This window comes from Hippopotamus amphibius, chromosome 1 (assembly GCF_030028045.1).
Source record: "Hippopotamus amphibius kiboko isolate mHipAmp2 chromosome 1, mHipAmp2.hap2, whole genome shotgun sequence".
Lineage (NCBI taxonomy): Eukaryota > Metazoa > Chordata > Mammalia > Artiodactyla > Hippopotamidae > Hippopotamus > Hippopotamus amphibius.
In genome coordinates this window covers 13,288,390-13,349,337 of record NC_080186.1, presented here as the reverse complement: position 1 = coordinate 13,349,337, position 60,948 = coordinate 13,288,390, and the positions used below count along the sequence as shown (strand labels likewise).

The following is a 60,948-nucleotide window of genomic DNA, read 5'->3' as shown; positions in this document are numbered from 1 at the left end:
CCATAATGGAAAAGAATATGAAAAAGAATATATATATATGTATAACTGAATCACTTTGCTGTACACCAGAAATTATCACAACACTGTAAGTCAACTGTATTTCAACTTAAAAAATAAATAAATAAAATTAGCATAATAATAGTACCCACCTTACAGGGTTGTTCAGAGGATTAAGTGAGTTAATACATGTGAAGCACTTGGAACTGTGCCTGGCAAATAATAAATGAGGAATAACTACCAGATATTATCACTCCCCACTCCATCCTCTCTGCTGCAGCTGGAGTGATCTTCCTAACTTGAAATTTGCCTTCATCTCCCACCGAAAGGGCTCCCCACAAGACCCTTCACAACTTGGGGTTCTGCTAATCACTTGTATTATTTATCAACTGCTGTGTAACAAATTACCCCCAAAACGTAGTGGCTTAAAACAAGAAATATTAATGATCTCACCCAGGTTCTGTGGGTTCAGCCACCAAGAGCAGCTCAGCTGGGTGGTTCCAACTCAGTCTCTCATGCAGTTGCAGTCAACGTGTCGACTGGGGCTGCAGCCACTGCAGGCTTAACTGGGGCTGGAGGATCCACTTCTAAGATGGCTCATTCACATGGCTGTTGGCTGGAGGCCTCAGTTCCTCACCACAGGGGGCTCTCCATAGGGTTGCCTGACATGGCGATGGGCTTTCTCCCAAGCAACTGATCCCAGAGCAAAGCAGAAGCCACAGCGCCTTTTTGATTCTAGCCTCAGAAGTGACATACCATCACTTCTGCCATCTTCCATCAGTCACACACACCAACTCTGATACAGTGCAGGAGAGGACTACACAAGGGCAGAATACCATTTTGAAGGCTGGTTCCCACATGCCTCCAAGCCACATCTTTCCCCACTCCATAACTTTCAGGCAACCCTCCCAGAATAAGAACTACTACATTTCCTGGCACTGCCCATGCAATGCCTCTAGCCTTAGCACATGCTGTTCCCTCTGCCTAAAATGTTTTTCCATCATATCTCAACCTAGCCAAGGTCTACCTGAGTTTCAAGGGTCAGATAAGGCTTTTCTTTCCAGAAAACTTTCTCTGACCTTAATAAGCCAGGTTAGTTATCTTACTTTTGCTTACAACTGTCATAGCAATTAAATGAAATAGTGATAATATTAATGAACATTTATTGAACACTTACTGTATTCTAGGCACTGTACTAAAGACTTTACATGTAGTAACTCATTTGGTCCCCCAATAGTTCCATAAGATAGGTACTGTTTTACAGATGGTGGAACCGAGGCTCAGAGAAAGTAATTTGCCCAAGGTCACCCAGCAGTATGAGGTAGAGTCTGAAGTTGAACCCCAGCTATCTGACTCTTATCCATTATTAATACAGCACTGGGTCTCTCTCCTTGACCATGAACTCTGGGAAGGATGGAATTTTGATGGATTTATCTCTGTGCTTCCAGTGCCAATGACATTTCTGGCTCATGACAAAGAGAGAAGAAAAGGCTTAAGAAAGAGGAACAAAGACAGAAAGGAAAGGAAGGGAGGGAGGAGGAGTCAGGCCTTAAGCTGGGCCGGATGGGTGAGGATTCAAGGTAAGATCATGAGCAGGCAGCGTGGGCCCACCTGGGCCAGCTCATCCTCCTCCAGGAGAACTGTGGGATTCCCCAGGCCCCAGCCTGTTCCTGGAGCCCCTCCCTGGTGGGAGAGGGAAAGCACCCTGCCTCATCACACCCCCCCGACCCTGCAGACTTTCCTAGGGCTGGTTCTTCATTTTTATGTCTGCTTAGGCACTTGTCCTATTAAAGAAATAATTTAATTAACTCCAAGAAAAGCAATTAATTTTAATTGTTCATGATAATTCATTGTTTAATACTCTATTAATAATTATAAAAAATCCTAATGCCCAGTTGCTGTCCTATAATAGGATAATTAAACACTTGTACAGGAGACACTTCATTTTCAAGTGCTTCGACATCATTTCAGTCTTTGGAGCAGAGCTTCCTTGACTCAACCAGCAATGTGCTCATGCGGGGCCTCCCAAAGGCGGTGACTTCTTCATTGTTTAAATTAATTTTACCTTGGAGAAGGACGGGGTGGCCCAGAAGTTGGCAAAGAGCTTTAGAGTGGGCAGAGCACTGATGCACCAAAGGTGGGGGAAAACCTGGAGAGGTACCCTGTGTCCTCCCCTAAGCCAGGGCAGGCCTGTCCTTATCTGGCCACACAGCATCTCTGTGACCTTGGAAGAGAAGGTTAATTAGACAGTTAACACACATTATTGAGCATACACCATGTCCACTGCCTCCCGTGATTCTTGATGGTAGGACCCTGTTAGATCAAGACAGACAAAATGATGCCCTGGTGGAGCTTACATTCTGGAAGGGAGAGTTAGACTATGGATGGATAAATGAATGGACACACAGAGGGATGGATGGGTGGACACACAGATGAATGGATGGATGGATGGATGGATGGATGGATGGATGGATGGATGGATGAACTGATGGTTGGATGTATAGATAGATGGATAGATTAACAAATAAGTGAATAAGTAAATTCAGGACTGAAGAAAACATAACAGGACATGATAAAGCAAGTAAAATTAGCAGGGAGGATGCTTTTTAGCTTGACTGGCTTTTTGAGGAGGTGACTTTTGACCTGAGATCTGTATTTTGACAGAGGGTCACTCTTATAAAGATGTGGGGGAAAGTATTCCAGGCAGAGGGAAGAGAGAGTGTAAAGACCCTGGCATAGGCATAAGCCTGGAATTTTTGAGAGACATAAAGATGGATGAAGTGACCTGGGCAGAGACAGTAAGGAGGAGAATGGTGGGTGATGAGGTAGGAGAGGGAGGTGGGGACTGGATTGTGCAAGATCTCGTAGGTCAGGGGTCAGCAAACTCCAGCCCTGGGGCTAAATTCAGTCAACCACCTTTCTTATAAATAAAGTTTTATTGGAACACATCCACGTCCATTCATAAATGAATTCTGGCTGCTTTTGAGCTTTTTTTTTTTTTGGCATGATTGCGACAGAGATCATAGAGTCCACGAAACCAAAAATATTTGTTATCTGGTCCTTTACAGAAAAGGTTGCAGGGATTTTATTCTAACTGCAGTGGAGCGCCTGGAGGGTTCTAAGCAGGGGAATGTCATGATCTAATTTATATTTTTAAACTATCGCTCTGGCAGCTGGGTGGAGAAAAGACTGGAGGGGTGGCGGGCAGGGAGCAGCTAGAAGAGGCTTTGCAGCCTAGGTTCCGGCTGATGAAGGATTCCTGCGGTGCGGAGGCCAGGTGGAGGGGCTGGAGGCCAGCTAGGAGGCCCTGCAGCCTTCCAGTGAGGTGATGGGAGCTGGGACAAGGATCGAAGTGGCCAAGAGAAGTCTGAGCTGAGAGGTCTTTAGAAGGCGCAATTGACAAGCTTTTTGATGGGCTGAAATCCATCAGCCCCTATTCTGAAACTGCCACATGAGTGACTCATATGTGACGTTTCCCCAATCTGGGACTTAGTGTCCCCATACTGACAATAGGGAGGTTGGACGAGATCTCCAAGGGCCCTTTCAACTTGGCCTTCTTGGGTCCCTTGGTCTACCTGGGAAGCTGAGTCTGGACCAGTTATTCCAACCCTTATTCCAATCCTTACTCCAAGGGTGCCTCCCACAGCCTCCCACCTGCTGCAGGAGCTCGAGGGTGGGGAAGAGAAGGCTGAGCAGGTGGGGCTGGCTGGGACTGGGGGGTTCCTAAGGGAGCTGGGCCAGAGCTGACCTCAGAGGACCAGCCGGACTTGGCTAGGCTGAGGAGAAAGGAGGAGGGCACCGCAGGAACCAGAAGAAGGGCTGTAGACTCAGGCCAGGGATTCAGTCCAATTTCTTGGAGTAAAGGAAAGAGGTAAGTATCAGAACTCCATCTGGACCTCTCAACTCCAAAGATATCCCAGGAGTGGTCATTCATTCATTCTAGAACACCTGTTGAGAATCTACCATGGATACAGCAGCGCATAAAACAGACACAAATCCCTGCCCTTGTGGAACCTTAAATTCCACAGAAATACACGGGACACCTGTTGTGTGCCAGGAGCACCAGCAGTGAACGAGACAACCCCCCCTCACGGAGCTTCCATGCTCACGGGGAAACCACTGCCTTTCATCAAAATCCCCCACCTAATGCCCGAGAGGTAGGACATGGTATAAGGGGTCCTATGGTCCCTCTTACTTGAGCTGAAGAGCCCTTAGAAGACATCTGGACCCATGCCCCCAATATGCAGGTTGAGAAACTGAGGCCCAGATGCAATAAGGGACTTTATCAGGCTCACAGGGGCAATGACAGAACTTGAACATGGACCTCCCAGTGCCATGCATGTCCCCGCACTTCCTCAGTCGAGCATCTAGCATTTCATCAAGAGTCCAGGGGTGCCTGGTAGAGGGAGATCTATGAGCCTGGAACATTCCATAAGGAGGCAAAGTAGCACCCCCGCAAGCCTGCCCACCCACCCAGCACCGCTGCCTCATCTGTCAAGAGCAGCTGCCCGTTCATCCACGGGCGTCCATCACGCGTGCCAGGGCCCTGGCTGGGGTGGATATCCCTCCACATTTTCCAGGCCCTTGGGGAGACCTTTTGGCATTGGAGACCAACAGTGGTCTGAAGAGCCCCAGATAAGCTGTTTTTCAGACTTCTTGTGCCCCCCACCCCTAGACACACACCCCACAGCCCCAAACCAGCCTATTGAGACTGGCTATGGGACAGGCCTTACACTGGGGGCCAGGAGAGGGCCGAGGAAGGGATTCAGCAAAGGGACAGTAGGATGACCTGGGTCCGCTCGACCTGGGGCTGCCTGATCCGGGGAGGCCAGCAGAGCTATTCCTCTAGGGGGCTAGTCTGGCCAGAGTTTGGAGGGAGAAAGGAGGCTGGGCCTAGGGCTTGTCTCTGAGACAGCCAATGTCCCTGTGTGTGCACACACATACATCCAGATATGGGGGTGGGGGGCACACGGGCAGAGAGGGACAGTGTCCTTAGACACCCAGAGAGAGACACGGCATCAGCCACAGAGACACAGAGAAGGGCACTGTAACACACACACACACACACACACACACACACACACACCCGCAGCCAGCTTCCCTGGAATTCTCTCCCTACCTGTCCATCCTAGGCTCTGGAAGGGAATAGCAGGTTTGCACCCTTGAAAGGGAGCAGGGTGGGGAGATCTCTAGGGCCTCTGGCCGCATCCCTGTCCCTGAAGAACACCCACACCCTGGCCCTTTCAAAGCAGAGAGCAGGTTTGAAAGGTTGTGCTCCTCTGCACGCCGGCTCCTGTCGCCTCCTGCCTCCTCCACCTGCAGGTGGCGTCTGGACCCAGAGAGGGAGTTGGGGGTGTAAGATGCAGGGGACTGGCTCATAGAGGGAGAACTAATGACCCCCATGGTCCCCTAGGCCCCAAATGTGGTCCCTCCTACCCTGACCCAGAGGCCACCTGGTGGAAGCAGGGCTAAGAGAATCAAGGGGACACAGGACCTGGCATCTCCTAAACACCCACTATGTGCCAAGGCCTGGCCCCGCTCTAAGGTACCACCTCTGAGAATCCCCTTAGAAATCCCCCAGGTAGGCGTTCTTCTCTCCCTTCCACATACAAAGGAGCCAAACCAGGGATCCAAACATTTCAACAGCGTGCGCCCCAAAAAGCAATGAAGCCCTTACTACTCCCTTTCTTCCATTCACATTCAGTCAACTCATATCTATTGAGCACCTGCTGTATACCTCATCAACAAGCCAGGTGGGGCCCCTGCCCTCCTGGAGTTCTACAAGTGCCTGGAGATCCTGCTCCTTCCTGTGGACACAGGGGCAGTGAGGGGAGGCCTGAGCCCTGAAGAGACCTGGGGAGAGTAGCCGCTGTTGGCGGGCAGTGGAACACATGGCCTCGAATCCTCCACCCTGACCCAGTCTTTGGGGTCAGGCACAGGCATCTCAGAGGAGGGCAAGGGGTGGACCCCATGCTGCCTCGAAAGACAACATAGGGGATGCCATCTGCCCCCGCCACCCCCAGCCTGGGCTGAGTGCCCCCTCCCCACCGCCCCCAGCAGCAGCTCCAGATACAAGGGCCCAGCATCTTCCCAATTTCCACACAGAAGCAAGTACCGCGGCTGCATCCCCACCCTAAGCACTTAAATATACAATTTACTTGAAGGAATTATACACTGCCGGCTGCTTTTAAAATAGAGAAAAGACCCCCCACAGAACTGTTTCCTTTCCTCAAGTGGCATCATCTTCTGCAGAGAATCTGTCCAATCTTCTAATTGCACCATCTGTGCTGGGGAGGGCTGGGGCTCGGCTGGGCTCCTCCTCTTCCCCTCCAATTTGGTTTTTAATTCCACATCCCCACCTGCAGGGCTCCTGCTGGGCAGCCCTCCCACCCTGACCCCACAGCTGCCGGGACCCACTACCCTTGGACTTGGCTAGACACCTCATCCTTTAGACTCTCCTCATTTTACTGTACGCAGTGTTAGCCCCTCAGTCCCTGCAGGGTCCTCCAGCCCCGGATTTGGCGTCAGCAACATGTCTTTTAAATTCTGTCCCTTGCAGAATCTTCTGGAAGCCAAGTCCAGGGACCTTTTGCTGCCCTATAAACAAGAGCCTAGCAAGGCTTTGACTCCGGAGACCCAGCTCCTCTTCTCTCCACATGACCATCTGGGCCTTGTGGACCAAAACAGCCCTGGGTTCTGAGTCTGGCTCCTCCCTTTCTGGCTGGGCGACATGGGGGAAGCTGCTTAACTTCTCTGAACTTGTTTCTCCATAAGAAAAACAACACACTCCTTCTTCTTCTATTATCCTAACCAATTCTCATGCTTGGGGTTCTCCCAAAGCCTACAGGATTTGGGTGCAGGTCAGTTATGAAGGAGATGAACCCAGGACACCATTGCCCAGCAAGGGAGTCAGAAGGGAGAGGAGGGGGGAAGGGAGGCGATGAAGGTGAGCACTGAGCACTTACCAGATGGACCCAATCCCACCGGGACCCTCTAAGACATTGCATGGAGCACAGCTCAGGACTGCCACCCCCAAGCGACAGGCAAGGAAGCTGGGCTGGTCCTTCAGCCCCCACCCTTCCTTGAACACTAATCCCCAGGCACATCAGGCCCAACCCGGGCAAGGGCTGCAGTGTGCCTGCAGAGTGTCCTCCTGCAACCCCAGGGAGGTATCTACACCTGCACTCACCTCCCCTCCCTGCCAGGTAGGGGCTAGCGCAGCAGCGAGCACACAGTAGGTGCTCAGTGAACAGCTGCTCAGTTGCCCCCATTGCCCACCAGGTAAATGGCCTCGTCTAAAATTTTGATCTCATTAAGATTAGGGCAGGGAATTCCTGGCAGTCCAGGGGTTAAGAATCCAAGCTTCTACTGCAGGAGGCACGGGTTCGATCCCTGGTTGGGGAACTAAGAGCCTGCGCGGTGCGGCCAAACATTTTTTAAAAGATTAGGACAAAGGGAAATGTCTGGGAGCTTCAGGCTGTGTTCTGTGTCCCAGGCCACGAGGCCACTCTCCTCCACAGGGGTTGAAGCCATGTCAGCCAAGGGAAACTGAGACCAGGGCCCTAGCCCCTAGGAAGTGTCTCCAATTCCCTCCCCCTTGGCTAGACTGACCTCCTCTGCCCGACTGTCCACCTGCCCCAGGAATCAGCCTCCTGCTCTCCCATCCCTAGTCTGATCAGCCTCTCCCACAGTGTAGCCTACTGTAACAGCGGGTTCTCCCCTGGGTGAAGCTCCACTTTCCCCGCCCCCAGCCACCACACTCACAGCTGGGCTTTCTCTCACTCCGGGCAGCCTCAGGGACAGTGCATGGCCTCCACCTGGGCGGGCAGATGGTCAGCATCTCATTGACAACTCACCTCCCTGCTTCTTGCTGTTTCAATATTCACATCCCACCTCCCCCCGCCCCCCCCCCCCATCCCAGTCCTTAAGTTCCTGCTTGGGGTCTGAGCAACTGTGTTCCAGCTCGTGACTCATCCAGTGTAGAAGAGGACCCAGGAATAGCGGGGCAGGCTGGCTCCTGCCACTCTGACCAGTGATGCGCCTTTACCACCTGCATCAAACAGATGGACAGAGCTCTGTGGTCCCTGTTACCTGGACCCTTTGAGATGTCCCAATTTCTTGATAAGGACTAGACTGTGGACCCCTTACACTGACTGGATCAGAGGGAGTGGAAAGAATCACGCAAACATATTCTTACTGAATATCAGCTCTGGGTCAGGCGCCAATGTCAATGCTGGGGTTACGGTGAACAAAAGCGACTAAGTCCCATGGAGTCAATGCGCTAATGTCAATGGAGAAGGGGGTGGGGCATGGAGACAGACAATAAACAAGCAGATGTATTAATCACTTCAGGGCTCGATAAGCACTCTCTAGAAGGAAAAAGAGCAGGGTGATTTGATAGCATGACCAGTTGGGGAGGGGGACATGCAGGACAAGGGGAAATACTTGAGGTCATTATATGAGGCCTCAGCCATGCAGGGATCTGGGGATAGGGTATTTAGGCAAAGGAAGCAGAAGTAGCATGTGCAAAGGTCCTGGGGTGCGAACACTTGAGGTATGTTTGAGGGCAACTGGATGCTGAAATGTAACTACTTGGGTCTCCGTTTTGGATGAAGTTCAAAAACAATACATTATAGATGCCAAGCACACGTGTGTTCTGCTATGAGGCGTGAGCCACCCAAGCAGAATTTCAAAGGATGTGGTGAGAGCTGGCCCTGCCACCCTGCACTCCCACCTCCAGCTTAGAACATGTTGGAAAGGCCAGGAAGGGGCTGAAGATGGGGGGCGGGGGGCAGGCGTTACGCAGAGCTGTTGGAGTTCTGAGAGTCCCCCCTCCGAGCAAAGTTGGAGTGCCAGCCCTTCCCTCCAGCCCAGGGAGGGGTGTCTTCAGCAAGACCACTTGGAGAGTTAGACATGAGACTCCTGCGTGCTTGGGCAGCGGGAGCACAACGACGGAGACTCAGGAAAAGTTAGGATGATAGTGCAGAGGAGAGGAGGGGACACCTAAAGCCTGGTGTTGGTCAGGCACTGTGTCTCCCAGGGACCGATGTGGGCCATGGTGGGGTGGGGCGTGGGGAGGGCAGATCAGAAAAGTCCCTGGAGGGGCGGGGAGGCCTCAGCACAAGGGAGTCAGAGACCACGAAGAAGGCAGAGGATGGCAGGAATCTCACAGAGCAGCAAGAGGAGCTGCAGGTGGGGGGAATCAGGTTACATGAGGTCATTTAATCCCCAATCCAATCGGACTGGTGTCCTTATGAGAAGAGGAGATCAGGACACAGAGAGACGCCAGGCGCACGTGCAGAGGCGAGACCATGTGAGATACAGAGAAGGCGCTGCCCGCAAGTCAGAGAGGAGCCTTAAAGGACCTGAGCCCTGCCGGCACCGATCTGGGCTCCCAGCCTCCAGAACCAGTGAGGGAATAAACGTCTGTTGTTTAAGCCCCCCAGGCTATGAGGTTTTGTCACACAGACTGAGAAAAACAAACACACTCCACCAAATCCCAGGAAGGCATAAACAAAGGACAGAGGGGGGATGGGCAGGGGATGAAGGTACCTAAACCCTAACCCGGCTTTGCCAAGGTGGAGGCACAGACCTGTGGAACCTCCACTACCTTTGTGAAAAAGCACACTCCTCAGCCAGACATTTAAGACCCCCAGATGGGTTCCTATCACCCACCAACATTCCTGGGCCACCTTTGCCCTTGACAGAACCACCAGCCGGCCTTCTAATTCCTGGATTGTCCTCTGCATCTTTGCACAGGCCGTTCCATTCCTCAAATTCCCAATTTTGTCTAATTCCGACCTAGTCTCTCAGGCTAAGCCCAAAAGCACCTCCTCCAGGAAGCCTTCCTGGTCTCTCCCCTGCAGCTCCACAGAGCTCTGGGCTTCCCTAGTGTTGTGATCAGTTTCCCAGATGGTTTTCTCCACTGGACTATGAGATTCTAAAGAGCTGGGACCACCTGTGCTGTGACCACCTGCTTTCCAAGGGTTTGACAGGATGCTTGGGACTTGGATGAATGCAAGGATGCATAGAAGGAAGTAGTTTGGGGTGCCTGGAACTGTCTTCCCCAAAAGGCACTCTCACTGGTATAGAGCATCACTGTCAGAGCTGGCGGGGGCTTTGGAGGCCACCTGCTCCAACCTCCTCATCTGCACTTGGGGAAGCCGAGGCCTGGACAGTAGAAGCTGCTGGTTCAAGGTCACAAGGATCAGACAGCCCTGACAGGTCCCAGAACTCCCATCTTCCAGCCCAGTGCTCCTTACAGAGTGTCGTGGTTTCTCCAACCCCCTCTCAGGCCCCTTGACAAGTGGAGTTTAATTATTTACGACAGCGCTTTATAGCTGCGGGTGAACCCACCGGAACATATTTTGTAAAAGTAATGAAGGCTCAGTAATGCGAGACCTCGCTACAGTTCCCGTCACTAAATCTTGGCCCAGGAGTGGGGCAGGCTACGTAGGCATTTTTTTTTTCCCTTTTCTCTCTTTTGGAGAATTACAAAGGTTTGCAGATTAGGGGTGGTTGCGACACAAGGCGTACCCAAGGCATTTTTTCTCATTTGGGGGGAATGAAGCAGGCGTCGTAGAACCAGAGTCTGAGTCTCCCGAGTGGGGATCAGAGTGGCGTGTCAGCTCCAGGCCCCCCCCACGGACACCCCCCTCAGAGGTGTCACATGGAGGGGCGGGCAGGAGGCTGCCATGGAGCCCCCACTGTGCCTCCAGCCCTGGGAGGGCAGAAGAGACACACTGACAGCGGGACTGAGAAGAGAGGGCAGGTCTGGGAGTCAGCAGCTCTGCTTTGCCTCCCTGGGCCTCAGTTTCCCCATCTATAAATCAGGGAGCTGAAAGAGACTTTGCTGCTCCTGTTTTTTTCTACAAGATTCCAGTCTTTCTCCTAAGCAGTGAATGGGTTGACTCCAAGAAGACGCCTGTGCTGTGGGCTTCCCATAGGCTCTCCGTGCCTCCCAGGCACAGATTCACGCCAGTTTGCCAATGAGGCAGAGAAAGGTCAAGTGACTTCTCCAAGGTCAAAGCGCTGGAGAGCAACAGAGTCAGGATTTGAACCCAGGCCCTCAGGCTCCGGGAAGCACACCTTTAACCACTACCCTACAAGCTTCGCACGGTACATTTTCAATGGGCCAGGTGCTGTGACGGGCACGTCACAGGCTGTGACTCATTCTATCTTTCCAGTAATGGCAAGGGGTTTTCTCATCCTCATTTATCGATATAAATGGGAATGCTGAGGCTCACAGCAAATCCAGACTTGGAACCTAGGTCTCCTAGGTTCCTAACAACACAGCCTCAGGTCTCTCACTCAGTGTTCTGTTGCGCCAGGACTGTGAGATACATTTCCTGGACTCCAGTAGCCACAGTCAAGTTGAGAAATATTACATTCAGCCTCCTACGAATATCTGAGAAATAGAGGCAATGCCCCCCACTCACTGTCTGCAAGGGCCAGGGCACAGATTGAGCTGGGCAGGGGATGGCGTTTTGAGCCAGACTGAAGAGGAAGAGGAGGGAAGGACCAGCAGAGGGCATGGGGGCGGCAAGGTGGGGGAAGGCAGGGGAGTATTTAGATGGAGGATGTGCCGGGAATATTCCAGAATTTGGGAAGAATGTTGACAGCGCCTTCAATGATGGGATATGGGATGGGAAGCTCAGGTGGTGAGACTGAGGATCTAGACAGTGAGCCCCTCACGGACAGAAGCCACTGGTCTGTGAATGTCCAGGGCCTAAGACATAGCAGGTGCTCAACAAATGGATATGAGGGTGGCTAAATAAGATGACCCAATTTGGACCTTGTTCTGCTGCTAATAACTGGGCCACCTTGAGGGTATCCTTTTGCCTCTCTGGGTTTCTTCTTTATCTCCATAATCAGGCCCATCTCTCCCCACAACAGAAAGGTCTATCAGGCAGCTACCTAAATACATAATCCTGCAGGAGACAGGCTTTCAAATCGCCTTGAAAGTCAGTTCAATAAATGTACCCATGAGACAATGCCAATATTTAACTCAATGCCAGAAAATTCTGTGAGCAGCTCATCTAAATACATCCTGCTGGTATTTGGAGCCACGCACTTTTGCTTGGTCCTCGGGGGAGAAGGAAGAGCTGGCTGCCCATTCTCTGTGTAGATTATAGACCTATCCTCAAGGAAGGAGGATGCGACCATTCATTCATTTGACAAACAGTTATTGAGTAGGTACTATGTGCTGGCACTGTTCTAGGCACCGGGAATACGGCAGTGAACAAAATACGAAGTCCTGCCTTCATGCAACTTACATTCTCGTGGAGAGGCAACTTTATATTTTAAAAAATAAAGCAGGGAGAGGAAAGACAGGGGGTGTGGAGGCAGCTACTTTTGCAGGGGGGCTGTGGGGGCCTGGGAAGTCCTCTTTAGTAAGGTGGTACTTGGGTAGTCAAGAAGCAAGAGAATGAGCTGGCAGGTGTCTGGGGAAGATGCTCCACGCCAAGGGAACAGCAAGGGCAAAGGCCTGGGTCAGAGTACACCTGGCAAGACTGAGGGCCACTGCGGAGGCTGGTGGGGCTGGAGGGCAGGGAAGGAGAAAGTGGAGGAGAGGTCAGAGTGTAGCAGGATCCTCACCCAGCAGGGCTTGTAGGACACAGTGGGAACTTTGGCTTTTACTCTGAGTGAGATGTGAGCCAATGGTGAGCTTTTAAGCAGGGAGGCCTTCCCAAGCAGAGAGTGATGTGACATCACCTTTAACAGGCTCACCTTGGCCATCATGTGCGTGGAGAATCACCTGCATGGGGGGGAAATCTAGAAGCACTCAGGCAGGTGGGAGCTCCTCGCTGGAACCCAGGTGAGGTAAGAGAGGACGGCTGCTTTGGAGTGGGTGAGAAGTGGCTGTTTTAGGATATATTTTGAAGGCAGAGACAACAGGAAGATTATTTATTGCTATTACAGCTTATCCAAGGTGAATCTGACTTTCAAGGTCTTGGCCACCAGGTCAACAGCTTTGCTTAGAGGCGCCCTTGGCTGACACTGACATTCTCTTTCTTCACTCTAATCCCCTAGAAGCTAGAAGAAAAGAGGCTTTTCACATTAAAACTGTTAACCAGCTCAGGGTGGGTGCAAGGCCAGCTCTGCTGAGGCTGGTCTAAGATGTGCTGGACAAATCTTGAGAGAGTCAGCCTTCGTAAGGGGTCCCTCCACATCTGGAAAGCAAACTCACAGCCCCCTGGCATGGCCGATAACCCCAGAACAACAATGGTGGCTGTTAATGCCAATGACCCCCACCCCCCCATTAGACCAGCAGCAAAAAAGTGTAATAATAATTACCCCATCACAAGCACAACAATAATAAGTGACCAACACTCACTGCGCATTTACTAAGCGCCAGGCACCGTGCTAAGCATTTTGCTGGCAATGGTTCACATAATCCTCCATCCACCATGAGGTAGGTACTATTAAAACCCCCATTTTACAGATGAGGAGTATAAAGCTCAGAGATACTGAGCAATCAGCCTCAGGTCACGCTGATAGGGAGAGAGTTGGGTAATCCATTAGTTTAGGAGTCACACTAGGGGATTAGACAGGAAGGGAATTTTAAGGGAGTTTGGGAGACGGTTGTAAGCCAATGACCACTCAAGAAAAGAATCCAGTAACCTAGCAACAAGCTACACTACCTTGAAGGAAGACCAGGTGCATCCAAGCACCAGGCACACTCAGGCCACAAACCCTGATCTTTAAAACACGGGACAGTAGATATGGGGTCTGAATCTTGTTACGTGAAGTCAGGGAGTTAATGGTCCTTGAAGAGCAGCATTTCTGTGTGTGGCCAAGATAGAAATATAGGTGAAAGCAGAAAAAACTAGGTGAAAGCAGACATCATACCAAATCCTGAGATGAATTACCATGTTTTAGTAAATGTCACCACCCTTTGGCTAATATACATGATTAACATGGTGCCACGACAGTCCCGGTTAGACCACGGAGGGCCAAAGGAGGAACTAATGATGTGAGCCTTGACATCCGCCCCAAGAGTGAGGAAGAAGGTGGTCTTCTCCCCTCCCCACTTTTTCTTTGATTGTAAAAACATATCCCTCTTTGTTCTCGGGGCTGCACTCCTTTGTCAGCCCGCTTGAGTCTCTCGCAAGCGTCCTATGCTAACAAACTCACTCTTTACCCATGGCTTTGCCTCACGCTGAATTCTTCGTGTGATCAGACAGAAGAACCCGAGCTTCAGTAAGTCCTGACACCAGGTGAGTGGTTTCAATTAAAAGACAGTGATTTTTGAGTCCCCTCCAAAATCAGGGATCATGGGTTCGAGTCCCATCCGAGCTGGAGTGCGGTTGCAACACAGACAGAAAACGACAGCAGCAGGGCTGAAACACAGGTCTAGCTGCTCTTTCAGCCCTTACAATTCCTTGCTGATGGGCTCTCATTCACTGAAAGGCCCCTCGAAGGGCTCACCACCCAGACCCACCTCTCATCATCACATCATCATTGGCTCCTGGCCCCACAGTCCCACCCGTCACTTCTGAGGTGGGGCCAACCCTCAACACACACCCCCTCCATCCATATGTCCCCACTGACTCCCGGCAGCAAAGGCTCCACCAATTGACCATTTCCTACCTGCAGTGAGACCACCTTAACTCCAGGTAGGGGGCTAGACAGGTTAGAAATAGGTTCTAATTTTAGAGAGGAAAGCCAATGTTGGTTGCTTATTGCAAAGACAACAAACTAATACCGTAGCAAGGCCCTCGGGGAACATTTTTAATGAATATGTAATGACTAAGGTGTTAGATAAAATGACACGACCACAGGGGTGGTCTTCCCCCAACCTTGCTTAGTAGGCCTCCTTCTGAAGCCAGGCACTTGGCTAAGTGCATACTCACATAAAACCCTATAGTACAGACAGGGCCGATGACTCATCGGAACCATTTTACAGATAAGGAAACTGAGGCTCAGGAAGGTTAAGGAACCTGCCCAGGGTAGCACAACTAGCAGGGATGAAGTGGCATTGCCTGCATAGCCCACTCTCACAAGGGCTGTTAAATTTTAAGCTGGCTGGGTGAGGGAATGCGTCAGCAGGTTACACATCACACCTACAATTTTGCTCTATTTACTTTCAAGGAACTCATTCTTTTCTCCATAAATCACACAGCGTCCTGCCCTTGTCAGAATCATCAAAGGCCCAATTAACCCTGAATACTGTGTCCCCTTCTTTGTAAACTTCCCCCAAACCCACAGATTTTCAGACTGGGAATATTACAAAGCTGTTAGAAAACCAGCCCAGCAAGCAAGCATTTATTCTATAGCAACCCTGTGGGGGGAGGGGGAGAAACCCACATGCGTAAGAAAACCACCCACAGCAGCTAAATTCTGACTGCCAAGCCTTTATTAGTGGTGATAAAAGGCAGCAAAAACAGCGCAGGGCTTTCTACTCCCAGGTGGGGGCTGCAGTCCCAGGAATTAGTCATGTTTTGACTGGTGGAGTTATGGAATTTATAATGGAGGCCCCGGAGAAATTAAACACGGATTACGGCCCACTCCCTCCCCCAGCCGAAAGTCTCCAGCAGGAAGAGGGCCGCTGGGCTCCCTCACTCCCTCCAGGAGGCTGCTTTGTTGGCCCGGAGATCTGTGCCGAGATGGTGACCCCCACAGTGCAGGGTTACAGAGGAGGTGGCTCTGGCCGCCCTGTCCACCCCTTATTGAATCCTGGGTGGTGGGGATCACATCTGTCCTCTGCGTCCAAGGCAGCACCAAGCACCTACCTGGGGTTCAGTAAGACTCAGAATGAATTTGTGTCTTCAGCCTCACCGGTGTTCTTGAGTTAAGCATCACCCTCTCCCTGGAGGGAGCTAATAGCTGAGGGGTTAGCCACAGAGCTGGGGGTCAGAAGTGGCCTGAATTTAGGCAAAGAGTTCCAATGAATTCTGCCTTCATTAAGGAGAAGAGGTGGACCCACCTCTCACTCTGATTTTAGAGCCGCTTTAAAACTCCAAAGATCCCCGAGAGTGGCTGTATATCAAGGTCGTAATACCTCAGCAGAAAAGTTCATCAAAAGGACAGGATGAAAAGAAGTTTGCCAGCAGCACCTGAGCTTTGTGCTGTGCTCTGTGACTCCTACATGTGGTTGGTTGCTCTTCGAGTCTCTGATTCTGGTTTTTTGTTACAGTTGAGTGACTCTGGGAGACAATTAACCCTTAATGAGCACCTACTATGTGGCAGGCACTGTGCGAAGCTACTTTAGAAACATTCTTCAATCTAACAGAGCCTAGAAAAGGGCTCAGCACAGAGTAGACGCCTAATAAATATTCGCTGAATGAGTAAACGACTTAAAGCCCCACATCAGCCCTGGGAGGTAGGCACTATTATCACCTCTTTACAGTTGAGGCAATAAAACCAACAAGAGAGACTCTCCTTTGCCCCAGGTGACACAGCATCCAAGTGGGGAACAGAGATTCAAGCCCAAGTCTGACTGACTCTGACATCACAGCTCTTCCGTAAGGACAGCCAGGGTTCCTTTCTCAGCAGGGACTGACTTCTTCGAAGAGGTGATCAAGAATGAGACAGAAAAGCAGCCAGAAGACAGGGAGCTGTCCAGGATATGCCGTGCTGAAAAAGTACATGGAGCCAAACACTGACCTACCTGGGACAGGGTGTGTCTTGCTCTCAACCTGAATTCATCTCACTCTCTCACCTTGGAGATGACTCTCCCCAAGCCCCACGCTGGGGGCTGCCTCTCCTGCCGTCATCCAGGATGATGTGCTCTAAATTTGACAACAATCAGACATCTGCCTGACGACAGGAAGGAAGATCTGTTGGTCCCTCAAACCCACCACAACCCCAAGTATTGCCAATACCAAATTCCCAATGTAAAGCATCAGAGAGAAGCAACAACACAAAAACAGCTTATCCTAGAGTCTAATGGAATGCATGTTTTCATAATTTATAGTATTGCTCTGGTCAGACCCTTCCCTGGGCCACTCTCCAGGCTATATCCAGAGCTCCAATTCTTCAAGTGATGTCATGGCTCTGCTTCCAATTCTGACAGGCTTCCCCCTCACCCTCATGATGAATTCTTCACTCCTTGGTGCAACGCTCAATGTCCTTCAAGAGTTGGCCCTACCAACCTCCACCTTCATCTCTCCCCACTCCCTACTGCCCTCATTCTCTAGCTATTCTAAGTGTTCCATCTATTTAACTCCACATCAGGTTGTCAAAAGCAGCAATGAAGTTGGTAGCAGGGACAAGCATTCCAAACAAAAGGAAGAGCATGTGCTAAGTCCTACTCCACTGGCAAGGGTCATCTCAGGCATCACTTCCTACAGAAGACCTCTCTGGCTGACTGCCTCTCCCTGTAGCCCGCCACTCTCCATCCCTGTAATACCTTTGTGTATAGAATGTGATTCTGCTCCATCACTCAATTGCCTTACAATGCCTTCCCCTGGAAAGCAAGTTAGTACTTTTTGATGTTTGTATTACTAGCACCTACCTGCATGTGATCAAGTAAAAATAAACAGAAAAGCCAGGTTTTTGCCCACAGACTTGGTCAATAGAGGCTGGTGTATAGAGATGTAATAATAGCTAACCCTTATGCATCTGGCACTTGCTAAGTGTTTTTACATATGCTAACTCATCAAAATCATCTGGTAATCGTCAAAACCACCCTGAGGTAGGTGTCTTTATTGGGCCCATTTTACAGGTGGGAAAACTGAGCCACAATAGGTTAAGTAACTTCCTTCAAGGCAACAGAGCCAGAAAGCATCACAGCACGGATGCTAACAGAGACAGTCAGGCTTCACAGTCTGATCCCTTGTCCACTTCACCATCTGCCTCTTTAGGGAAAGGGGACCTAGAGGTAGAAGAGACACTGAAAGTCTCTTTTAGAGCCAGGAGGGTACTCAGTGTTAACGCTTTGTTCTCTGCATCAGCAGAACCTAAAGCTTCCATCGGGGTTATCTTAGGAAACTTGCGCATCCAAACCCCACCCAAACCAAATACAGGGTGCCAAGCCCCAGCAGAAACTGGCAATAGAAACTGGCAGAACTGTACCCTTACAGCTGTGAATGGCCCGCTTGAGGGCCCTTCTCTTTGTCCCCTCTGCCAGCCCCACCCAGCCCCTTCCCCAGCTGCCAAGACCCTGCCTCCCACCCCCTTGCACCTGGTTGCCCCTGGCAGGCAGCCCCAGACCCCTCATGGAGGATAAGCTTCCCCCAGCTCTGAGCAGCTGCCAGACCATGCCAGAGCCGGCAGGCATCTTCTGGGCACCACTCACCGCCCTGCCAGGCCTGGTGTGCCAGCAGTTCCATGTTAGGTTCATGGCCCTGCACAGCCCCACGGAGCTTCTATTTTTAATTTAATTGGAGAGTCGGAGGAGAGAGATGGTACCCAGTGAGGGAGTGTTAAAAGCTTTTGGGGTGGGAGAGGGGGAGAGAAAGCGAAGAAAAGTTTGTAATTATACACCAGGCAGCTGGATTTGATGCTTGAACAGAAAGGTTAAATGTTACATTCGGAATAAAATGAGAAAAAGAGTTCTGATGACAGTTGCCCAGAGCTAAATAAGGAAAAAAAAATACCCCTTGCCCATCTCTTCTCCAGCTCCCTCTTTTCTCTCATACTTATTTCTGTGTTTCCCCGCTTCTGCCTTTTAAGGCTTAAGAGTATACAAATAAACCAGTGTGGAGCACAAAGATTACTGCTTGGTATGTCAGCACCTGATTGCAACTCAAAAGCAGCCTGGAAAAATCACACGTCTGCATCTCTCAGGCCAAGGGGTCCAACAAGGCCCAGAAAACTGGGAAAGTGGTCTGGAACTGTGGGTAACAACATGGGGCTTAGTATGGATAAACCTAAGTTCAAATCCCTCCTCTGCCAAGGGAAAGATGCTGTGGGTTGACTCATCCAATGCCCATCTGCCTCCTGTTTCTTTCAGTTACTTCTAAGTAATAAGACATAAGCAGAGGTCGGCTGGATGCGGCTTTCCCACAAACACATAGCTGGCATACTCCCTTCAACCTGCCTTTTCCTGCAGGAAATGTGGGTGTGATGCTAGGAACTACTGCAGCTATTTTGTGACCATGAGGCAACAACCTAAAAGAGAATGGAAGAGTCCTTGACAATGTAGATATACCACTGTTCCACTGGACTGCCTACTTGTTACCTGAGACAAAATATCCCAAAATGTTTCAGCCACTTTTAGTCTAGTTTTCTTCCAGAAATGCTGAATCCACTCCTAACTGTGGCAATCCATTATTAGCATGAGCGTGACTGTGAACTTGAGCAGGTGCTTAACATCTCTAAGCTTTAGTTTTCCAATTTGTAAATGGGGACAAAGATCACATTTCACAGTGTGCAGGTGAGGATTAAATGCAATTCCATCTGTAAAGCACTCACAATGCCTGACAAGGCACAGTGGCTGCTGTTGCTATTAATACTCCTGATTAACAGGAGGGAAATTATCAAATTATCAAATTTAAAGTAGTATCTCATATTTCAATGCACTTTCTAGTTTTCAAAGTGATATCTCATCCTTTATTTTAGCTCACCCTAAAGGAAGGAAGTTTTACTCCTTATTGTATACCTGATAGACTTAGAGAAGACATAGAAGATGTTCAAGGAAGCTTTGTTACTGACAGGGCCAGCCCTCACTCAAGTCTGACTCCAAGTCCCTGGGGCATTCTAGGCCCCATTTCTGCTCCTGAGGACCACAGATGGCTCAAGTTTGGGGATAAGGATGTGGCTGAGAGAATACGGTTTATGTGTCAAAGATGAAGTGAGCTTGACTCTGGTCTCCAAATGACTCCTCCTGTTCCTGGAACATCAGGGTCCCCTGGGCTTCAATCCTCCACCCGCTATACATTTGGTTCCCTAATGTTAAGGGACAGATGGGAACCAAGCATTAAGGAACCAAAAGCTCCTTCCAGAAGCATCTGTATAACAAAGTGGTTGACAGCCCAGATTGGACTTGAACCCAACTTCCACTGCTTACCAGGAAAAAAACAAATATCTTAAATAAATAGTAAGGTAGGACTCCTTTCTCTGTATTAGTTAGAATAAGCAGAAAGCTGCTGGAACAACCCCCAAAGCTCAGTGGCTGAACACAGCAGATTCTTCCCCATGTCCCAGGGCAGTGCAGGCTGGTGGAGCTGGGTGAGGTCGGGGAGGGGGTTCTGCTCTACTCTGTCATTTAGCCTCCTTCCACCTGCTGCTCTGCCCCTCCCCATCATACCCGCTGCATCCCGCAGGCTGACAGGGCTACGTTAAGGATCAGGCACACACTGAACTGGCCAGAACCTAAGTACAGTCACATGGCCCTACCTAACCATGGGGATGCTGGGAAGTGTGACCTCACGGTGTGCTGAGGAGGGAGGGGGCACGGTCACCCATGGTCCCCAGAAATCTCCATCTCAGTCCACCTCATTGAAAACAGGCATCCCCTCCACCCCCCAGATCATATGAGCTTGTAACATTTAATTCATTTCATCCACCATCATCTGAAATAGATTTCCCTACAGGCACACCTCCTTTCCTTATGCTGCACTTTATTGTGCTTCACAAATAACTGCGTTTTTTTAACAAACGGAAAGTCTGAGGCAACTCTGTGTTGAGCAAGTCTATAGGTGCCACTTCCCCAAGAGCATGTGCTCACTTTGTGTCTGTGTGTCACATTTTGGTAATTTTCGCAATCTTTCAAACTTTTCCATTATTATTATTATTATCATATTTGCTATGGTGATCTGTGATCAGCGATCTTTGATGTTACTACTAAAATTCGCTGAAGACTCAGATGAGAGACTTTTTTAGCAATAAAGTATTTTTAAATTTAGGCACGTACTTTTAGATGTAATGCGGTTATATACTTATTAGCCTATTGTCTAGTGTAGACATAACTTTTTCATTCACTGGGAAACTCAAATACTCATAGGTCTCTCTTTACTGCGATATTCGCTTTATTGAAGTGATCTGGATCTGCACTCGCTGCATCTCCCAGCCTGTGCCCCCCACAGCAGACGACAAACTCCTGAAACCAGAAACCTCGTGTATCTTTTTCACCTTGAAGTCCCCAGTGCCTAGTATAATACCAGGCACACAGTAGATCTCCAATATTACTGAATAAATATTACACTAACAGGAATGCAAACTTCAGCAGAGGATCAGGACATCCGGGATGAATGGGGAGAAGATGGCAGTGGAAGAAGGATGCTCCAGGCCCTTATCCGTTCTGCTCAGTGGGAACCACCGTTCACAGGTCCCCAAAGTCCTCAAGGGCTGCCCTGGCTCCACCCTGGCACTCACATACTCACATTCCCTGGGTCCCCTCAAAGGGACTGCCCACCCTACCCCCAAACATCACAGAAGCCAGCACTTCCAAACAAGCTGTTTATTTGCATATAGAAAACAAGACCCTGGCCAGGAGTCCAAGGGCAAGGAAGGGCACTCCAGGCTTCCTGCACCAATTCCTCCCTGGCCAGAAAAAGGGTGGAGGTCTAGAAATGTCAACTGCCCCTATCCCCACCCTCCCTATCCCCTACTCGAAAATAATTCTCTCTTGCCCCAGTTAAAATCTATTCAACCAAAAGAATGGGACAACCCAAGGGAGATGCCAGGAAAACTAAGTGGCTATTAAGCATGGAGATGGCAGCTGGCTGCTCCCATCCCAGTGACAGACCACCCTGGTGGAGGGTTTCCAGGGATGACACCCTGTCCTCCCATGCGTTGGATCCCACTCTTGAAACATGATAAAACCCCAGAACCTGAAAAATCCCTCATGACCTTTGAATTCCAAAGCGAGCTAACCCTACCCTGGCCCAGCCCCTTTTGCTAAAATGAATCCACCCAGGCGCATCTGCTGGGAGCTGGGTCCCTGGAGCCAGCCAGCCACTCACTGCCTGAAACTCTCATCATACTGCATTTTGGTCATCCACTCAGACTTGTAAGTTGACAGATGAGCCACTACAGACGCTCCTAGCCAGACGCTAAAATTCCTGTTGGAACCCACCCACATGGCGGCCTTGGTGGCAGAGAAACGATCAGTGATCAGCCTGTACAGACGCTTGGTGAAGCCGGGGTAGAGGGTGTTGCCCCCGCAGGCCATCAGGTGGGAGACGAGCAGCGGGTGCATGGCGGCCTCGCAGGTCTCGATGGAATCCACGACGGCCTGGGAGATGCTGGGCCCTTGCTGGTCGAACACCTCGGGGCTAAAGAACATCTCGGGAGCCAGCCGCTGCATGGGGGTCAGCTCCACGGGGGTGCCGTCGGGGAGCTGATAGCTGTTATTCTTGTCAGAGCCGCTCGGCAGGCTCTGACAGAAGTCCAGCGCCTCCCCCAGATTCTGCGGCACGTAGCACTTGGTCATCTGAGTGGCGGCCACCGTATCCAGCTGAAACAGGTTGTGTCCGTTGTAATCTTCCTTAAAGAGGCTTCTGAAGAGGTAGGCCGAGAGATCCTGGCCCGCGAACTCCAGTGTTTTAGCACTGGGTCGTAAGGGGCGGCCCAGATGGAAGGGCTGCACGCGGGTCAGGCCATAGCCTGAATCCACCACCACGCCGGTCAGGAGGCCAGAGGCGTACAGGGACATCTCCAGCTGGTCGGCCAGGAGGATGGACGGCACGTCCAGTAACTCAAACATAATCTGCAAGAAGGGAGAAGACGGACACTCAGGGTATTTTCCCCAAAGTGCCCCAATCCATTGCCGTTTTCCCCCAAGACCTCACTACGTGTCTGCTCGCAAAGTTGAGGTCGGCACAGACCTGTGTCCTCCGGGGACTGGCTGGCCCCTTGGAGCTCACGCTGGGGGAATAAGGGAAGGGCTCTAGAGGATGAGAAAGAGTCGGATTGGACCTCGGGTGCTTGCTTGATGATGGCCTTTCATAAGACCGTTTCGGTGGAGGGGTGGGAAGAGACCTCAGCCTGTGAGAAAGGGCGCTGAGTGCCTGGTTGTGTGAGCACTGGGGGCAAAGCGGGGGCTACGGTCAAGGGCCAGATTTATAGTCTGAACCGTTTCTTCAGAAGAAAGAGATGAGAGAAGAAACACGTGCTGCATGTACACCACTGCCTCCAAAAAAGTGGGGAAGGGAGGAAGGGAGGCAGGGAGGGAGGCAGGAAGCGAGGGAAGGAAGGAAGTACACTCGCCTCCTGGCAAGTGGAGCCTGTTTTTTTAAATAAAAACTTTTCAAACACCAAGACGAAGCTGGAATTCTGATCTTTAGGATTTGGTCAAGTCCCTAGGCTAATTTTACCCCCTACCCAGCACCCCCCTACAGAACACCCCCACCGCCTCCCCAATTCCCCAGCCCTGGCTGCAACCCCAAGTTTCTGACACTACAGCTGGAGAAAGGCTTGTAACAGCCCGTTCTTCTGTAACCTTTGGCCACTTACCCACCTTTGCAAGCCCACCCTCTCCCCTCGGTGGGAGGAGCTCCCTCCACTCCCACACTCAGAATACTGTCCCCTCACCATCCACTCCCCAAATATAACAGAAGCCAAGGTCCTCTTTTTCAAATAGAAAATCAAATATTACACCCCCCCCCGCCCCCACTGAAAGCCCTCCAGGAGCTGTTTATTCACTCAGAGCAGAGGTTGGCAAGCATTTTCTGTAAACGGCTCAGGATACCAGATGTAGCAAACAAAAATACAAGATGCCCAATTAAATTTGAATTTCAGATCGACAACAAATAATGTTTTAGTATATCCCACACAATATTTGAGACATACTTATACTAAAACATTATTTGCTGTTGATCTGAATTTCAAATCTATCACGTATTTTATCTAGCAAACTTATAACAGTAAATATTTTCGGCTTTACGAACTATTGTCCCTGCACAACTGTTCAGCTCTACTGTTGCAGTGTGAAAGCAGCCACAGGTGATATGTAAATGAGTGCGCGTGGCTAAGTTCCAATAAAGCTTTATTTATACAGACAAACGACAGGTTAGCTGTGGTTTGCCAACCCTTGATTTAGAGTAAAATCCAACCATATCCCATAGCCTACCAGGCCTATGAGGTCCAGCCCGTGCAAACCTCACCTTCCTGTCTCCCTCTTGTTACCCTCCATAGTTTGCTGGATTCCAGCCTTACTGGGCGAAATCACCTCCTCAAAGAAGCCCTCTCTGATCACCCTCTTCAGAGGGACTCCCCTTCTTCCCCACCCCTCCCTCAGTTATCATCCCATTTCGTTTCTAGAACTGATTACTACCTGGAATTATTTGTTAACTTATTCATGGTCAAGTCTTCCCCCAGAATGTAAGCTCTTTAAGGGTCAGAATGTGATCTGTGAACACTTATAGAATCCATGAATGTCCAGTGTCCCCCCCCCCCGACCCCCAGCAGCACCCTGTTCACAGAGCATTTTACCTGCTGTGTCTCTTCCTGCAGGAGGAACCTCTGTGAGCCCCCTCTCACCTAACACAAGTGCCAGACACGCACTAGGTACTCAGTAAATATTCATGGGACGAATCACTTAGCAAGCAGAGTTTCTGAGGCCTGAACACAAAGTGCCAGGCTGTTCCCTGCTCCCTGGTGAGGGCAGCCCCAAGAAGACCTTACCTCCAGGGTCTTCTGTCGGTCCGCAGGCTCCCTCAGGGGGCACTCCGTGACCATCACGGGGCAGTCCTCACCCTCCAGCCTATGTTTCTCTAGGACAAACGACCAGATGTGCTCCACACCCTCCCAGTTGAGGACACGGCCACGCTGGACAGGGTAGCTAAAGGTGTCGGGATGACAAATGTCAATGCCTAGACTCACGCGCCGCCGGGCGTAGCTGGGGCCCGGGTTCTCCCTGCACGGAATGTAGTTCACGACACTTGGGAAGACCATCTGGGGCTCATTGAACCCAGACAAGCCAGCCTTCAGAAAGCCAGACCCGTGGTCGATGATGATGGTTCTCGCAGCCATGGCGGAGGCAGAGGTGGGAGAGGTCTGCTAGACACGGCTCCTCAAGGATGTTTGGCAAAGTAGGGCCACCTGTGAAGGGAGAGGATGGAGGTGACTTGTGAACCCATTCTAGGCTGCCATCGGCTTCTCCACCCCAGAATCAAGCCTCTTTTGCACAAGCTGTAACCTGCACCCGGAATGTTCTTCCCATCCCAAACTCCTAGTCATCCTGTAAAGCCCACCTAATGGGCCCCACCTGGGAAGTCCTGCCAACCCCCCCCCACCCCAACTTCCCACCAAGCTTCTCCCTCTGCACTTGGCACATTCATCACTCTTGCTTCCAGAGGCCCTCTTATGCTTTGCAGACTCGCAAGAAGCTTGTCACACCGGAAGTACTTGGTGGACTCTGGCTGCCTGATTGAGGACACATAGAAGACAAATCATCAGCCTCAGGGACCACCGCCCTCAACAGTCATAGTGTAACAGCAGGAGCAGTAGTAATAACAGTGACCATGACAACGATAGCCTTGGCTACCATTTTTGGAGTACATACCCTCTTATCTATCTAGTGCTATGAGGAATGCATGAATTTTTAATTAATTAATTTATTTTTTTGGGGGGGTACACCAAGTTCAATCATCTGTTTTTATACACATATCCCCGTATTCCCTCCCTCCCTCGACTCCCCCCCCAACCCTCCCTTGACTCCCCCCTACCCTCCCACGAGTCCCCCCCACCCTCCCCCTCCCAGTCCTCTAAGGCATCTTCCATCCACGAGTTGAACTCCCTTTGTTATACAACAACTTCCCACTGGCTATCTATTTTACAGTTGGTAGTATATATATGTCTGTGCTACTCTCTCGCTTCGTCTCAGCTTCCCCTTCACCCCCCGCCCCACCCCAAACCTCGAGGTCTCCAGTCCATTCTCTGCATCTGCAAGAACGCATGAATTTTAGGTTGAACTATGCAAAAGCATCGTGTGTCCATCAAAAATGATAAAGTATCAGCAATTTCACAGGGTTTGACCTGATAAATGGTCTCATTCCATTTCCACCACCATCTATAAGGCAGGTATCATTATTACACTCACTTTATAGGTAGAGAAACTGAGGCACAGAGAGATTAAAGTTACTTTCCCAGGGCCACACAACTAATAAAAGCAGGGCCGAGACTTAAAGCCAAACCAGATCCCAAAGACCACACTCAGAGCATCAGGCCTGGCTGATGAGAAGATACGGGTTTTGAGTATGTGCTGAGAAGCTACTGTATTACATACGGGAGGCTGTAAGCAGGACAGCTAATCACAACTGTGGTCAGTTTCCTTACCTGTAAAGTAGGGGGGGCAGTGAGGGAATAACAACCACATGCTTGAAAAGTAGGTGTGGTCACTGCTTGATTTCCAGGCTTAACTATGAAAGTACAGTAGCCAGGACAATGTAGTATCGCTGAAAGGATAATCACATAGATCGATGGGACAGAGTGGAGAGGCCAGAAATAGATCCACACAAAAAAATGTCAACAGATCTTTGACAAGGTGCAAAAACGATGACATGGAGGAAGAAGAGTTTTTACAATAAATGGTAGGGAACAACCGCAGACTCACATGCAAAACAAGCAAGCTTTAATCCATACCCCATACTTGGTTAAAAATTATCTCAAAATAGATCAATAGACCTAAATATCAAACCTAAAGCTATACAACTTTTCAAAGAAAACATAGCAGAGGACTTCCCTGGTGCTGCAGTGGTCAAGAATCTGCCTACCAACCCAGGGGACACAGGTTCAATCCCTGGTCCAGAAAGATCCCACCTGCCGTGGAGCAATTAGCCCATGCGCCACAACTTCTAAGCCTGCGCTCTGGAGCCCGTGAGCCACAACTACTGAGCCCGCGTGCCGAAACTACTGAAGCCTGCATGCCTAGAGCCTGTGCTCCACAACAAGAGAAGGCATCGCAGGGAGAAGCCCGCACAGCTCAACAAAGGGGAGCCCCCACTCGCCACAACTAGAGAAAGTCCATGCACAGCAACGAAGACCCAACACAGCCAATAAATAAATAAATACACGTATTTTTAAAAAAAAAAAGGAAAAAAAGAAAGAAAACATAGCAGAAAATCATCGCGATCTCAGATAATGTAAAGTTTTCTCAGATATAACATTAATAGCCTATTTCATTAAAAGAGCAAATTGAGAAATTGGGCTTCATCAAATTTAAGAACTTTTGCTTTTCAAAAGACACTGTTAAGAGAATAAAAAGACAAGACATAGACTGGCAGAAAATATTTACAAATCATATATCTGATAAAGAACTTGCATCCAAAAAATATAAAGAACTCACAAAACCCAACAATAAGAAAATCACCCAATTTCTTAAATGGGCAAAAGATTTAAGCACTTCACAGAAGAAGATATAGGAATGGCAAATATACACACGAAAAGATCCTCAACATCATGTCATTAGGAAAATGAAAATGAAAACCACAATGAGATACCACTGTGCACCTCTGAGAATGGCTAAAGTTAAAGGCTGACTATACCAAGTGCTGACAAGGAGATGGAGGAACCAGAACCCTTATATACTCCTGGTAGGAATGGAAAAGGGTATAACCACTTTAGAAAACAGTTTGGCAGCTTCTCAGGAGGTTACATATACACCTACCATACAACCTAGTAGTTCTACTCCAAGGATTTACCCAAGGGGGAGAAAAGCTAATGTTTACACAAAAACCACATGCACATGTTTTTAAGAGCTTTATTTGTAATCTTGAAAATCTAGAAACAAACTAAATATCTGTCCACTGAGGAGGGATAGACAAATGTCCATTCAATGGAATCATACTCAGCAATAAAAAGGAATGACTGATACACACAACAGCATGAATGATTCTCAGATGCATTACACTGAGTGAAAGAAGTCGGATGCTGGAAAAGCCAAAGCTATAAAGACAGGAAGCAAGTCCGTGGCTACCAGCAGCCAGAGGCGGGAGAGGGGCTGACTGCGAGCGGCACGGCAGCGTTGGGGGTGAGGTTCTATTCTGATTGTGAAGGTGGGTACACAACTGTATGGACTTGTCAAAACTTTCACAACCATACAGTAAAAAGAGTGACTTTTACTCTAAGTAAAAAAAAAATTAAGGAAAAAACCCAGCAGATGTGGGGACAAATGAAAGGTATATGAAATCCCCTTGCAGAATGCAGATCGTTACACACTCATCAGAGCTGGTACCTAGGATGCACGTGGGTGTCTCGTGTAAGAGAGACATCCCGGGAGGCAGTTCAGCCCAGAGGCCACATTCCAGCGCTGTCACCCTGCCAGCTATCTTCTCTGCTTCAGTTGCTGGGCAGCAGTTGTATCTGCCTGTCACCGTAAAGCATGACGGCCACTTCCTGGCCCCGGCTAGTAGCTGCCCACTGTCACTAACCTTGGGGCAGGGATTAGGCTTCACTGCCTTGAATTAGCTCTGACAATAGATGAGGGAGAGCAAAAAGGAGGAGAAAGATGGAGCCGAGGCACCAGTCTCCTCCCTCGCCTGCTGGCAGGCTGAGTGATGGACCAGAGTGATGGAGAACCAGGCACCTGGAAGATATTCTGGGAAGTGAGCTGTGCCACCGACCTCTCTGCACCTCAAGAGCTGGGCGACTGATAAATGCTTCCTCGGCCCGGGCATTTGGAATCACAGGAGATGCGGCAGGGTGATGTCCACTGTGACTGGAGAGCAGGATGTTCATTGAGGGGGCTCCATGCTGGTGGCCCAACTGTCCTGGCCTGGAAACTTGAAGGTGGGGAGCAAGGAGCCATCCCTCCCCTGGACCATGACTGTAGGAAGAAAGTCTGTATGGCTCCAAGGAGCCTCCCCAAGCATAGAGATAAAATCTACATATTCAAAAGCATTTGACTGAGTCACCTGTTGTATAAACCTCTACTGAGCAATATGTACCCCAAATCACTCAGACTGACATGGTTCCTGCCCTCCTAGAGCCTATATTCTACTGAGAGAGACTGTCAGTAACCACCTGATCAAATACATCATGCCAGGAGGGGATTAGGGCAATGAAGAAAAAGAAAATCTGGTAAAAGCAACAGGGAGGTGTGAGGGGCACAGAAGCTTGGTGTTATTCTAAACAGGGCACTCAGACAAGGCCTCTTTAACAGGGTGACATTTGAGCAGAGAACTGAATTCAGTGAGAGAACAAGGCATGTGATTACCTGGAAAAGCATTCCAAGCCAAAGGAACAGCAAGTGCAAAGGCCCTGAGGAAGAAATGGCGAGCTGTGATTTAGGAACAGCCTGAAGGCCAGTAGAGGGGGGATATGGTGGGCAAGGGGAAGGGTGTTGAAGTTCTTGGATGGGACTTTCAGGCCTTTGTATTGTGCTTAGAGATGTGAGAAACCACTAAGGGTTTGAACAGAAGAATGATGTGATGTGACTTGAGCTGTAAAAGGACCATTTGGGCTGATGTGAAGTCCAGACTGCAGAAGGCAAGAGGAGAAGCAGGAGTGGAAAGGACATGAAAGATAACAGTGGCCTGGAATAAGGTGGTGGCTGCCAAGAAGGTGAGAATTGGTCAGATTCTGGATGTATTTAAGAAAGACAGGTACAATGGAGTGTGAGGCAAGATGAGGAATGAAGGAAGATGCCAAGATTTTTACCCTGAAAAGCCAGAAGGACGACGTATCCATTTACTTAGATGGAGACGATGGAAGGAACAGGTTTGGGGTAGGGAGGAAATCAGGAATTTTATTTCAGACATGATAAAAGTTTGAGATGCCTACTAGACAGACATGAAGATGACTGAAGGCAGAGTTTACAGATGCCTGAGCTGGAGCTATAGTTGGGAATCAGTGAACGGGTGGAATTGCAAGTTATGGGGATGGATGCAATCATGAAGGGACTCAGTACAGAGAAAGGCTGGTGTTCAAGAGGACTCTAAGGTCTGCAGGCTGGGCCTTGAGAGGGACCAGTAAAGAGGATGAGAAGCAGTGGCCACGGAGGTAGCAGGGAACCCAGAGGAACTGTCTCAAAGGCCAAGCAGAGAAAGTATGCCAAAAAGAGAAGAATTGGGGACTTCCCTGGTAGTCTGGTGGGTAAAATCCTGCACTCCCAATGCAGGGGACCCAGGTTCAATCCCTTGTCGGGGAACCAGATCCTGCATGCATGCCACAACTAAGAGTCAGCATGCTACAACTAAGAAGTCCACTAAAAAAAAAAAAAAAAAAGATGCAGCAACTAAAAAGATCCTGCATGCCACAATACAGATCCCGTGTGCCACAGCTAAGACCTGGCACAGCCAAAAATAAATAAATAAATAAACAAATAATGTTTTTTATAAAAGAAGAGAAGAATTGAATGTGCTGATAAATTAAGATGAAGACAGAAACATCCACTGGATTAAGCAGCACAGAAGCCATCAGGCAAGACAGTTTCACTGGAATTGTGAGAAGAAAAGTCCGAGGGGTGGGAGAGAGAAGTCTACAAAACTGGCCCTGCTCTTCAGCATACAAAACAAAAAATAACGTTAAGGAGACGTTCAGAATGAAAGGACATGGCCACCAACACAATGTACATTTTCTGATCCTGGATCAGTCAGAAACAAATTCCCATAAATCGCATCATGACAGGTTTCTGGTAGCAGTCTAGATGGAGTACGTTCACTACAACCCCCCCCACCACAGAAGATAGCTAGCAAGTACAGACAAAATACAAAAGGCAATTACCCGAGGACTCTGAACAACAAGAGGAAAACAAAACAGGCAGATGAAGAGAAGAGTCAAAAGTTAGAGAAGCAGCCCACACAGGGGTGAGGTGGTTGTCTGTTCTGTTTTCCTCTTTTCTCTTGCAGCACTGACCAGAGGCAGGTTCCCAAGAGAAACTCAGGCGTGGGTGACTGGCAGGCAAGACCAAGACAAAAACCTGTTTTTCTGGCCATCAGATCAGGAAAGGGGGCCTGTGCAGGTCGAAGAGTTTGGAGAGAAGAAAGCCAGAGAAAGGATTCCCCTAGTTCTATGTAGGAACTGGCTCCAGTCTCAGGCTCCTCTGTGCATTTGGGGACGGGCTCAAAGCAGCACAGCAAAGGTGTTATGAGCTGAACTGACACTGGGACCACTGCCCACAGAGGAATAAGACAGAATTACAGTCTGAACCCAACTGGACCGACTGAATGCTAAAATATAACAAACAAAAACAACTTTTCCACAGGATTTTAATAAACACAGAGCTTCACAACATAATATTCAAAATATCCAGGATAGAAACCAAACTACTCAATATACAAAGAATCAGCAAGATGTAACTAATTATTAAGGGAAAAAATAAAATGCCAACCCTGAGATGACCCAGATGCTACAATTATAAAGATATTAAAGCAGCTATTATTATAACTATGCCCATGATGTAAAAGGTAGACATGCTCGAAATGAATGGGAAAATAAGTGTTTTCAGAGGGAAACAAACTATATAAAAATAACCAAATAGGAATTTGAGAAGAGATGTATATGTAACATCTAAATTTTTTTAAAATCCTGCTCAGTAGTACAATGGAGATGGCAGAGGAATGAGTAAGAGAAGATATCAATAGAAATTATCCAATCTAAAAAATTATTTAATGAAAAGAGCCTTGGGGACCTGTGGGACAGTATAAAATGGTCTAACATTCATATCATTAAATCCCAAGAAGGAAAGAAGAAAGATTGGCACAATAAAAGTACTTCAAGAAATAATGACTAAAATTTTCCAAACATTGGTGAAAGGCATAAATCTACATATTCGGGAAACTTAGTACAACCTAAAGAAAATAAAAATTTTTAAATGCACAAACACATCATAATCAATTTCTGAACACCAAATAACTTCTTTAATCTTGAAAACATCTAGCGAAAAATAAAAACATTACATATGGCAGAACAATTAGAATGACTACTGATTTCTCATCAGAAAACATGGAGGCCAAAAGACAATGCAACATCTTTAAAGGGCTGAAAGAAAAGACTGCCAACCCAGAATTCTAGACTCAAGAAAAAAAGATCCTTCAGGAATGAAGACAAAATAAGACATTCTTTGATGAAATAAAACTAAGAAAATTAATCACCAGTAGAACTCCTTTAAGAGAAGTGCTAATGAAATTTCTTCAGGTTGAAGGAAAATGATTACCAGGATCTGTAACTTCAAGGATGAAGAAAGAGCAACAGACATGGTAAATATCTGGGTTATTATAAAAGGATATTTTTCTCTTCTTAAAGTATGTATGGTCATTGAAAGCAAATATATATATATATATATATATAAAACAATGTCTGATGGGTTTTCCAATGGATGTAGATGTAATACATTTAACTGTGAAAAAGGAGGTAGGGCAAGGGGACCAACATGGTTATAAGTTCTATGTGCTATTTGAAGTGTAAATATTGACTCTAATTACACTTGCAGGTTAAGTAGGTATATGATAATCCCAAGAACAACCAATAAAAATTATAAATACAAAGAGATAAAGCCAAAAACCCAATAGATAAATTAAAACAAAATACTAAAAATATTCAAATAATCTAAAACATGGCAGGAAAGATGGAACGGAGACACAAAAGAACAGAGTGGGGTGGGGGAGACAAAAGTTGTAGACCTATATACAACTATATCAACAATTACGTTAAAATAAAATGTCCCAAGACACATCAACTGACAGAGATCGTCTGATTGGAAATTGGAATAGCAACAATAAAAAGACCTAATTATAGGCTGTCTACAAGAAACCCACTTTAAATAAAGTGATAAACATCAGTTAGAAGTAAAAATAAGAGGATGGAAAAGATGAATCAAATCTAAGCTGAGGTAGCTATCTTAATATCAAAGCAGACTTCAGAACAAAGAATATTATCAGGAATAAAGACAGACATTGCATACTGATAAAAGGGTCAGTTCACCAAGAGGACATGACAATCCTCAACACATATGCCTCTAACAATAGATACTCAAAACTCTTCTTTCAGCAAAAACCGGAAGATATGCAAAGAGAAATAGAAAAACCCAGCACCCAACCTGTAGGCTTCAGTTCGTTTTTCAGTAATTGACAGAAAAAGTACCCAGGTCAAGTTAGTTGCTCAGACATTCCCTAGCTTTGTCAGTTTTCTGATACTTATAGAGCCCTCTTTCCAACAACAGTAGAATATGCATTCTTTTCTAAAACACATGAAACACAAAGACAAGTCATGTTACAAGCTTTGAAACAAACTTTGACAAATTTAGAAGAACTGAAATCATACAAAGCATGTTCTCTGATCATAAAGGAACTAAACTAGAAATCAAAAGCAGAATGATACCTGGAAAACCCCCCAAATATTTGGAAAGTAAACAAGTCTAAATGGTGCATGGGTCAAAGGAAGAATTAGGAAATATTTTGAACTGAATGAAAATCAAAGTAGAACCTATCAAAACTTGTGAGATGCACCTAAAACAGTACTCAGAGGGAATTTATAGCATTAAATGTTTCAAGTCAATAATCCAAGCTTCCACCTTCAGAAACTAGAAAAAGAAGAAGGCATTAAAACTCAAAGCAAGCAGTGGATGGAAATAATAAAGAACAAAATCATTGAAACTGAAAATAGGAAACCAATAGAGAAAAGTCAATAAAACCATGATGGTTCTTTGAAAAGATTAGTAAATTGATAAACCTCTCGTAAGACTAAGAAAAAAAGAGATAAGACACAAAGGATTAATATCAGGAATGAGGTGACATTACTCTGACTCTACAGACATAAAGAATAACAAGAAATTATTATGAACAACTCTGTGACTACCAATTTGACAATATAGGTGAAAAGAACAAATACCTTCAAAATATAATCTACCCAAGTTCACTCAAGAAGAAATATATAAATTGAATAGCTCTATAACTATTAAAGAGATTGGGGCTCTGGCAGGGAAAGAGCAGAGCCCTGACCCTCCCTCTCACAACCCTCCTCTCCCAGCAGGGGTTTGCTCCCGGGTTCACTCGGGTTATCTAGCTGATTCACTGTTGATATAAAAACAGGGCTGTGCAGTCTGTGTTGAAAGCCACTGAAAGCGGAGGAAACTAGTCACCACGAAACCCCGACTATCAGCTGAGACATCGCTTCCCGGTAGCTCCTGAGACCTGCTAGCACTCTTTCTAGACGGGTGCACGTCCTCGGGGCTGCCCGGGACGCAGAGCTCTTTTTAAAAAAAAAAAAAAAAAAAAAAAAGAGATTGGATTTTTTAGTTTAAAACCTCCCAACAAAGAAAACTCTAGGCCAAATGGCTTTGCTGGTAAATTCTACCAAAAATGTACGGAAAAAAATGATTCTAGTTGTATACAATATCTTCCAGAAAGCAGAAGAGGAGGAGCCACATCCCATGAGGGCAGCATTACCTTGATGCCAAAATCAAAGGTACTACAAAAAAAAGAAAAACTCCCTGATGAACATAGATATAAAAAATCCTGAATAAAACATCAGCAAACCCAGCAATATAAAAAAAGAATAATACTCATCAACTACATGGGGCTTATCCCAGAAATGTAAGGCTGGTTCAACGTTTTCAAATAGTGTAATTCAATCTATCAACAAACAAAAGAAGAAAAACCTCATGACCATCTCAGTGGATGCAAAAAAAAAAAAGCACTGGATAAAATTCAACATGTATTTATAATAAAAACTCTCAACAACTAGGAATAAAAGGGAATCTTTTTAACTTAATAAAGGGCATCTACAAAAAAAGCTACAGATACCATACTTAATGGTGAAGGACTGAAAGCTTTTCCCCTAAGATCAGAAATAAGGCAAAGAGGTCAATTCTCACCACTCAATTAACTGGAAGTTCTAGCCAGTACAATAAGGCAAGAAAACGAAATAAAGAGCACAGAAATTGGAAAGGAAGAAATAAAACTGTCCCTATTTGCAGAAGACAAAATTGTCTATACAGAAAATACCAAAGAACCTACAAAAAAGATCTTAGATGTAATAAATGAGCTTAGACAACTCGTATGATACAAGTTCAATATTTTAAAAATCAATCATATTTTATAAACTAGCAACAAGCAGCTGGAAATCAAAAATTTTAAAACAGTGCCATTCATAATAGCATCAATAACTATAAAATACTTTGGTATAAATCTAACAAAATATGTTATACAATATGCTAAACATTGATGAAAGAAATCAAAGGAAACAAGTAAATAAATACACATGCTGTGTTCATGGATTAGAAGACTTGATATCATTAAGATGTTAATTCTCCCTAAATTGATCTATAGATTTAACCCCAATCAAAATGCCAGCAGGATTTTTTAGATATCAACAAGATGATTCTAAAATTTATACAGGAAGGCAAAGGAATTACAGTAGTCAAAATAATTCTGAAAAAGAAGAACAAAGTTGGAAGACTCACACAATGGGATTTCAAGACCCACTATAAACCTATAGTAATTAAGACAGTATGGTATTGGTAAAAGGATGGCCACATAGATCAGTGGAAAAGAACAGCAATCAGGAACAGACTCAGACAAATATAGCCAGCCAATTGATTCTGACAAAGATGCAAGGACATTTCAGTGATGAAAGAGAGTCTTTTCAACAAATGATGCTGGAAAAAACTGAACCTGAGAGGTTTAAAAAAAAAACCCTCAACCTATTCTTCACCTCTAATACAAACATTAACACAGAATGGATCGTGTAAACCATAATTATAAAACAAAAAACTGTAAGACTTACAGGAGAAAACAAAAGAGAACATTTCTGTGACTTTATCTAAAGAACATCTAAGTGTTCTTAGATACAACATCAAAAGCAGAACCCATAAAAGGAAAAGTTTATATACTACACTTCATCAAAATTAAAAACGTCTGTTTTTTCAAAGACACAATTATGGAAATTTTGAAGATGAGCCTCAGAATGATAGAAAATACAGTTTACCCTTGAACAACACAGATTTTTTCAATAAATACATACTACAATACTACACTATCCACAGCTGGTCACATCCAAAGATGCAGAACCATGGATACAGAGGACCAACTGTAAAGTTACATGTGGATTTTCAACTGTGCAGGGGGTTGATGCCTCTGACTCTCTTGTTCAAGGGTCAACTGTATTTGCAAATCAAATTTCTGACATAGATCTTGTACACAGAATATATAAAGAACTATCAAAGATCAATAATAAGAAAACAAATGGAGGGTGGTTCAAGATGGTGATGTAGGAAGATTCTGAACTCACTTTCTCCCACTGGACACACCAAGTCTACAGCTACATAGGGAACAGTTCCCTCTGAAAACCAGCTCAACTGCTTCTCCACAACAAAGGATAAAAGGGCCACTTTGAGATGGACAGGAAAGGCAGAGACGCTGTCTCACCAAAACCCCTACCCCCAGCACATCGACCCACAGCTGGGGGGATCTCACAGTATGGAGCTTCTCTCTGGGGAGAGAGGGGATTTTGTCTCACATTAGGCACCCCAACTCTGGGGGCCTGCACCGGAGACAGAAGCCCCCAACAGACCTAGCTTTGAATATCAACAGAACTTACATCCAAGAGACTCAGGACGGTAGGGAATGGAGACTCCACTCTTAAAGGGCTCATGTGCAAACTCACTTGCTCCAGGACCCAGTGCAAAAGCAGCAGTTTGATAAGAGCCTGGACCATACATGAGGGAGATTGATTGGTTAACCTTAAAGCATCCGCTGCAAGGGCAGGAGACTGCTGGGACCCTCTCCAAGGATAGAGGCACTGGCAAGCATCATATTTTCACCCTCCTTCTACCTTGCTAGCACTAGTGGGCATGCCCTGCCTCCATGCTCTCCCACCACCCTGCTAAAGCCAGCGGGTGTGCCCCAGCCTCACACTCTCCCTTGGCCCTGCTAAAGCTGGTAGGCACACTTAGCCCCCACAGGGGACTTCCCCCTGAGCGCCTGGCTCTGGTGTCCGGGGGTGGGGGGGAACAGGTTTGCATTTCTGGGCTCCATGAGTTTGAAATCAGCAGAGAGACATTTCTCGGTAAGCTACCACCTGCAGGGCACTGCACAGACATCAGACTGAAACACACCCCCAGTCTTCCTGTGAAAAAGTCCTGTTTACTTGGCCTTGCTTCAGCCTGAGGGGCAGGCTTCAGGTACCCCACACATCTAGAGGCTCTGGAAGTGCTTTTAGAGAAGCAGGCTGGGGGGCACCATCTTTGTGTTCTCCCTTGACCTACCTACAGCTCACCGGTACCTCCCAAAAGGACTTTTCTGGAGCCCTAATTTTTACAACTGTCACCAAGGAGTCACATCCAGATTGCCTGGTCAGGAGGCCTGCAGGGTTTATGACTGAGGCCCCATAGGACTGTATATATTTGCATGCTTTAAAAGCTGCTGCCTGAGGGTCTAGCTTCCAATCAGCCTGGAACTAAGTGCTGACCTAGATCCTTCCCTCTGGAACACTCACAAGTCTTGGCAAACCCTCAACAACTGGGACCTATCAAGAATAAACCAGGCTGCTTAGACAATCACAAAAGTTCAACAGACAACCAAGAACTAGGGCAAGGTTAAACAATAAGATTCATCTCCTGCACAAGGTTATTCCTTCAGACTGGGAGAGAGAGCTGTTTCACCTAATACATAGATAAACACACAGAATCAAGCAAAATGAGAAAACACAGGAAAATGTTCCAAACAAAAGAACAAGATAAATCCCCCGGAGGCGGGGGGAAACTTAATGAAACAGAGATAAGTGATTTACCTTCTAGAGTTCAAAGTAATGGTTATAAAGATGCTCATAGAACTTGGGATATGAATGGATAAATACAGTGAGAACTTCAGCAAAGAGACAGATAATAGAAAGAAGTACAAAACAGAAGTCACAGAACTGAAGAATACAAAAACTGATCTGCAAAATATACTAGCAGGGTTCAGTAGCAGACCAGATGAGCAGAAGAAAGGATCAGTGATGACAAGACAGGGCAGTGGAACTCACCCAAACAGAGTAGCAAAAAGAAAAAAATAATTTTAAAAAGTGAAGATAGCTTAAGTGACCTCTGGGACCACATCAAGTGGAATAAAATTTGCAATATGTGGGTCCCAGAAGGAGAAGGGAGAGACAAAGGGGCTGAAAACAGACTTGTAGATCCAGGAATCCCAGAGAGTTCCAAACAAAATGAACCCAAAAAGACCCACACCAAAGCATATTATAATTAAAATGACAAAAATTAAAGATAAAGAGAACCTTAAAAACAGCAAGAGAAAAACAATTTGTTAGTCTTAACAGGGGTTGTCTTATACAAACCAGCAAATTTCTAAGCAGAAGCTTTGCAGGCCAGAAGGGAGTGGCATGATGTATTCAAAGTGCTGAAAGGAAAATACTTCCAACTAAGAATACTGTACCCAGCAAGGTTATCATTCAGAATTGAAGGTGAGAAAGAGTTTTACAGACAAGCAAAAGCCAAACCAGCTTTACAAGAAATGTTAAAGGAACTTCATTAAGCAAAAAAGAAAGAGCACTAAAAAGTAACAAGAAAACATATAAGAGTGAAAAAACTCTCTGGTAAAGGCATATATATAGCAAAGGTAGTGGATTAATCACTTATAAAGCTAGTATAAAGGTTAAAAGGCAAAAGTAGTAAAAATAAATATAGCTGCAATTAGTTACGGGATATACAAAATAAAAAGATGTAAAATGTGACATCAAAAGCCTAAACATGGTGGGGGAGGAGTAAAAATGTAGTTTTAGAATGCATTCAAACTTAACTTGCTATCAATTTAAAATAGACTGTTATATAGATAAGCTGTTATATGTGAGCCTTACGTTAACCACAAAGCAAAAACCTGTAGTAGATACACCAAGGAATCTAAGCATAACACCAAAGAAAGTCAGCAAACCACAAGGGAAGAAAGCAGGAAGGAACAGAGAGGAAGTGCAAAACAGTCAGAAAACAATGAAAAAAAAAATGGCAATAAGTACAAACATATCAATAATTACTTTAAATATGAATGGACAAAATTCTCCAATCAAGACAGAGTGGCTGAATAGATAAAACAAACAAGCAAACCAAAAACCAGGCCCATCTAAATGCTGCCTATAAGAGATTCGCTTCAGATGTAAGGACACACACAGAATGAAAGTGAAGGAATGGAAAAAGGCGTTTCACGCAAACAGAAATCAAAAGAAAGCTGGGGTAGCTATACTTACATCATACAAAATAGACTTTAAAACAAAGACTAATAAAAGAAAAGATAGGCATTACATAGTGATAAAGGAATAGATACAATGAGAAAGAGGAATTAAGAAAACAATCCCATTTACAATAGCATCAGAAAGAATAAAATACCTAGGAATAAATTTAATGAGGGAGGTGAAAACCTGTATAATGAAAACTGTCAGACATTGGTGAAAGAAATAGAAGACACAGATAAATAGAAAGATATTTCATGTTCATGAATTGGAAGAATCAATATTGTTAAAATGCCCATATTACCTAAAGCAATCTACAGATTTAATTCAATCCCTATCAAAATTTCAGTGGCATTTTTCACAGAAATAGAACAAACAATCCTAAAATTTATATGGAACCATAAAATACCTTGAATAGCCAAAGCAATCTTGAACAAAGATGGAGAGTAACAAAGATGGAGGCATCACGTGCCCTGATTTCAAACTATATCACAAAGCTATAGTAATCAAAACATTATGGTATTGGCATTAAACCAGACATGTATATCAATGGAACAGAATACAAAGCCCAGAAATAAACCCACGTACATATGATTAATTAACTTATGACAAAGGAGGCAAGAATATACAATGGGGAAAAGACAGTCTCTTCAACAAATGGTGTTGGGAAAACTGGACAGCCACGTGTAAAAGAATGAAATTAGACTACTGCCTTACACCATGCACAAAAATTAACTCAAAGTGGATGAAAGACTTGAATGTAAGACCACAAAACTCCCATAAGAAAACACAGGCAGTAAGCTTCTTGACATTGGTTTTAATTTTTTGAATCTGACTCCAAAAAAAAAAATAATAACAGCAAAAGAAAAAATAAACAAATGAACTCCATAACTCCATCAAACTAAGAATCTTCTGCATGTTGAAGGAAACCATCAATAAAACAAAAAGGCAACCTGCTGAATGGAAGAAGCTATTTACAAATCATACATCCAGTAAAAGGCTAATATCCCAAGTATATAAAGTACTGAAACAACCCAATAACAAAAAGAAAACAATCTGATTTTTAAATGGGTGGAAGATCTGAATAGACATTTTTCCAAAGAAGGAATATAGATGGCTGACAGGCACATGAAAAGCTGCTCAACATCACTAATCATCAGGGAAATGCAAGTCAAAACCACAATGAGATCTCATCTCACCCCATCAGAATCACTGTTAACAAAAAGACAAAGTGTTGAGGAGGATGTGGAGAGAAGGGAACCCTCGTGCACTGTTGCTGGGAATGTATACTGAGGCAGCCACTACGGAAGACAGCATGGAGGTGTCTCAAAACATTAAAAATATAAATATCATATGATCCAGCAATTCCACTTCTGGGGATTCATCTGAAGAAAGCAAAAATACTAATTCAGAAAGATATGCACACCTATGTTCGTTGTAGCACTATTTACAATAGCCAACGTATAATAACAACCTAAGCGTCCACCAGTGGATGAACAGAAAAAGGTGTGTGTGTCTGTGTGTAAAATGGAATAGTTCTCAGCCATAAGAAAGAATGAAAGTTTGCCATTTGTGATGACGTGGATGGAACTTGAGGGTATTATGCTAAATGAAATGTCAGACAAAGAAAGACAAATACTGTATGATTTCACTTACATGTAGAATATTAAAAAAAAACTGCACAAGCAAAACTCATAGATACAGAGAATAGACTGGTGGTTGCCAGAGGGGAGGGCAAAATGGGAGAGGGGGATCAAGAGGGACAAACTTCCAGTCATAAAATAAATAAGTCATAGGGATGTAATGTAAAGTAGGGTGATTATAGTTAATAATATTGTATTGCATATTTGAAAGTTGCTAAGAGTAAATCTTAAAAGTTCTCATCACAAGAAAAAAAATTCTTGTAACTTTGTATGGTGACAGATGGTAACCAGACTTACTGTGGTGATCGTTTTGCAGTGTATACAAATACTGAATCATTATGTTATACACCTGAAATTAATGTTATAATTAATGTCATAATATAATGTTATATGTCAATTATACTTCAATTAAAAAAACAAAAAAAAAACACAGAAAAAATGAGTTTTAAAATTGGACAAAAGATTTGAATATGTTATTAAAGAAGCTTTATAGATGATGAGCACACAAAAAGATGCTAGATATTGCTATGGACTGGGACAGGGAGGGTGGGGGGCAGTCGAGGGAGGGAGGGAATAAGGAGATATGTGTATAAAAACAGATGATTGAACTTGCTATACCCCCAAAAAATATAATAAATAAATAAATAAAATGAAAAAAAAAACAAAAAACCACTATGAGACCAAATGGGGAAAGCTGGTGGGGGGAGGGGGAGGTGGCGGAATGAATTGGGAGATTGGGATTGCCATATATACATTACTGATAAGAAAAAAATATATCAAATTGTACACTTTAAATACACAGTTTATTGTATGTCAATTGTATCTCAATAAAAGTTCTTAAAGAAAAAACAAAAAAGGAAGGGAAGGAATACCGGGATATGCGTATAAAAACAGTTGATTGAACTTGGTGTACCCCCCCAAAAAAAATAAATAAATAAATAAAATTTAAAAAAAAAATCCCACTATGAGATGCTACTACGTACATATTAGAAAGGCTAAAAAATTTTTTAAGTACAATACCAGTTGCTGACAAGGATATGGAAGTCGGAACTCTCACACACTGCTGGTGGAAACAGACAAAGGTACAATCAGGAAAATACCATCGGTGTTTCTTACAAAGTTAAGCAAAGACTTGTACCATTCAACCCAGCAATTCTATTCTGAAGAGAAATAAAAACTTAGGTTTGCACAAAAGCCTTTACACCAATGTAAAGATCACTTTATACTAATGTAAATCACTAAAAACTGGAAACAACTTATATGTTCTTCAACTGGTGAATGGATAAACAAACTGTGGTACATTCATTCCACTGTATACTACTCAGCAATAAAAGAAACCTACTATTGAAACAAACAAGGAGGTGGTTGACTTCGAAAATCAGTATCTAAGTGAAGGAAGCCGGATCTACTGACTACAAGTTCCTATTTATATGGGACTGTGGAAAAGACAAAACTCTAAGGGCAGAGAACAGATCAGTTGTTGCCAAAGGCTGGGGTTGGGGGTAGGGCTGACTACACAGGAGACAGGGGAGTAGCGGGGGTGATGGGAACTGTATTATATCTTGATTGCAGTAGTGGTTACACACCTGTATGCATTTGTCAAAATTTAGAACTACACATCAAAAAGAGTGACTCTTTCTGCACGTAAATCTTTAAAAAGAACGTTTGGGGAATTATGAGTGAAATTTGAATATGGGTTATATTTTCATGTTAAATTTCCTGCCCTTGATCACTATATTGTGGTTTTGAAAGAGAATACTCTTGATTTTAAGGAGATGCATGAAGAGGTATTTACAGGTAGAATGTCATGCAATTTACTTTCAAATAGATCAAGGGGGAAAAAAGCATGTGTATACAGAAAAAACATCAAAGCAAATGTGGTCAAAAGATAATAACTACTGAATATGGGTGAAGGGTGCATTTTGAGGTGCACTGAACACCTTGTCTAAGTATGATTGGTTCTTAAAATTAAAAGGTTTTAGAAAAAGAAACGATGGGAGGAGAGAAATTGGAGATAGAGAGTATAGGCGATTTTGATGAATTCTAAATACTATAAAAGGAAGCAAAGAAATACAACAACAGATGTGGAGAGATACGGGACCCCAGGAGGTTCGGGGGTTTTTTAAGATAAGAAATACTAGGCTGGGACTTCTCTGGTGGCGCAGTGGTTAAGAATCCACCTACTAATGCAGGGGACACGGGTTTGATCCCTGGGCTGGGAAGATCCCACATGCCCAGGAGCAACTAAGCCCGCGTGCAGCAACTACCGAGCCCACGTGCTGCAACTACCGAAGCCCGTGAGCCTAGAGTCCATACTCCACGAGAGAAGCCACTGCAATGAAGAGTAGCCCCTGCTCACCACTACTAGAGAAAGCCCGCACGCAGCAATGAAGACCCAACACAGCCAAATAAATAAAAAATAAACTAATTAATTTTAAAAAATAAATTAAGTATATGTAAAAAAAAAAGAAATAACATGCTAAAGTTTTGTGCTGTTGGGAATAATCCAGTGGAGGAAAGTTGAATAAATTAGAACCATAATTAAATCTAGACTCTCTACTATTAAACCTTTGCCCTCTTCTCCACACCATCTCTACTTTCTCCCCCAGATCACAGGCCTCAGCCCCACTGACCTTTTCCTGTTCCTTCTGTCCCTGGACCGCAGCCTGCTCCTCCCTCCCCTGCATGTGCTTTCCCTTCTGTCTGGAACATCTGTCCGACCCTTCTGGAAACCATCATTCCGGTCTCAGATCAAGGGCCACCCCATTACAGTAGCCTTTGCTGGACCACTCACTGTGCTCCCAGCCAACATCACATCAGCTACTTGTATTATGTTCATAGCACTCACCCCAACACATAATCACTGTGTGTGTTTTCTGGCTTGTTATCTATCTCCCTCTCGGCACCACCAGAATCAGGATTCCAAGGCGGACAAGTTTTTGTCTTTCGTGTCCATATTCCCATCACATAACTGGCATATTTCTGTTAATTTGTGTTAAATGAATCCATTTTTTACAATACACTGGTTTGCTGGCGGCACAATGGTTCCACATGGACTCCACTCCCATGTCCCTCAAACAATAGTTTCTTCTGCAGGCTTCTGGATGCTTCCCTGCTCAACACTCTTTAACGGCTCCCACTGCCAACAAGATGAAGTCTGAACTCATCTTGACCTGCGAAGGCACCCAGCTCCAGCCCCTGGCTTCCTCTCCCCTCCATGCACATGATGCTACAGCGGGGCTGCAGTAGGTACTGCTCAGGAAATGGGCCATTTCTGCATCTCTTCTCTGCCTGAAATTCCCTCTGCCACAACTCTCCGGTCTCTAAGATCCAAATCAAACCTTCACTCCTGAAGGCTTCTAACATCAGACAACCTCCACATGGGAGCTCATGCCTCCACGGACCACACAAAACGGGACTTTCTAGGTGGCGCAGTGGTTAAGAATCCACCTGCCAATGCAGGGGACACGGGTTCCATCCCTGCTCCAGGAGGAACTAAGCCCGTGTGCCACAACCACTGAGCCTGCGCTCTAGAGACCATGAGCCACAACTATTGAGCCCATGCACTGCAATTACTGAAGCCTGCGCGCCTAGAGCCCGTGCTCCGCAACAAGAGAAGCCACTGCAATGAGGAGCCGGCGCACCTCAACTAAGAGTAGCCCCCGCTCTCCACAACTACACAAAGCCTGTGTGCAGCAACGAAGACCCAACACAGCCAATAAATAAATAAATAAAATTTATAAAAAGAAAAAACAAAAACACAACACTTGCTGAGCGCTCACTACATGCCAGGCACTAGGCCAGGTGCTTTCCATGAATTATCTCATTTTAACCTGCACAACCCAGTGACAAGGGCACAGTACGATAGTACCACCCCCAGTTTATGGATGGAGCAATTCATGTTTAGAGAAGTGAAGGAATCGTCTCCAAGACACGCAGGCCACAGGGCCACCAGGATTCAAATCCACACCTGTGGGTTTCCAGAGCCCAAGCTCCTAACCACCGCCGTGATTAACCACGTGACCTTAGGCTAATCAGGTCTCTAAGCCTTAGTTTTCGGATGAGAAAAACTCCCTTTCATGGATGCTCAAAAGGCTAGCAACGTCATTTGAAGGAAACAGGGTGCAGAACTTGAACACATTCGCTTTTGTTCATCTGTGGAATCCCGTACTGCTGTCTGCCCCCGTTAACTGTCTACCCTCACTTCCGGAGTCTTCTCTCGCTTCCGGGGGCCATCACTCCCCCCGGGGTCTGCAAAGTGTTCACACACACACAGGGCACTTGAGGATTTGTCCATCAAGGCTCCATCTGGGGCCCCTGTGAACTGCTCTGTGGTTGTAAACATTTTGCAAGGAGCTCTCCCCTTAGTACTTTCATCTGCATTCACAGTGAATCTTAACGACCTCAGGAGGTTAGGGGTAGGGTGAGGCCGGGAGGTGGCCACCATCACCCCGGTGTTCATCTGGGGCGTGGGTACTGGCACGCCACTGCTGCTGGAGAACGCTGGGTGTACTTCCCACGACCCAGGCACCCTGCCGGGCACTTCCATCCTCGTTCCACCGGCACAGTCAGTCTGTGCGGGAGCACTATCCTGGCCTCGATTTTATATCTAAGGAAACAGAGCCACAGAAAACTTACCCCGGTTCCCACAGCTTTTGAGGGGCTGGATTAGGATTTGAACCCACAGTCTCTGGCTCCAGAGTCCGTGCTCTCACCAGACAGCCACTTTGCTTCTCAGCCTATGGCGGCTGTGGTCGGCATAGCACAAAGACGTCCGCATCCCAGTCCCAGAACCTGTGAATGTGCTAAGCTACACGGCAAAAGGCAATTAAGGGAATTAAGGTTGCAGGTGGAATTAAGGTTACTAATCACCTGACCTTGGGTTAGGGAGAGTAGCCTGGATTTTCCAGGTGAGCCCAATAGGACCCTTTAAATGGGGGAAGAGAAAGGCAGAAGGTCAGAGTCAAAGGAGGGTGTGAAGATATACCAGCACTTCTGGCTTTGAAGATGGAGGAAGGGGCCATGAGCCCAGCAAGGCAGGCAGCCTCTAGAAGCTGGAAAAGGCAAAGAAGTGGATCCTTCCTCAGAGCCTCCAAAGGAACACAGCCCTGACGGCACCTTGATTTTAGCCCAGTGAGACCCATTTTGTGCTCTGACTTCCAGACTATAAGATACTGAACCTGTATTATTTTAAGCATGAAGTTTGTGGTCATTTGTTATAGCGGCAGCCACAGGAAACTCAAACAGATGCCAAAGCAGCTCACATTTCTTTCCTGCTCAAAGCTGACCAGGCCATCGGAGCTCTGTGGTAGGGTCCAAAGGCAACGTCCACCCCAAACACCCTCTCCTGGGCCACTGTGGGTGGATCCCATCCGAGGCCCTCTCGGGCTTTGTCTGGCTACCAGGTGAAACCAGACATTTTATCCCGAGACCAGACACGGCCCAGCTTCCCTGCAGATCAGGAATCAAGCTGGGAGGACAGAAGCCAGGGACCCAACACAACAGGCTGCCTGGGCTCCAAAGTCCCCTCCCTCCCTGGGGGCAGGGAGCTGGCAGGCCAACCTCCCAGGGGCAGGATTTCTTGAAGATCCTTACAAGAAATCAAAGGACAAAGGTGGAGTTCATCCTTCCAAGGAGCAACTGGGTCCAAGGAGAGTTACTGAGGAAGGGGTGGGGGCCAGAAATAGACAGAGAGAGAGACATCAAATTTGCATGAGGGGAAGACAGGGTTTTAATTACTCCTTCTCTTAACTTCATTGTGCCTTGAGGTATTTTAACATTACCCTCCCTGGCAGGAAGGATTGATTGATTGTCTCTTGGCATTCAGAAACCCTGATTAATGTAAAACTAACCAGTCGTTCTGAACTCTGGGGAATTAATCACTTAAATGTGGGAATTACTCAATAAACCGTTCAAACATGCAATAAACCAAGCCATTAAAAATTAATCACTCGACATCCCGGCCGTGTAAACAGGGCTAATAAGATCCTGGCAGCATAGAGTGAGGAGGAAAAGGAGGCAGCAGGGGAAGCAATGCCTTTCACCAGCTGCCCCCAAGGACCAGAATGGACACACCAATGTCCAGGCCACATATCACAGATCATCGGGGCAGGTGACATCGGGTCCCTGGGACCTCTCACCCTGGCCCTAGGACAAGGGCAGGCAGGCAGACAAGAGAGAGAAAGGAAGCCCTTCCTGGGCTGTTAGAAGAACATGGCAGGGTCAGAGCTACAACCTGTGACATATTTACTGAACACGTACTATGTGCCAGGCTTTGTGCTGGGCTCTGCAGATGTGGGCAGACCTTGTTTTACTGTGCTTCGCAGATATTGCATTTTTTTTTTTTTTTACAAATTGAAGCTTTGTGGCAACCCTGTGTCGACCAAGTCTATCAGTGCCATTTTGCCAAGAGCATGTACTCACTTCATATCTCCGTGTCACATTTTGATAATTCTTGTAATATTTCAAACATTTTCATTAGTATTATATTTGTTAGGGTGATCTGTGATCAGCGATCTTTGATGTCACTATTGCAAAAAGACTGACTTGCTAAAGCCTCAGCTGATGGTTAGCATTTTTTCAAATAAAGTATTTTTTAATTAAGGTATGTATACTATTTAGACAGAGCACTACTGCATACCTAATCGACTACAGTATAGTGGAAATATAACTTTTATATGCATTGGGAAACCCAAAAAATTTGTGTGACTCGCTTTATTGCCATATCCGCTTTATTGCTGTGGTCTGGAACTGAACCCGCAATGTCTCTGAGGTCTGCCTGTACAGCTCACAGAAACAGTGGAACTGTCATTGGTATGTATGTGTGTGTGCATGTGTGTGTGTGTCTCAGAAAACACTGGCTATAAAGGAAAATAAAGCAAGGGACAGGAGTAGATATTATGGGAGAAGAAAATGCCTATTTTAGACAGGCTGATCAGTAACAGCCTCTCTGAAAAGGTGCCATTTGCCTGAGACCCTAAAGAAGTAGGGCACAAAGCAACCAGACATCCAGCGAAGAGAGTGGGAAAGGCCCTGAGGTGCGAGTTACCCAGAGGCTGGAAGGGAGTGACCCAGAGTTGTGGGTTTGGGGGGACAGCTGTGGGGATGCAGGGTGCAGAGCAACTAGGGCCCTGCCAGGAAACCGTAAAGACTCCAGCTTCCGCCCCTGGGAGATGTTGCCGCTGAAGCTTCCTGAGCAGCGATGAGAGACGTTAGGAGAATCGCACTGGCTGCTGGGGTGAGGACGGATGATGGGACAATGGCAGGAACAGGAAGACCAGTCAGGAGGCAGCTGCAACCATCAGGGGCAGCCATTCACTGCCCCACCTGTATCCGTGTCCCCCCTCCCCAGTCAAAAGCACCCAGCTCTTCCTTTGGACCTGCCCTTCCCCCATTTCCACCTGTGGCTTGGATGGGGTTCACTCAACTCTCAGTTCAGAGGTGCATCCCGACAGGTCTAGTCCAATGGGCTTATTCCAAAACTTAGGCCACATGTGACCTGACTAAAGCCAGTGAGATGAGGAGACATTAACTCAGGGATTCTGAGAAAGAATATTTCTTCCTCTTATCACAGGGGGCCCTCCCTGCCCCAAAGAACCATCTTCTCTTGTTTAGCATGTGGATGTCTGAAATGGCCACAGCCCTCACTGTGACACAGCCACAACCTGAGGATGAAGCAGACCCCTGGAGAAGGGCAGAGCCAAGAATTTCAGGGAGACACAGGACCAGGATGTGACACCATGAACTTCTGGATCAAACTGTTCCTGAAGCAAGACTACCTCTGGGGCTTTCAGTTCTTTCAGTCGATCAATTTCCTTGTTTGGTTTGTCAGTTTGGGTAGGTTAGATTCCTAACTGACACAGAACCTTATGCTATGTATATTATTTTACCTGGGGCTTACAAGTACCCTAGGAAGTAAGTACTAGAGCCACCTTTCTAATTTACAGATAAGAAAACTGAGGCTCAGTAAAATAAATCTCCCAGTGGCATATTGTTAGGATTTGGCAAAACTGAAATGTACACCCAAGTCTTGCTGGTTTAAAACCCTTGCTTTCAGCTTCTATTCTCATTCTCTCTCTCCCATATATATATACACACACATATATATGTCTTTAAAATTGCAGGGACCTTCAGCTGTGCTGAATGATTTAATTTGGGAACAACAGGCGCAGCATACACGCCCCTCCCGCCCTCATACACACACCCCCAGGCATCACTAACAGGCACCACTTGAAGAACTCTTTCCTGCAGGGCCCCAAAGCTGTGTGGCATCTCTTCACGTCCTTGCAGCCCCTTGGATTCCCACGTGAGAGAATGCCTAACATGGTCCTGACAAGACCAAGAAGTAACACTGGCTGCTGAACTGCAGCTCCCCAGCTAACACAAGCTTCCCTGTCCCAGACCCTATCCTGCTGGGGCCATGGAAGAAATTGGGCATGGAGGCTGAGAACTAGGAGAAGCCACTTGGAGATGGGCAGTGGCTGGGCTCCCTGTGGGGAGACAGCATCCCCGAGGAGAAGGCGGCCAGGCACCATCTGCAGGGGACGGCCAGAAACCAACACTGCATCCATTCCCCAGATCCCCCGCATGGCCCTGGTCGGGTCACAGATTTGAAAAACCGACAGAAGTTTCCCGAAAAATATAAAATGCCAACATTGGTAAAAGAAGAAACAAAAAAACGTTGAGTGGACCAAACAAACTATTCAATAAACTGAAATGGTAATCAGAGATACCCCCTCCTAAGGGCCATGACCTCAGATGGTTGCATGGGCGAGTTCTACCAAATTGGTTATGCTCATAAAGAAGGTGTGGTACATACATACAATGGAATACTACTCAGCCATAGAAAAGAATAAAATAATGCCATTTGCAGCAACATGGGTGGGCCTAGAGATTATCATATGGAGTGAAGTAAGCCAGACAGAGAAAGACAAAGACCATATGATATCACTTATGTGTGGAATCCAAAAATATGACACAAAATATGAACTTATCTATGAAACAGAAACAGACTTGTAGACATGGAGAATGGACTTGTGGTTGCCAAGGGGGAGAAGATGGGAGAGGGATGGAGTGGGAGCTTGGGGTTAGCAGATGCAAACTAGTATAAATAGAATGGATAAACAACAAGGTCCTACAGTAGAGCACAGGGAATTATATTCAATAGCCCTGGGATAAACCATAATGGAAAAGAATATAAAAAAGCATGTATACATATGTATAACTGAATCACTCTGCCGTACAGCAGAAAGTAACACAACACATATGGACACCAAGTTGGGAAAGTGGGGAGGCTTGCGGGGGAATGAATTGGGAGATTGGGCTTGCCATATATACATTACTAATAAGAAAAAAAATACCAAATTGTATACTCTAAATATATGCAGTCTATTGTATGTTAACTGTATCTCAATAAAAGCATTTAAAAAAAAAGTAACACAACATTGTAAATCAACTATAACTTCAATCAAAAATTTCATTATCCCCAGGTTATGGAATATCGGAAAAAAGGAAAGTTACCGAACTCATTTTTATGAGGCTAGTAGGATCCGAATTTCACAATGGAATAAAGATAACATAGTAAAGGAAATCATAGTCCCATTTTACCTATGAACAGATTTGTAAAATTCCAAAATAAAGCATCAGCTAGCAAAGTGTAAGAATCAACTGAAAAGAATCTGGTGGAGAGGCGTGTGGTGTTATGGTTGAGGTGGAGTAGAGTCAGACATCCGGGTTCTAATCGCGACCCCTCCACTCCGTACCCACTGTAGTAACTCCCTTAGGCCCAGGTAAGGGGAGACCCCGCCTACAATAAGTACATGCACACACACCCCCTCCGTCACTCAGCCCCAGCACAACAAAACTCCTAACTCAGCATCCGCACTCATGACTAACACCACTCAGACCCCAGAAGATGCTCTGTAGCACCTCCTCCTCAATAACACAGCAACGGGGGACAACGCAGCTGCAGACACCAGCGGGACACAGCCGAAAGTCGCAGGAAGAACTGAGCAGCAGAAACATTTTAGTAAGAGAAGTGACACACTTGTCAAATCTTTCTCCCAGCCTCACGCAACAGATTCCTGCAGAACCAAGTACCACTCCTGGAAGCACCCGTTGGGTACTCATGACTTAGCTGGATTAGAACACTATTCACGGCAGCCTCACCTGGCAGCTCAAGAACCTTCTGAAACACTGAACAATTCACATTACTCACATACGCACAGGCAGACCTCAGAGATACTGAAGGTTCAGTTCCAGACCACCCCAAGAAAGCAAATTTCGCAATAAAGTGAGTCACACGAATTTTCTGGTTTGCCAGTGCACATAAAAGTTATATGTACACTCTACTGCAGTCTGTTAGGCATGCAACAGCATTGTCTCAAAAATCAATGTTCAATATATACAATGGAATATTACTCAGCCATAAGAAGGAATGAAATTGAGTTATTTGTAGTGAGGTGGATGGACCTAGAGCCTGTCATACAGAGCGAAGTAAGTCACAAAGAGAAAAACAAATACTGTATGGTAACTCATATATATAGAATCTAAAAAAATGGTACAGATGAACCCAGTGACAGGGCAAGAATAAAGATGCAGATGTAGAGAATGGACTTGAGGACGGGGCTGGGGGCGGCGAAGGGGGAGCCGAGACGAAGTGAGAGAGTAGCACTGACATATACACACTACCAAATGTAAAATAGATAGCTAGTGGGAAGCTGCTGCATAACACAGGGAGATCAAGTCGATGATGGGTGATGACTTAGAAGGCTGGGATAGGGAGTGTGGGAGGGAGTCTCGGGAGGGAGGGGATATGGAGATATGTGTATAAATACAGCCGATTCACTTTGTTGTACAGCGAAAACTGGCATAACAGTATAAAGCATTTATATTCCAATAAAGAGCTTTAAAAATTTATTCAAAAAAATCAATGTACATACCTTCATTAAAAATACTTTATTGCTAAAAAAATGCTAACCATCACCTGAGCCTTCAGCAAGTCGTAATCTTTCTGCAATTGTAACATCAAAGCTCACTGATCACAGATCATCATAACAAATATAGTACCGATGAGAATGTTTGAAATATTGCAAGAATTACCAAAATGACATGAAGTGACACAATGTGACACCAAGTAAGCAAATGATGTTTGAAAATGGTGCTGACAGACTTGCCTGAAGCAGGGTTGCCAGCATACCTTCAACCTGTAACAAAACACAGTATCCGCGAAACACAATAAAGCGAAGTGAATAAAACGAGGTAAGCCTAGATCTAGATGCAATCTGGGTAAAAGCATGATACTAATTATTTATATCAGCAACTAAATGGACACTGAATGCTAGAATTATATTTTCAAGGGTAAATAAATTCAGGCATTAAATAATTTTATTTATTTATTTACTGGCTGCACTGGGTCTTCGTTGCCGCGCAAGGGCTTTCTCTAGTTGCCGCAAGCGGGGGCTGCTCTTCGTTGTGGTGCATGTGCTTCTCATTGCGGTGGCTTCTCCTGTTGTGGAGCACAGGCTTTAGGCACACGCGGGCTTCAGCAGTTGCAGCACACAGGCTCAATAGTTGTGGCTCCGCAGCATGTGGGATCTTCCCGGAGCAGGGATCTAACCCGGCACTGGTAGGCGGATTCTTAACCACTGCGCCACCTAGGAGGTCCAGCTTTAAATAATCTTGAATTTAAACTTCTATTGATATATATTTTGCTTTTAAATGTTTGCAAATTATTTTAAATTTTAGACGAAAAAACTTTTGAAAGGTTAATAAATTCTTCATTTTTTCACACTTATTTTATAGCTGAAAGTTTAATTTTGTATACTTTGAACATAATTATGCTTTATATTTTAATCTTTTATATCACTACTATCAATAGAACATGAACCATAGGAAAGTCTGAATTACCACAAAATTTAGTTATTTTATTGAATTGGAGGCAAGAAAAGTAAGTTTTGTGGAATAAATGTGTAAATTACGAATTACGTATGACTGTTACTCATCCAAATATCTCAGATTTATCAACAGAATGCCAAAATGTGTGCAAATAATTAAAGCCTGTCATCTTGGTATCTTTGAGGTATAGTTCTCAGGTAGGAGGATGGAATATCTTTTATTTAACAGTTTGTCAGCTTGTTTCATAACTTTAAATATTTATAATTGGTATATGAGCACCCATTTATACTCTTCCCCTAGACCTACAAATGCTAGAGTTGGGCCTGACCAGCTGTGTGACGTTAAGCAAGTTAATTAGCCTTTCTGTGCCTACCTTGTCTCATCTAAGAAAGGGATAATAAACAGTGCCTAGCTCATAGAGTGATTAGAAGGATTAAGTTAATATTTATAAAGCACTTCCAACTCAGTCCGGCACATAGACGGAGCTTTATAAGTACTTTTAGACAGAGTGGAATTTAGCACAGAAGTGCAGGAATTATTTCTCAAGATTGACAAAAGCATTTGGTCAAAGTTAACACCGATTTATTTTTTCAAACTCAAACAAGAAATTGAAGAGAAGTTCCTTAACTGGATCAACGCTACGTAGTAAAACCTAAAGCAAATGCCATCCTTTGCTGAGAATCTTAGCCTCACTCCTTTTAAGACTGGAGATAAGGCAAGGAAGCCAGGCCCTGTTCGCTACTATTCCACATTGCACTGGAAGTCCTGGCACCTTCAGCAGGACAAGATGAAATAAAATGTAAAATAATTGGAAGAAAAGAGAGAAAACTATCATTGTCCATATTTAAGATAATAATGTCAGCATTTATAGAAAAAAATCCAACAGAATCTGAACAGCATAGAACAAGCAGCTTAAAAATCAACAGCATTCTTCTACACTGGCAATAGCCAACTAGCAACAACATTACAGAAAATGAGATACCATTCACATTATCAATCAAAAAATATAAACTATTTTGGAATTGACCCAGATGCCCAAGATTTGTATGGGAAAAGTTTGAAATTATTAAATGATAAAAAAAGGAAGCCTAAATGTCATATGAACATTGTTAATATGCTAATTCCTCAAAGTAATCTAAAAAATTTAATGCAATTTCAATAACAATGACAGCAGGGTTTTTGAGAATTTGATCAATTAATTCTAAAATTAATCTAGAAGAAGAAGAGGTCCTCTAAGTGCTCAATTTCAAAAAGGAAGAGCAAAGCCTCTGGCCTCCAAGGGATTAAGAGAGATCCCAGAGGTGCGGTAATAAAAACAGCTGTGACGTTCACATAAAAAGCTGATGAACCAACAGAACAGAAGAGAGAGCCCAGAAACAGAACCTTCTGGGTGTGGAAAGTCAAAGCATGATAAAGGTAGTTCCTGAAACCAGAGGAGGAAGGATGGAATGTGGGTGGTAGGGGGCAGGGGGTGGCACTGATTGACAGTATGGAGAAAAATAAAAGTTGTGCGCTTGCCGTACGGAAAACACAGAACAGAATCCAGATGGATTATAGTCCTAAATTTTAAAAGTAAAACTATAAAGAAAACTAAGGGAAGAAATCATGGGTAATCTTTTTGGTCTTGGAGTAGGGAAGGACTTCTACAACCAAGACAGAAAAACACACATACACATAATTTCTAAGGCCAAAAAAGAGAGAGATGTAAGAACGTAAAAATGAGATTTCTGTTCAGTGAAAGCACAGATGTATTTAACAGAAACATATCAAAATGGGACAAGATATTGGCAATGTCTAAAACTGACAAGTACGGATCTTTTTACAAACCAACAAGAAAGAATCCAAAAAATGGGGAAATGGACAAAGTGTATCTTGAGTTGATTTGCCCAGTCAGTCAGTCAGCAGATCAGCCATCTAAACAGCCAGGAAGTGTGCAGAGGTGTTCAACCACACATTGACCAGCAACACGCAAAGGAAAGCAAGGGGATGTTTTACATACATGAGGATGCGGGGAAAGGAAGCTCCCAGCCCCGCTGGGACCTTCTGGAACATCATCTGATGGGACCTAGTGAATTCCATGTGCATGTCCTGGTGACTTGGCTTTCCCACTCCTGGGCCTACACCCCCTCCAAAGCCACAATGGAGCTTTACAAGGACGTTCCCTGCAGCAGTGCTCGTGGAGAGGGAACTGGAGATGTAACCAACATGGGTACCACTCCAGGAGACACTGAGCTCTGGATGCATCCATGAAGAGCATGCTTGTCGCTGGATGGTATTCTGTTCTGTGTTTTCTGTACGGCAAGCGCACAACCAGCCATATCTTTAAAACCGAGTGTTGAGCGGGAATCAGTTAAGAAATAAGATGAGCTCTTCAATAGCACAAACCAGTGATGGAAATTAACACAGAGGCTGACGTTTTACATCAACACACACATACCTTGGGACAGACAACAAACACAGGCGTTCCATGCGGAGGGAACAGGAGCAGAGTTTGGAAATCAAAGACTGGTAAAGAGTGAAACCAGAGAGAAGCCTTGGCGAGACAGCGGTAGAATGACATGAACTGGCTTCACCGGGGGAAAAACAATAGAATTTTTTAAAATTGGTTTTGGCATTTGAAAAGCACGTGTGGACAAAATGCAGGACAATCACACGTGTCTCCATCATCCTGGCAGAAATTAGGGCAGGACTGAGAATAGTAAATCTTGAAAGCAGGGCTCCCAAGAAAACTCTATGGGACTTTCAAATTTCTCCATTATTCTTATATTCTCTATCGATCTCTCTCTCTCTCAAATGTCCTTCCCAGGACTTACCTGGTGGTGCAGTGGTTAAGAATCTGCCTGCCAATGCAGGGACATGGGTTTGATCCCAGGTCCGGGAAGATTCCACATGCCGTGGAGCAGCTAAGCCCGTGCTCCACAACTACTGAGCCCGTGTGCCACAACTAACAAGAGAAGCCACCACACTGAGAAGTCCACACAATGCAACAAAGAGCAGCCCCCACTCACCACAACTAGAGAAAGTCTGCACGTAGCAACGAAGACCCAACGTAGCCAAAAATAAATAAATAAAAATAAATTAATTTTTTAAAAAAATGTCCTTCCCTGCGCTCAGCACCCACAGGTCAGCTGTGAGTCTTCCTTTGAGAGCCTGCGCCCCCTCCAAGGTGCTGTCCAGGCGCTGCCTCCCAGCATCAGAGGGTCCTCTGCCCTCCCGGGCCCCACCCTGGCTGTGCATCTGAATTGCACATTGTCCGCCCAGCTCCCCCACAAGATGTGAGCTCCTTGAGGCGCCTCGCCTACCCCACTATGATCCAGCTCCGGGCCCTCGAAGGTGGCCAGTGTTTGCAGAGTGAATGACAGCACATGCTACATCCTGCAGCACTTTTGCTGCATAATTCAGGACCAGACAGAAGGCAGAGTCTGGGGTGATGAGACTGCTTAGTTACACTGCACGTTGCACAGACTTACAAACTGATACAACCTCTGCCTTCTAGGCAGAGCTGGACTAACTAGCTAATTCTTTGAGATCCTCGGAGAGAACCTGGGTGCCCCTAGCACAGAGCCGTGATCGCAGACAACTTGGACCGTGAATTTACCTAAGGATTTGGCTACATGAAGAAGCCTTTATGGAGAGACGGGAACTTCCTTCCTCAACTCCGTCCTCTCCGCATTCAGATCCGATGGTATTCCAGTCTCTTAATTATTCTGGTCCCACCTCATCTCCTCTGGAGCCAACTCAGACTTCTTGCCCCCCCCCACCCCCCACTCCCTTCTGCTGATAATAAGGCTGCCCTTCGCTGAGCACCCACTATATGCTTGGCGTTGTGCTAACAGCTTTACCTGTGTCCCATCATTTAATGTTTGGAGCACCCAGAAAGCTGGGGATCCCTATCCCCGTTTTACAGATGAGCAAACCGAGGTTTGGAGACATTACACACAGCTAGTAAGTGGAAGACACCACCTGACCCATGCCCAGGCCACAGGCTTCCAGAAACTTCTCTTAGGGATGTTCTTCACTGTACTCCATGGGGAGGATGAGAAGAAGGTCTGATTGGGGAGGCTGAGAAATGCTACACCCTTCCCCCGCCCCACTTTGAGACTCTCAGCCTCTCTGGCGTATTGAGGACTCTGAGAAGCCAGTTTAATGTGGCATTTCTCACACACATTTGGCTACAGACCCCACTTCCTGGGACATTCATGTCCACAGAGCACAGCTCGGGAGATGCCGATGTGGTCTGAGGTCAGCTCCAGGAATGACAGGGCTCAGCTCCAATCAATCACTGCCTCACGGAGAGACAGAGGGGTCCTAACATTATGACTAACAGCTACTATGTATGGAGAACCTATCACAGCGGGGCTTGGGCATCTTATCAGCCATCACCTCAAATCCCTGCAGCGGCTCTAGGAGGTGCCTTCCTGCCTATGGAGATGCAGACACTGAAGCTCTGGGATGCTGGGGACCTGGCCCGGACCACCAGCCAGGCAGGAGAGATTCATGTCTCCAATCCCATCTGGTGGGAAGCCTGAGCTCTCTCTGTGAACCAAGTGTTTCATAGTCACAGGTGCTCCCAAACTGGGCTACAGGCCTGTGGTGGGGGAGCGTGAGCCTAGAGTGGTGGATACTGCACCCGACTGCCAGGGAAGGTCCCCGACTGGCTGTACTCTGGAGAGAGCAGAGGGGCCCCTGGTCAGGGGCCAGAGTGGCTGCCACCCGTCTTGGCCCTAAGGGCTGGTCTGGCTCCCCTGGAGTCCCAGAGATATACCAACTCTATCATTCTGGAAATTCCCAGCTTGGAGATTGTCAAGCTGACTCAAGGAGGACAAGGTAATACCCCAACACGCTGCCACCTAAACCTCTCTACTTGGTTAGGGCTGAGTCTAGAATATACTATTAGCTGCCAAGAGGGGCCCACCTGAGTCTAGAGCGTACTATTAGCTGCCAGGGGTCCACCTGGAAGGGGTTAGAAGAGGAGATCAAGAAACACGCTGGCGGTGCCTAAAGCCAACTAGGCCTGGGGTCTGAATCCTGGACCAGCCCCATGGTATCTGTGTATGCCTGGAGGTTGGAAAGTTCCCCGATCCCCTGTGCCAGGATCTACACACACACACACACACGCACGCACGCACGCACGCACACACACGTTAAAACCCAACCCAACCACCTCCTGTTCCTCCTCTTCTCCTTCATCCTCCAGGGAATCAAACCATACCCAGTGCAGCCGATCTGGGCATGTGCAGTAGCCAGGGCAGCTGGGGCCTCCGCAGGACCTGCCACCCCACTGACTTCAGCATCCCCATCCTGGTGAGATGCTGGGGGAGAGCATCAGCCCCAGCAGACTCCGCTGAGTGGAGTGAGCCGCCTGCTGGGCTCCCAAGCACTAGCTCAGCTTTTAGAGGCCCCAGAAGGGCTCCTAGGAGGTGAGTCCTGGCAGGGAGGGGACAGCGGGGGAAGGAGGGGCTGCACAGCACTGCACCCCACGCCCGTTTGCTTGGTACACAGTCTTGGAATTGCCCGAGCTCAGCTTGAGTTGGAAAACAGCCACACGTGCAAACCCAGCCCACCCTGTACAAGTATCGTGCACATTTGGGGACAACAATCAGGTGATCTGGGGAAATCAAAGGCGGGTAAGGTCATTCCAAGGTCATCAGGTCCACACCCATCTGTACACATATCTCATCTCTTGTGATCAACATGGGCACCACCACCCCACCCCACCCCGCCCCGCCCTGCTTCTTCATTTCCATTTTATAGCCTCACTGATTGGAACCAAAGGAAATCTGTTACCCCAGCATTCGGGTGTGTGTGACATTCCCTCTCTAAGAGTGTTCTTTTTTTAATGCGCCTAAATCTTTCCTGGTTTAGCTAAAGTTTCCCTCTTAATCCCAAGTAATGGAGGGAAGGGAAAACTAAAAATAGAAGGAAATTTACATGTGCAGAACACCTGTTATATTTTACTACATTCTTATTTAATCCTCACAAGAACCCTGAGAGCTGGTGAGAGTGTTTTTGTAGAGCATACAGGCTCTGAGAAGCCCAGGTTTGCCTGGGATAAAGACTCCCTTTCCCAGCCATCCTTGAAGCTAGGCATGGTCCAGAGACTGGTTAGTGGCAAGTATAGGGAGTAGGTTTCCATCTGCAACTTCAGGAAGGGTCCTTAATGGGAAAAGGGAGCCCTCCTTTGTCCTTGCTCCCTTCTGCCGGCTGGAGCTCCCGTAACTGTCTTGGAACATGAGCATCTTGGAGAATGGAAGCTATTACATAGCAGAAGTAGAGAGAGGAAGATGGCTCCTAACTCCGCAGGGCCCCACGCCTAGCCAGGATGAACCCACCTCTAAACTATTTGAACATGAGAGTGAATCAAATTCTATGTTGCTTAAGCCTCTTATTGGAGGCTTTTCTGCATTAATCTTAAATGGATAAAAGCACCTATGTATGAGGTAATCCTCCTTTCGCAGACCTTACCAGCAGATTGTCTACTGCTTCAGCATCTAAAGGGTTAGAGGGAATTTCTAGTATTACTGACCACCCACTCCCAGAAGAGTAGTTGCATTTTTAAATATGCTTTTTCCTCTGAGGGGGAAGGACCAGGCACTATCTGGAGGAACAACCCTCTAGGGTCTTTACAATGACCTCAGCTTCCCCCCTGATGGCAACCAGAGAGCTTCACAAAGGAATTTAGAAAATGTTATGTAACATCATATGGTAGGAAATAAGACACAATGAAGTAGAAAATTACAGCAAAGAAAAAAGGAGAAAGAAATAAAATGAGATCAGGTGGACTTATATACTTGCAGCACTTTGACTGAGCTTCCTAGCAGCCAAAGCAAAGAGGGAAACACAACAACACATGGTGACTCCTGGTTGCTCAACATCTACTTCCCAGGCTTCAAGGCCTGAAAGTCATCTCTCCTGTGGAGCCTACGGGGCATGGTACAGTTGATGGACCACACCAGCAACAGTCCTGGTGACCAATGCAATAATGAGTCCTGCAGTATCATATACTTAATCCTCCCAACCCCCCTGGGTGGTGTCATTAATTACCATCCACATTTTACAGATGAGGAAATCAAGGCAAAGGAAGTTAAGTAACTCTGCCCGAGGTCACCCAGCTAAGAAACAGCAGAGCTGAGATTCCAGTCCAGGAAATTGGGCTTCATAATCCAGGCTTTTCACCAAAAGGCTTTGAGGTTAGCCAGACCTAGCTTCAAATCTCACCCACGAGCTGTTGCTGAGCAGCCATGGGCAGGTGACTACACCTCTCTGAACTTCTGTATCCTCACCTGTTGATGGAAATAATCCCAGAAACCAAACAGGATGTTGCGTGTAACAGAATATGCTGGACTTCTCCTGGTACCCTGGAATTACACCAAAACCAAAGACAAGAAGCCCCAAGTGCCCTAAGATTCAAGAGAGAGGTGACAAGTAACTGTCTGAAATTGGGGCCAGACCACCCCTCCCTGTCTTCTGCCAGGATTTACAAGGAGGCAGCAGAGCCAGCCCCAAACACCAACTCTCCCCCAACATGTTGTACACAAAAGGTCAGCCTTACAGAGGGCAGAGTGCTGGCCATAGAGAGGTGACGCGGGCAAAGACATAAAGGTTGCCAAGGAGCAGATGCCAGGAGATGCTGTCGGAGTGGCAGAGACCACCAGAGTGCACAGAACCAACCCAAAACAGGGCAGGCAGCCCCCACCCTCTGCAACCTGCCTGGTTCAACAGAGTGAGCCCCTCTCCTCCCCCACTTTCCGGAGGGGACTGGAAACGTGGGGTGGGAGTGAAATAGCTTTAGACAAGACGTGAGGTCCGTGGCTCTAAAACAGACCAGGCTACGATTTAATAACTGGAAAGGGCCAGAAAAGAGGGAGATCTCTCTGAGGACATTCAGGCCCAAGAAAAGAGAACTTGAAGGAACTTCGTGAAGGGTGGGAAAATTCAAACCTGTTTTTACCCACAAAGCACAAACACTCCTCGGTTAACTGGCTACGTGGATAAATGGGCAGGAGGGCAGACACTGCTCAGGAGAGAGGCCCCATGAACTCTGGGAGGAGATAGGAGCTGCTGTCCCTGATGTCAACATAAAGGTGGTGGCAGGATGAGCAGGGCCCTGAGGGGAGGACAGGATGGGTAAAGTAGGAGTTGGGTGGAGACGGATAAGCTGGGACTTCCAGCCACCCACCTGACACCTGAAGGCAAAAGAAAATAAATGTTGTATTCAAATCTCTGGCCTCCATGTAGGTTTACATTTGATGATAAGAAAGACAGGGCTCTTTCCTGTATCCGATGCAACCAGAAAACCCTTCCAGATACCTGAAGGCAAAAGTCACAGGCTCACATCACGTTCAAGCAGTTCTTGTAAATGGGGGAAGCGTTTCCGCATATTTGTTCAAACCAGCCACAGGCCTGTGAAACCCAATTCTGGGCCTCC

At 46.2% G+C, this 60,948-nt stretch overlaps 1 protein-coding gene across 1 annotated transcript; it reads right to left on the bottom strand.

Annotated features, from left to right (window-relative positions):
- Window positions 1–21,844: 21,844 nt before the first annotated feature.
- On the bottom strand, window positions 21,845–24,858 carry ACTL8 (actin like 8). Its single transcript, XM_057733646.1, has 2 exons — window positions 24,511–24,858; window positions 21,845–22,594 (listed from the first exon to the last, which is right to left on the bottom strand). Exons 1-2 carry the CDS (start codon window positions 24,856–24,858, stop codon window positions 21,845–21,847), a joined length of 1,098 nt encoding a protein of 365 aa, XP_057589629.1.
- Between the last annotated feature and the right edge of the window lie 36,090 nt (window positions 24,859–60,948).

What these genes read in the sequence shown, in the direction of transcription:
- ACTL8 (XM_057733646.1), bottom strand. Translation starts at nt 24,858, where the DNA reads ATGGCTGCGAGAACCATCATCATCGACCACGGGTCTGGCTTTCTGAAG. An exon ending in ACCGACAGAAGACCCTGGAG is followed by an intron (nt 22,595 to 24,510) that starts GTAAGGTCTTCT and finishes CCCTTCTTGCAG; the next exon opens with ATTATGTTTGAGTTACTGGA.